The sequence below is a fragment of the Gobio gobio genome, assembly GCF_949357685.1.
Source record: "Gobio gobio genome assembly, contig: scaffold_127, whole genome shotgun sequence".
Lineage (NCBI taxonomy): Eukaryota > Metazoa > Chordata > Actinopteri > Cypriniformes > Gobionidae > Gobio > Gobio gobio.
The window spans coordinates 57,877-129,965 of NW_027645708.1; the positions used below are offsets into that span (position 1 = coordinate 57,877).

At 42.1% G+C, this 72,089-nt stretch overlaps 1 protein-coding gene across 1 annotated transcript; it reads left to right on the forward strand.

Annotated features, from left to right (window-relative positions):
- Positions 1–16,536: 16,536 nt before the first annotated feature.
- On the forward strand, positions 16,537–49,783 carry LOC307122398 (uncharacterized protein; the record flags this gene model as incomplete). Its single annotated transcript, XM_079846385.1, has 9 exons — positions 16,537–16,833; positions 17,300–17,395; positions 17,913–18,023; positions 18,182–18,340; positions 34,600–34,695; positions 35,213–35,323; positions 35,482–35,688; positions 35,858–35,953; positions 49,767–49,783. The coding sequence occupies exons 1-9, from the start codon at positions 16,800–16,802 to the stop codon at positions 49,781–49,783; spliced, it is 927 nt and encodes a 308-aa protein (XP_079702511.1). The 5' UTR covers positions 16,537–16,799.
- Positions 49,784–72,089: the final 22,306 nt, after the last annotated feature.

Consider the following 72,089-nt stretch of genomic DNA (forward strand, 5'->3'; position numbering starts at 1 on the left):
TTACTGCCCACCTGAAGTCTTCACAGAATCTCGATTCCACGCCGTCCCAGCAAATGTCTGGGCTCTAGGGGTGTTGTTGTACCTGATGGTTAACGGACGTTCTCCCTTTGGCAATAGAACGGAAATCACACAGGCCAAAGTTACATTTCAGAACTCCAACTTATCCAAAGGTGAGTGAAGAATATCGATAAACACACACACATAAAGCAAAGGCTCTGTTTAGAAACAGGTAAAGGTGAAGTATGTAAGATGTTTCAAGTTGAAATTCATTCAGTTTATAGTTCACCAGATGCTGTTTTCATAATTGCCAACATTCGTGTCACATGGTCATCATGACTAACCAGCTCTCTCCTTAATAAAATGTGTACAGAATGCAGTGATCTGATTAGCCAGTGCCTAGCCCGGGATCCAACGAAACGGCCGACGTTAGAGCAGGTGTTACAACATGAATGGATTAGAAATGATCTGGAGAAGTTCAGGAGAAGTTCAGGAGATTCACTCGATCAGTGATTTCAGGTGTGAGGTAGTGTAACAGACAGAGTAGGATTAATATCATTTATCTTCAATTCTGGATTATTTGTAGTGAGGTTTTCAAATTTGTGTTCATGTTCTTGTTATAGTCAAGTCAAGTCAGCTTCATTTATACGGCGCTTTATACAATACAGATTGTTTCACAGCAGCTTCACAGTAATAAACAGGAAAATAACACAGTTAGTGATGCAATTGCAAGAATTCAGTTCTGTTGTAAATCAGCTAAAAAAAAAAAAAACATTCATGAGTTCACATGTTCATATAATCTTTGTATTGGATAGGAGATAACACTTGCTGTCCTTGGTGGAGGGCTTGAGCTCGAGACTTGACCAGAAGTCCAACCCCGACCTGACAGGAACCCAAGCCGATCCTGGTCCATCATCACCTGATCCAGACCACTCCGGTGTCAAGCCAAATAATGGTCAATCTGCCGGGGATGAGGGCTTCCCACTGATGACCAACCTCTTGCGGCCATACCCTGGACATCACATCCCACCAGAGAAAAGGGTGTTCAATTACCGCCTCAGCCGGGCTAGGTTGGTAGTTGAGTGCGCCTTTGGCATCCTCTCAGCTTGGTGGCGGATGTACCGCCCGTGTCATTGCAACCAGTCCAGAGGTTGCAGAGGTGTGTGTGAAGGCCACATGTGTGTTGCACAACTTCCTGCGCATGAAGACACTGGAAAGCAGGGGTGGACTGGGGCAAAAAAGTGGCCCTGGACTTTCTGGCACAAAGCGGCCCATCACACCCGGTGTGCAACACACCTCACCATAAACCCACCAGCTCATTATACACAGGGCAATTTTAAACACAGAAGCTATTTATTCAAAAATATGAATTATATGAATTGTTTTATTGAAATGCTTATCATACTGAATGACAGGCATACTTCTTCAGTTTATAATTTGTCTTTCCTGGTGCACATGGCAAATTGTATTTATTTTTTTTTGTATACAAATTTTGATTTCTCTTTTCCATACACTGTAGTTTAATATCATTAAGTTCAATACCTACCATAAAATCAGACCATATAAAATGCTATTGTCTAGAACAGAGTCCTGCACAGCTCCGATTTTGTAAACCCGCACCCGCCCGTACCCGCAGTGCTTAAAACCGCATCCGACCCCTTCTCCGACAACAGCACTAATTAAAATCCGCACCCGACCCGACCCGCTTAAAATAGAACCGACGCCCGACCCGCACCCGCAATAAAGTCAGTTTAGCATATTACATTATAGACACTGTGGCGAGGCCGAGGGACCGTGAGGGCGGGACGAGGCGGCGCTCATCAGGGAGGATGAGCGCCAGCTGCGCGCCGCAGCGATCTCGGCCCTCGCGGAGGAGTGAGGGACTATAAAGGAGGAGCGACGACAGTGAGGGACGAGAGAGGACCAGGCCTGGATTTTGTGTTATGTTTTATTTTGTGTTCGCTGCAGTCGTCCGTGAGGGGCTGCAGCTTTTTATTTTCATTTTGTGTTTGTTTGTATGTAGGCGGCAGTCGACCGTGAGGGGCTGTCGCCGCCATTTTATTTTGATTAAATGTTTTGATTGTCCGCCGGTTCCCGCCTCCTTCTTCCCGTACAAACAACGTTTACTACAGTGGTGCCGAAACCCGGGAGGAAGGAGGGACACGCTGTCGAAGAGCCCTCGCAGCTGAGGGGGATCGCGGTGCCGCGGAGTTCGGGCAGCGCGGAGGAGAGAAGTCCGCGAGCGGCTGCCCGAAGCGGTGGTGCTGGAGCGGATGAAGGTCGGTGGGACGGAGAGCTCGCTGCCGTGCCCCTGGGTCGAGGTGGGGTGGCTGCCGTCCGCGAGGGGGCGAAGGAGTCCCCAGCGCTTGCCCGGAGCCGAAGCCTGCTGCCGCCCGCCATATTGGGGAGGAGCCGGAGCGCTGCCGTCCGCCAGGTTGGGGAGGAGCAGGGAGCGCGGGACGGGGACTCGCTTCCGGCCGCCCTCAGAAGGAGGAGCCACCGCCAGCCGCCAGGGGGCGGAGGAGTGTCGAGCCGTCCACCGGCCGTCCAGTACCACCGCATGGCACCGCGAGGAAGAGCCTCTCGGCTGGCTGAGGACCGAGCGGCAGTGTGTCTGGGAACCGGACCAGAATTTTTTTTTTTTTTTTTTTCTTTTCTCCTCTCTCCACTCTCTCGTCTCTGTCGCTCCTCATGCTCCCCGCTCCGTTCTCTCACCTCGCTGTTCTTACCCCCAGGTCCCGCGGCCGCCGTGATCGCCTGCGAAGGGCGTTGGGGGTATGTGGCGAGCAGCGAGGCCGAGGGACCGTGAGGGCGGGACGAGGCGGCGCACATCAGGGAGGATGAGCGCCAGCTGAGCGCCGCAGCGATCTCGGCCCTCGCGGAGGAGTGAGGGACTATAAAGGAGGAGCGACGACAGTGAGGGACGAGAGAGGACCAGGCCTGGATTTTGTGTTATGTTTTATTTTGTGTTCGCTGCAGTCGTCCGTGAGGGGCTGCAGCTTTTTATTTTCATTTTGTGTTTGTTTGTATGTAGGCGGCAGTCGACCGTGAGGGGCTGTCGCCGCCATTTTATTTTGATTAAATGTTTTGATTGTCCGCCGGTTCCCGCCTCCTTCTTCCCGTACAAACAACGTTTACTACAGACACACTTACAAAAATGTTTATTGCCAGCATACATAAGTTATTACACGACCATTAACTTAAGGACAACTTCGGGACATTCTAAAACGCTTAACGTGGCTTAATGTAGGTAAGACACTGTTATTAAGAGACCAAACTCAGTAAACATAATACTAATAACGTATACTATGTACAAAAGTACAAAAGTGGCTTAATGTAGGCTACTAAGACAGTGTTATTAAGAGACTAAACTCAGGAACCATAACAAAAATACTGTTCGATTGAACTGCGTGTGCTTGGTTTTGTTACCACAGTTAGCTGCGTGCTTCCTCAGCGATGAACTTCCACATTTGCGGCTATCTTTTCTTCAACTCCTCATGATCCATCTCGACGAGTGCAGGCAGAGCGCGCGCGCGGTTGTGATTCTCCTGGGAGGAGAACAAATAAACTGATATGGATTTGAAAATCAACTTGAAATACAGGCAAGGCATATTTTTGTATATGCATATTTTCAGGAACACATCTACAATATACATGCATATATTTTTATATATAGGCCTATATTCGTTTGCACGTGACTTTTTAAAACCCGTGTTTAGACCCGTGTTCTCCCTTGTCCGACCCGCACCCGTATCCGACACAGTAGGATGTTTTTCACCCGTTTCAGCAATATTCGCGGGTCACCCGTCACCCGTGCAGGACTCTGGTCTAGAAGACTTAGGATGTAGTGCAGAATGTGGACTGTTTTAGGGTGCCTTTCTAGTGGCTATAGTATCTAGACATCTGTAATTTTATGGAATTGAGCTCAAATAGTGGAAAAGAGTTTAAAAATGATATGAAAAATACAGCATATTAAAATGATTTCTGAAGGATCATGTGACACTTACTGAAGTAATGATGCTGAAAAGTCAGCTTTTACAGAAATAAATTACATTTTACAATACATTCTCATAGAAAACAACTAGGCCTATTGGAAATTGTATCAATATTTCTTAATATTTGTGGTTTTACTGTATTTTTGATCAAATAAATTCAGCCTTCTTCTTTCAAAAACAATTTAAGAAGTCTTAATTATTTCAAACTTTTGATTACCAGTGTGTAAAATAATGCATGTAACTAGCAAATTATATATTTATTTTCATATGTCACTTTCCATTGGCCACTTGAATATGAAAGTTGCCAGTTTTAGCATGATATATGAGAAAGATATTTTGAGTATTATGAATCATTTGAAAATGATTGTGAAATTACTGAAGAAAGCCTGGAAACAGAAAGACAAACATTCCCTCTGATATGCTGAAAACTGCGACACCTACGCTAATGTTTCTTTGTGCATTCTGTAACAACAATAAGTTCTGGGGAATAATTAATTCAAATGGTATGAATATTCATGAGTTTATGAATATTATTAGCTTGTTGTACAGAAAAATTAACGTATAACGGAACCTTTAATCATTTAAAAGTAACCTTTATCCAAATTGATTTCTTCATCAATTATCAATCTTACAAACCTTAAGAAACATTGATCTGTTTGATCAGGACAAATAATATCTCTTATGTTTGCACAATTTGTATTACTAAAGTAGTAATACATGAAAATCAAGCTTAAATGGGTAGCTTAGATCTTACGCTTCAGTGACTTCGAGATTTGTGAGCAAAACAATAAGGATTCAGTTTAATGCAATTATTGAGTTTTAATAAAACACTATAGAATACAAAGCTACGAATCACACGGGGGTAAATATGCATATATATAGGAGAAACAAACGATATGGTACAAACAAGGAAATATCAAACTTAACGAATAAAATCAAAGGGAAAAGAATGATGGAAAGAGAGAATCCACGAGGGAGAGAGAGATGAGAGAGATGAGAGAGAGAGAGAGAGAGAGAGAGAGAGAGAGAGAGAGAGAGAGAGAGAGAGAGAGAGAGAGAGAGAGACAGACAGTTCAATCACTTCACCAAAACCCTTCAGACATTTATGATTTCGTGAATCAGGATTAATTCAGACAACCTCGTACAAGCAGTTAAAGGTGAAATATAATACTTGCATTAGGCTCTCTCGTGTACGTGTCTGAGTTCGAATCGTCGTGGAAGTTCGCTAAGGAGGTGAGTCCGGAGAATTTCTGTGAAGTTCAGGAAAGTCGCTCCAGAAGTTGCAGGTCTCTCTCTCTTGGCTTGGTGCCAAAGGAATCCCTCTCTCAAAGGAAGGTCAAAGGCCAGGGTCCTTGTAGTGGCGGAATGGCGGAGCGCAAGGAGTTCATGATAACTTCTGCATTTATAGATGGAGTGGCCGAGCCCGACTTATGGAAAGATCCAATCACGTCCGTGGAGAGATCTTCTCGAGAAGGCGCGAGTGTTCCATTGTTCTCTGAACCCCCCTCCTCTGAGTTAATCAATAGGGTGGAAATTCTAAGCCTCTTTTTCTTTAGAAAGCTGGTATTTCTGAAATTATGCATCAAAATCTGATTTTTGAACCAAATTTGGCCTAGTCATAATTTTGCGATAACAGAGATACTAAGAACGGTCATTCTGCGATTTGCGCGTCCAGATATACAAGATTATCACAGTTACTGGCATACAGGTTTTGATTGGCAACAGTAAACATCCTAGTTATTCTAATACATTGTATAAAGACATGAAATCAACGGATTATATATATTTGAACATTATTAAGACAGTTCTTTAAGTCCCATGTTTTAAGTAACACGTGTCGTGCAAGAATTGTCTTCTTTCAGCGCTGATATGTGTGTGTGTGTAAAGTCATGTGGATGCCTTCAGGCGGTACAATTCGATGCTCCATTCTGTAGACTCAGACAATCTGGCGGACATCGTGGTTGTTCATTAACTTCGATATCTCTTACACACACACCCCATTGTCTATGTCTGATTTGATTAGGAGAGTCACGAGTTGGTGTGTAGAAGCCTCATCCGGTGATGTATTCGGCCCAAAATCTGATTGAATCGGGTCATTGTTGCTACAATTCTTTGACGACGAATAACGTAAAAGGCATTATAATCTGATTCATTCTGAAAGCTCAACAGTAGTTTACATCCCTGGAAATTAATGTCCGTCGTTTAACATTTTTAAAATCGTTAACAGTCGGGAAATATTGCTGCCCATTGACTCGTATTCAGCTCTTACCTCGGCTCGCATTCAAGTGTCGCCCGCGCTGCTCGGCTGCTGTGCACAGTAAATCCCGCCTCGTCGAATTTGATTGGATATCGCAAACATTTTAACATTGACGAGCGCTTTTACACCACTGAGACACTGGGACTGAGCAGGCTATAGATTAGAGTTTTGCATGGAGTTTTGCCTCAAGAGGGCTGCGCGGGCCATTCGTCTGGGCTGACGGAAGGATATAGGCTACGTAGTTTTACTATAATTTATTCTTCATATATTTACGTAGCAACGGGCAGGCCCACATTGTCCAGCGGCCCACCGGGAAAACGCCCGGTACGCCAGATGGCCAGTCCGCCCCTGCTGGAAAGGGGGAGAAGATGCGCACACAGCCCACCATTGAGCCATCTTCAGCTCCTGAGGCCCTGCGAGATGCACCAAGGATGGGCTCCAACAATGCCACCCGTAGAGCTATCCAACTCCGAGAGACGTACTGTGCCTACTACTTCAACCAGGAGGGTGCAGTGCCATGGCAGCCGAATTCATAGAATACGCCAAAGGCTCTTTTCAGAGCCACAAAACCCAAAAGCTCTTTTAAGAGCTACCTATATTTTTCTTAAAAGTGCAGATTCCAAGTGTCATAACAATTATTTTTTACATTAAATTAACATGTTGGTTTTATATTTTCATCACCATGTCATAATGTACATAGCCTTTGCCCTTTCAGCCCTGTTTTCAACTAATACATTCATGATTTGAGCAGATTTTCACTGGAGAGAAAATACAAAGGCCTTCACAGAACAAAGAAACTCATACAGGTTTGGAACAACTTGAGGGTGAGTAAATGATGACAGAATTTACATTTTTGGGAGAACTATCCCTTTAAGTGATTGTATTGCGTCGACAGCGCTGTATGATACGACAAATTTAAAATACTTACTGTATTATTCTATATGAACATGAGAAAACAATACAGCCATACGATTATTTTAATATGTTTATTTTAGTGCTGTATGTATGTAATATGTATGTGTGTGTGTGTGTGCAGAAGCCTGGCCCTCCTCAGCACAGAAAGCCTACGAAGGGACGGCAAGAGGCTCTGAAAGAAAACCTCGTCTTCATCTGCTGCTGGTGTTGGAGGCGGCGGCGGTGGTGGTGGATGTGGCAGCGTGGTCATCTGCGTCAGGGGCTCAATTGCTGCCAACAGTCCTCTCTCAAAAGAAGACATTTCCCTTTTTTTTTCTCTTCCTACCCTTGTCATTGATCTCGACAGTTTCCTCCTGCTCTGTCTGTCTGCCTGCATAGTTACAGCAACAATTGATAATCAATGAACATGGCATGATTTTAATGTCAAATCATTCTTTGAAATAATTTATTATATAACGTTATTACGCATTAGGTGTCAACGGTTGTGTGGCCTAAACTTTGCAGCATATGGTTCAGCTCTACACAGATTGACATTGATTTTCTAAATGACTTAACCCTCCTTGATAGTACTGAAATAATAATGTATTTGAGAGCTTTGTTAGGTTCTGCCTGCCTGTGTCACTGCCTGCCTCATCTCCTCTGCTTGAAGGGGCTTGCTGGGTGATGGCCTGGCTGTCTTCTCTGACCTGGCTGTCCTCCTCTGGCTCTGGACTGATGGACTGATGTGAAGGGGGCAGAGGTCGTCTGGGGATGTTGCTGGACGTCTCACGGTCATGAAGGAATGGTGTGAGAAATCCCAACACCGCCATGAAACGCCAGGGTTGGGTCCCAGGCGACCCTGCCCCACTCCTTGTCATTTCCCTTTCTTTTTTCTTCTCCTTCCTAAATCTGTCCCCCAGTGACTTCCATCGGGTCCTACATGTATCCTCTGACATGCAAAAATGTAAATAAATTAAACAATTCATTCAAATACAACAAGTGTTGCTCAAGTGTTTAAACTTGTTTAGTTATTAAAATAAGAACTGAATTAAACATGCCAAATAAAACAGGTTCTGGTATAGATTTCAATTATGCAAGGTTCATAATAAATACATTTTTTTAAGCGTTTACCATCTACCAGCCAACTGACAGATAAACGGTCAAATCCACCTTCCACTCAAATGTAATTCATTATTTTGTGTATGAAAACTGATCACTTTAATATTTTATTCCTCATTTGGCTGGGCGATAGCGCCTATTTGATCCACACATGATATGATATGCTGCCTGTCATTCAATGATAAACAGAGTACACGGACAGAATACAAGCATGATACATACCAGATTCTCCAACCGTCTCTGCCACCTCCTTCCAGGCCTGGTCTCTCCGGTTTGTGTCCCAGTATGTAAACAATGATTGGTCGTCAGGGCAGGACTTAGGGTGGTGGGGGCCCCTGGGCTTGAGTCACTTTCGGGCCCTACCTTCTATACATTACTTTAAATAGAACAAAATGATACATAAGCTATGTATTAGAGCAACACAATTCTGGATAAACTGAGAATAAAAATAGAGATCACGATTCTGAACAAACAACTAAACAAAATAACATAATTTATGTTAATTGCTGAAGTCTATAAAAAATTTTTATTAATCTGAATTATTTATTTAAAAAAAACTTGGGTTTGAATGAATGATTAAATTCCTCAATCAAATACAATCGTTTCATAGATGAATCAGCATCTTTGAACCAATCTCCTGAATGAACGATTCAATGACAAATGTTTTTTAAAAGTAATTTGTCGCCATCTGGTGGCGTAACAATATAATCGATCCAATCGTTATTTGAAGTGCAAAGCTAATTTCAAAAGGTGACTGGTACAGTATACAGTGTTACATGTAAAAAAAAAAAGAAAAAATACAAAACGTGAAAATGTATTTATATGACCACTGATTGAAGCTTGAAAAAGTTTTCCAATAAATAAATAAATAATGATTAAAAAAGTTCAAAGTGATCATGTGTTTATTGCAATGCACAAATGTCTTGGTCAGAATGAGAATAAAACACTTATTTACCTGGAAACCATATTGAAAAACAAATCATTTGTATTACATATAAATAGCTAAATCTATGAGTGTATAAATCTTAAAAAAAAAAAAACTGTTCTTGGTAAGTGCTGACATATTGTATAGATTATATACATCTCCATACACATATAGGAAGTGTTAGGCTGACTTTGACCTACAGTATGTCTACTACATCACATATAGCCAGACTCAAAAAGGGATTGACCGGCAAACTTTGCCAAAAAGGCGGCAAGCAAAACAAAATACACAACCGATGGATGGTGGGTAGAGCAACCATTCTCTGGGCAAGTACTCACCATTCAAATGAGTTTTAGGGTGCTTTCACACTTGGTTCGATTGCCTGGAACGAACCCGAGTTCGATTGCGATTGCGGAAATGAGTGAAACACACACAAACACACATTTTTATCAAATCACATGTAATTAATATCGGTTCACTTCCGCGATTTAGTACGATTGCGTTCACATCAGCAGCGAACCGTACCGGAGTTCACATGAACCGTACCCCAGACCACCCTTTTTAAGGGGACTCTGGTACGGTTCGCGGGTGCGCACCCGAGTTCGGAAGACCGTGTTCACATCATCCAAACGAAGCGAACTTCTGACATCAATCGAGTCTCTTCTGATGTTTGTAGTGGCGTTCAGAAGCCTTGACATTAGCATCCTTATTTTGAACGGATTTCGGACCTTTTCGCGCCCAATAAGCACGCACGTTTTCCAATCAACAAACTTTAAATTAAAAATTAAATGACTGACATATTATTGAAAAAAATCAACGTAAAAGGGCGGGGCCCCCTATTGGGCGGGGCCCATGGGCTTCAGCCCAGTCAAGCCCAATGGTAAGTCCGGCCTTGTTGGTCGTAAAGGACCGGGTGATTACCCACCGCAATTATTAGCTTTTCCTCCATTTTAGATCGTTCTTCACTCTTCATTCACCAGTGTTTTAAACGAACGCTATTGGCTAGCGTCTGCTCTAGGATATTTGCATAGGGTGATCTGATTGGATGACGCCTGCGTTGGCGCTTGAAAAGTTGAGAAATCTTCAACTTTTGCCGCTTGCAACCTATGCTTGCAACGCGAGTGAAGCGACGCAACGGAACCCACAATTCAGTTCGGCAACGCATGACGTCACCCATTCAAAGTAAACGAGAAGCGTTGACTACGGCTTAACTCCAAGCTTAACTCCAAGTCTTCCAGAGTCAAAGCCGATTCAAAAGACCGCTGTTCGCCAGCTTCTGTGTTTACGAGTGGCACGCAGAACCTCCGCAATTCGTACCGTCATTATGTAAAGCCCGCCCACCGACTCTACACACGCTGTGATTGGCCTGACCAGAGTTTGGTTTTTCCCAACGGGGTAATCCAGCCCCCGGAAAGTGTACCTTCCATAGGGGCAGCCATTGCTAACCAAGCCATCACCTGCTGTTAGCATCCCATTGACTCCCATTCACTTTGGCCTCACTTTGACAGCAAATATCCACCCCCGGAAAAAAAAATCCCCTAAAAAACAATTGCATAAAGGGCAGAAATAAAGAATACGTCATGAAATGATTATTTCAACATTAACAACTTGACAGCTCAATAATAAACCATAAGAAAACATAAGATCAAGTACGTGAATTTGCAACAGAACACATGCTATATTATTTTACATTTGATTATTTTATTTAATTCTAAAGAACTCTTAGCCTATTTGGTGCACTTATGACGCCTCATGATGTTCCAAACCTGTATGAGTTTCTTTGTTCTCCTGTAGGCCTACACAAAAGAAGATATTTTGAAGAAAGTTTGTACCAGGCTGCTTTGGGGGCACCATTGACTTCCACAGTAATCTTCCTACGTGTTCAACATAACAAAGAAATGTATACATGTTTGGAACAACTTGAGGGTGAATAAATGATGACAGAATTTTCATTTTTGGGTGAACTGTCCCTTTAAGAAGTCATTCTGAACCAGGCCTAATCACTTTTTTGAATTTTAAAAATGTTTATTTTCTTTGAATAATTTACTTAAATTATGACTATATTATCGTGTAATTATTTGTCCCATTTTTATCTAAATATTTTTTAAATGTCATAAACTTTAAATGACAGGATTATTTATTATGTATGATATAGCCTAAATAAATGATAAATTAATAATAACATTTATTAGGCTAGAATCTATAAATTAACCTGTCTAAAAAAAATAATAATTCTGTCTGCCAAGCTCTGATAATGTATTGGAATATTATATTAATATATTATCCATTAAAAAAAACTATAGGCCTACCTTTAGAAGCACGGATGTGTCTGTCACATAGACTGGTCTGTCACCACAGTCAGACAGTCTGAGACACTGAAATGCTTCTCATAAAGTGTGCAGTTGGCCTGAGGTTCATCATGAGTTACTGGACAGACCCATTGATACCTTTTTGATATTAATTCAGTTCTATATCTGGAGATCCCCTTGCGTTCTTCAAACGGTGGACGCAACGCAAGCTCGACATGTTTTTAAAAAACCGCGCAAGTTTACAGGCACACTCTGGCACAGCGCATGTTCTCGAGACTCCGCCGCTATAGGAACAAAGCCCGCAATCACGCACAAATGAGCTCCTGTACTACTTATTGTGAAATTGATTCTTTATATTTGCTATCAGTATTCTCCACACTGCAAACTCCGTATGTGTTTATTGAACTATGTGTGGACCTGTGTAAAATACGGGACAAATCGCGTCCCGTATTGGTTTGATACGGAACGCGTCATTTTGCTTGTAAATACGGGACGATTCCGTATTTTACGGGACGGGTGGCAACCCTACGCTAGGGTGCGTCTAGATTTCTAGGCTAGCAAACTGTCCTTCAATACCCCGGTTGCAGGAGTACTGTTATGTCGTTCGACTGCTTGTTTATCGTCACCTGTGCCAGCAGATCCAGCAGGAGTATCCGACACTGTTTTCCCTGACTTCTTCACACCTTTCCTCTTTTCAGATCCTCCCATTATCGTTGTTCCAAAAATTCAAGACATTAATAAATGGAAATTCTCAACAAAAAAAAAGTTTCGTTGTAACTATTATAAAACAGTTTGGGATTGCTGAGCTCACAAACGTACATGTGATCAGGGCGCCATCTTGCACGTGTAACGATTGTAGTCTCTGACGTGGCCTCTACACATCCACACAACCGTCACAAACTTAATGGACGACGCAACAAAACTCTGGTTGTCTGTTCTTTTATTCTCCGCAGCAATGTTCTGAGGAATACATTACAATGTATTAAATTGGTTGCAAACACTGCAGACATAAACCACCACAGCAGTGTCAGCCATTTTCTGCTGAACTCCATTCAACTTATAACAATTCCATGTTAACAAAATAAACATGAAAAATCACATACCTGAGGAATACATTACAATGTATTAAATTGGTTGCAAACACTGCAGACATAAACCACTGAAATCAGAAAAACATAAAATGAACAAACTCTCTCTTTAAGGGTAACGTTAACTGTGTGTTCAGTATGAGATACGAGGCACAACGTTAATTACTAAAAGTTTCCATCGGACATATAAACCCATCCAACTCATTGTACATTTGTTGATATAATCTCTACAAACATTCACAATTGAAACAAAATCGTATGAAACACTCTTATCACATTTTTATACACAATACACAGAAGAGAGAAGAAACACGCTTACCCACAGCAGTGTCAGCCATTTTCTATGGGGGTAGATTTGTTGCATTATTCCAAACAAATAGATTGTTATCCACAAATAAATGTAAAGAGATTCACAAAAATGAAATAAATTCACAAATAAATAGAATGAGATCCACAAATATATGCAGGAGTTTCACAAAAATGAATTAGATTCACAAATAAATACAATGACATTTGTGAATAAAAAAAATATCCACAAATATGTTTTTATGTCACAAACACAACTCTGCCTTGCATTCATTTGTGAATCTCTTCCTGTGCATTTGTGAATCGCTTCCTCTGCATTTGTGGATTGCTTCTTGCACATTTGTAAATCGCAGCACAGCGCGTGGATTTTGAAACATTTCTAGCGTCTACACTCACACAAATCCACAAATAGGTAGACTCCACCCACCGTCTACTTGAGCCAATCAGATAACGGCCATATTGTGCTGACCAATCGTAGCACATTCTCGCTCCAACCAATCACGTTTTGTCCAGAGCCGTTAGTTACCACTCCCATAGACTAATGCTGCCTTCACGTGCTCTCGGAATTATCGTAAATACGAGTTTCCTAGGTAAAAATTGCACATGAACGCACTCCACTTTCGAAATTTTAATGGGATGAGCTGGTAATCTCGACTTTAGAAATGGGAATTATCAAATTTCCGATAGCACGTGAAGGCAGCATAAAAGACTTAAAGCGTGTCATGGAGTGACCAATAATAGTTCCAGCATTGAACCCTGAACCCCATTCATTTCAGTGTAGGTTATCTCAAGCACACTCCTGGCAAACTGATGAAATTACTGCATATTTTGAGATTTTATGACATTAGTTGACCTCTCAGGAATTTTGATAGAAGATGTATTTTGTGAAGCACGTTAGAGGTAATGTTTAGTGTTATATAATATATCGTTAGACTTCAGTTAGATAACGTGAGCACCACTGCAACAGCTACTATATCCAGATGCTATCTGTCATTTCAACAGTTTTTAGATTCTCTGAGATATTTCAGTCAAAAGCGTCTGAGAGCTCCATGAACCACGTGACCGCGCGTGCCGCTGGGAGATGAGAGCAGGTCGTTTTTCAACGCCTCTGACTTTACTCATTAGTGCCACACCACTTTTTATTGTTTGAATTTCGTTTTAAAACTTAAAAAAATGTAAACGCTTAGACTTTGTTTCATATCAAAAGCAGGTTTGGCAATTTGAGAGCGAGAGACGCGCGTGAGTGACAGAGAGACGGAGGGAGAGCAGGGAAAGGAAATGCAGCTGAACGTTTTAAATAGCGTTAAAAAAAAGTTAGTCTATGTGTGGGAAACACTGTGATTGGTTATTATTTTCAACAGAAATGCCCGTGATTGACTACAATACTCAACGATGTAATATCATGTTGTACTGTCATGACCCAAATAAAATGACCAGATCACTCAAAAAAAGATTAACGTTGTCTTTTCTTTATCTCTCCCCAGAATAAAATGCTACTGTAAAGCCTAATCGAAGTCAATGCACATATTGTGTTAATATTCGACAGAAATCGCTGCAAATACAGTGAAAATGCTGTCTATCCTGCTAAATCCTATTAAAACAGACTGACAGCGCGGAGATGTTTAGAACTATTGAGAGCTCTGTGGCTCTAGTCAGCACAATATGGCCGTTATCTGATTGGCTCAAGTAGACGGTGGGTGGAGTCTACCTATTTGTGGATTTGTGTGAGTGTAGACGCTAGAAATGTTTCAAAATCCACGCGCTGTGCTGCGATTTACAAATGTGCAAGAAGCAATCCACAAATGCAGAGGAAGCGATTCACAAATGCACAGGAAGAGATTCACAAATGAATGCAAGGCAGAGTTGTGTTTGTGACATAAAAACATATGTGTGGATATTTTTTTTATTCACAAATGTCATTGTATTTATTTGTGAATCTAATTCATTTTTGTGAAACTCCTGCATATATTTGTGGATCTCATTCTATTTATTTGTGAATTTATTTCATTTTTGTGAATCTCTTTACATTTATTTGTGGATAACAATCTATTTGTTTGGAATAATGCAACAAATCTACCCCCATAATTTTCTGCTGAACTACGGTAGGCACGCAAGGACAAAATCCTGAATGTCTGCAATGCGATAACCACTAGGGGGCACTAAAACACCATTTGATTTGTTTTAACCTCTAATTTCATGTAATTAAACACCATGAATATATTTAGAATTAATTTTCTTTTTAACTCTGTTACACACGCCTCCTCTACCCTGAAAAGTTGTATTGAAATTCACTCAGGGAAAAATGTATGATACTTTAATGTTAAAGGCCTGAAAATAACCTAAATATAAAACTGCATTTCTGATCATGTTGTGATTCAAATTTGAGGATGATACTCTTACAAATGTAGCTTCTGTAAGCTTTTATGTCAAAAAAAAAAAAAAAAACCTCTAGGCGTCCTTTCAAAAAGGCCCTTTATTTCAGAAGATTTGTAATTGTAAAGAGTAGCGTTTCATTCAAATAAATCTGCAATAAACTGCTAATTATAATGGATATATACAGTTACTGAAAAACTAAAGCAACTATTACAGAATTTACAAAGTGTAAAAAACTAATTTAGTTGATAAGAAGTGCCAGTCTCCACTGCGGTGTGCTCTCGCAAGATGATGCCTTTTGATTGGTTACAACGTCCATCAATCAAACCTTTGTTGGCAAGGCATTGGCTAGGCATTGCCTGCCTTTATCCAACCAAAACCATAGCCGCTTTGACTGACACCTCACGGAGCCTGTAATGCGCTTCCTGTATATAATGAGTCATCAGAAGGCCTGTGATTGAAGGAGAGAGACCTGGGAGGGTTTAACTGGAGCTGAAGACTCTAAACTGCAGGGGAGATCCTCAGAATACTCGCTATTGCATTGAAAATGGACGTGATTAATTACTAATATAACTCAAATACGCTCAAGTAAATGAAGGAGGATTTTTTGTTTGCCCCCCTCTATTTTTCAGAGTGGACCCTTACACTTACATGCTGGTGTTTATTGGATTCGTCCGATCGGATCTGCACGATAGGAGATGAAAGATGAGTAACTGCATTTATTATGCTGATGTTTAAGTGGCCGGTCCTTTAGCATTTAATTAAATGCTAAATGAAGCATTAAATTAATAATTTATCATTTCATTAATCCTTTAATGCACCACTGCGGATTGAGAGGTTAAACTAATACAAGGAAACATTATTTCATATTTTTTATTCATATGCAAAAATATAGTAAAAATAAATAAATCAAAGTATTTACCAACACATTTTGATGCATGCACAGACATCTAGCATTTCTGAGTGATGATGATGCAGAGGAATCACTGAATCAAAGTTTTGAACTGAGTCAATGAAACAGGTTCAAACTTTTTAATAAAGAAAACGTCCAAATGAAGTTTGTAACTATTCAATAAATGTGTTCAGATCGATGCGCGCTCACGGCTCCGCTCATATGAATGATTCACGTTTTAGTTGCTATGGCGACGCCTGTTATGAATTCTGACGCAGACTCAGACATGCACCGATTGTGTTGTTGATCTGTTGTTGAGAGAGACGACTGAGGCGATTTCACAAACTTTTGCAGAATATTTTCTGTGCTGACCTTGAAATTTTGAAGCTGTTTGGAGGAGACGAGACTTTTATTCTGGAAGAACATCGCAGGAGATATCCTTTACAGAGTTACATTTTTGAGTTGTAGATACTTTTATCTTATTGTTCTTTTCTTATTTTAGGAGTGTCGAGTTTGATTAATTCTTTGTTTTTGTTTTCTTTTTTTTTGGAGGAGTATTTTTGAGGAGAGTTTATTGTATTGTATTGTGTGTTGTTTTGTTTTGTTTTGTGTTTTGTATTGTTTTTGTTCCAGATTGCAGGAGGATGTCGATGGCGAAGATGATGGGTGAAAGAGAAGGTGAGTGCTTTAACGTTAGTTATGTTATGTTACTGAAATATTTCAGCCTCGGGCCGCTCCAGATCCAGGAGAGCTGCTTTCTCTCAGACGGCTGGTCAGGAGGTTTGGAGACAGACAGTGTTCTGATGACCGTGATCAGGCCTGGGCCGGTTGCATAAACCGTTAAGACTAGTCTTACAAGTTAGACATACATTTTTTTTCTTTAAGACTGTTCATACATTTTTTTTAAATCAGTTACATAAAAACATAGACTGGCCTAACTTGATACGAAAAGTAAGGCTGAATGCCACTTGCCTAACTGCTAGTGGCTCATACTAGATCTTAAGACACTGTCTTAACATAATGGCTTAGTTTATGCAACTGGCCCCCAGGATACGCTGCCAGACCAGACCCAGATCACAGATCCAGGAGCTTCCTACACATTTAGCGCTTCTGTCTTCTGAGTTTTCTGTTTCTGTGCCCACAGGTCAGACTGACAAGAAGAGAGCGTGGCAGAGCGGCAGCCGGCAGAGCCCAGATGATCATGGACGTCCGTCCACTCCATCTAAAGGCTTTCGCAGAGGTCAGAATAGGCTTTTATTACACAAGTTATGGCTCAGTTAAAGGGTTAGTTCACCCAAAAATGAAAATGATGTCATTAATTACTCACCCTCATGTCGTTCGACACCCTTAAGACCTCCGTTCATCTTCGGAACACAAATGAAGATATTTTTTGTTGAAAGCTGATGGCTGAGAAAGGCCTCAGATAGGCCTCCATTGGCATTCAGTACATTTACACTCACAAGACCCATAAAAGGCACTTAAAATGTCGTTACAAAGTCCATCTCACCACAGTGGCTCTACAATAATTTTACGAAGCGACGACAATAGTTTTTGTGCCAAAAAAAAAATCAAAATAACGCCTTTATTCAACCTCTTCTTGTCTTCCGTGTAGGCCTCCACGACGCATGCGCGAGAATATGACGTAGCGCCGGCGTTTGGGTGAACTAACCCTTTAACAAATAATGTGTCATTGAAAATAACAATTTCATGTGACCACTTAAATTGATTATTAATATTATTAAAAATGTCTTGACCAGGCACCATGTCCACATCATATTTGTCCCTCTCTGAGGACAATATAGTGAGGCGGTTCTGCAGAGAGTCGTTGAGCCTTAGCAGCCGAGGCTCGTACATCACGAGCTCAACAGGTGAGACTGAAATAAGGCTGGGCAGTGTACAGTCACATTGAATTTCATTTTACTGGTGACCTTTTTTTTAAGTAAAACGTAAGTTATGTCATTTTATCACTGCCTAATTGGACGTCAGAGATGTTTCTAATCATTCAGTTTTGTTTTCTTCATTTCAGAAAAACCTACAGAATGTAAGAAGAGGAAACGAGTTCGTTCTTTCCTCAGGAACGTGTGTAAGGCTGTGAGGCGCTCGCTCCTCTGCTGTTGTCTCAGTGATGTGGATGTTGTGGAGTCTTTTGTTCCTCCAGCGGATCTGGAGCCAAAGCCCGATCCTGGTCCATCATCACCTGATCCAGATCACTCCGGCGTCAAGCCAAATAATGGTCAATCTGCAGACATTATTTCTCCAACATTGTTTTAAACAGAATTATTATCGTCTTGTTTGCACTGATATTTTTAATATAAAACAAAGGATCTAGCAATCACAGATCCAGGAGCTTCCTACACATTTAGCGCTTCTGTCTTCTGAGTTTTCTGTTTCTGTGCCAACAGGTCGGACTGACAGGAAGAGAGAGTGGCAGAGCGGCAGCCGGCAGAGCCCAGATGATCATGGACGTCCGTCAACTCCATCTAAAGGCTTTCGCAGAGGTCAGAATAGGCTTTTATTACTCAAGTTATGGCTCAGTTAACAAAATAATGTGTCATTGAAAATAGAAAGTTGAAAAAAATAAAACATAAAGTAACAATTTCACCATTGACATTGATTATTAATATTATTAAAAATGTCTTCAGCAGGCATCATGTCCACATCATATTTGTCCCTCTCTGAGGACAATACAGTGAGGCGGTTCTGCAGAGAGTCGTTGAGCCTTAGCAGCAGAGGCTCGTACATCGTCGATTGGAGGTGGAGTGGCGATAGATCGGATAGCCGAAACGAACAGGGCAGTTGGAGCGACGAAGAGTGGATGTGCCATCCGCTGCCAGGTCAAGTTCCCGTCGAGCCAACGGAGACTTCAAATGGCCTTATGGAGGCTTCACCGGTGAACACGAGCTCAACAGGTGAGACTGAAATAAGGCTGGGCAGTGTACAGTCACATTGGATTTCATTTTACTGGGAACCTTTTTTTAAAGTAAAAGTATTATTTATTATTAAAATTATTAAAGACATTATTTCTCCAACATTGTTTTAAACAGTATTATTATCGTCTTGTTTGCAAGCTCATACATTTCTCATATTTTGTTTTTCAGACTCCTTTGAGACTCTCTATAACGTGGGAGAGATGATTGGATCCGGAACTTTTGGGAGAGTGTTCAAGGGAACACGGAAGTTTGATGGCAAAAAGGTAAAGCAATCTTGCTGAATTGTACAAACATTTTTGCTCTTGCATGCATCAAAACATTCTTAATACAGATGGGTTAATACTTAGATGCTCAAATCGTAAATGTTATGTGCAAAGTCAGGCGCTTGAATACCGTTATTGAACGCTGTTTTTTTTTTTGCAGGTTGCCATCAAGCAGATGCACAAGATTGACAATGATCGTTATCTTGATATTGTAAGTTGGTCAAAAGTTGTATTTGTTGTTTAAGTGCTGTTTGTTGTTTAAGTGCTGATTACTGTAGTCAATACACCTGTAGGAAGCATTAGGTGTAAATGTAATAGATCAATAAACCTGGAAAGGCTCTGATGATCGTGTCTGTAAAGATCAAAGAAAAGTACATTTAAAAATGATAGGTTTTCTTCAGATTTTTACCCAGCTAACCTTCTGTCTACTACTTTTCTCTAGCCCGGGCATCCCGAACCTCTCGTTACAGAAGTGGCGCTGCTGCTAATGATGAGGCATGAACCCATAAGCCCCTACGTCGTCCGACTGTACGACTGGTTTGAACATCCTCGGACATTCGTTCTCATAATGGAGTTCCCTGACCCCTGCGAGAGCTTGCTGGACTTCATCATTCGTCATTCGTGTCAACTGGATGAAACAACAGCACGGGTCATCCTGCGACAGGCTGCGCTGGCGGTACAGCACTGCATCGAGCATGGCGTTTTTCATAATGACGTTCATGCAGAGAATTTCCTGGTGAAGACAAACACGTTAGAGCTCAAGCTGATCGACTTTGGCTGCGGTCAGCTACTTAGTGGTGATGGCTACGAGACAAAAATATACCGTGGTGAGTATTTTTGGAGTGTGGAAACCTGGATGTAGTGACTTTCTGATTATTTGATGCTTTGAAGAAATTGCTCAACAATGTGCAAAAATGTCTTGCTCACAGGATTACCTTCTTACTGCCCACCTGAAGTCTTCACAGAATCTCGATTCCACGCCGTCCCAGCAAATGTCTGGGCTCTAGGGGTGTTGTTGTACCTGATGGTTAACGGACGTTCTCCCTTTGGCAATAGAACGGAAATCACACAGGCCAAAGTTACATTTCAGAACTCCAACTTATCCAAAGGTGAGTGAAGAATATCAATAAACACACACACATAAAGCAAAGGCTCTGTTTAGAAACAGGTAAAGGTGAAGTATGTAAGATGTTTCAAGTTGAAATGCATTCAGTTTATAGTTCACCAGATGCTGTTTTCATAATTGCCAACATTCGTGTCACATGGTCATCATGACTAACCAGCTCTCTCCTTAATAAAATGTGTACAGAATGCAGTGATCTGATTAGCCAGTGCCTAGCCCGGGATCCAACGAAACGGCCGACGTTAGAGCAGGTGTTACAACATGAATGGATTAGAAATGATCTGGAGAAGTTCAGGAGAAGTTCAGGAGATTCACTCGATCAGTGATTTCAGGTGTGAGGTAGTGTAACAGACAGAGTAGGATTAATATCATTTATCTTCAATTCTGGATTATTTGTAGTGAGGTTTTCAAATTTGTGTTCATGTTCTTGTTATAGTCAAGTCAAGTCAGCTTCATTTATACAGCGCTTTATACAATACAGATTGTTTCACAGCAGCTTCACAGTAATAAACAGGAAAATAACACAATTAGTGATGCAATTGCAAGAATTCAGTTCTGTTGTAAATCAGCTAAAAAAAAAAAAAACATTCATGAGTTCACATGTTCATATAATCTTTGTATTGGATAGGAGATAACACTTGCTGTCCTTGGTGGAGGGCTTGAGCTCGAGACTTGACCAGAAGTCCAACCCCGACCTGACAGGAACCCAAGCCGATCCTGGTCCATCATCACCTGATCCAGACCACTCCGGTGTCAAGCCAAATAATGGTCAATCTGCCGGGGATGAGGGCTTCCCACTGATGACCAACCTCTTGCGGCCATACCCTGGACATCACATCCCACCAGAGAAAAGGGTGTTCAATTACCGCCTCAGCCGGGCTAGGTTGGTAGTTGAGTGCGCCTTTGGCATCCTCTCAGCTCGGTGGCGGATGTACCGCCCGTGTCATTGCAACCAGTCCAGAGGTTGCAGAGGTGTGTGTGAAGGCCACATGTGTGTTGCACAACTTCCTGCGCATGAAGACACTGGAAAGCAGGGGTGGACTGGGGCAAAAAAGTGGCCCTGGACTTTCTGGCACAAAGCGGCCCATCACACCCGGTGTGCAACACACCTCACCATAAACCCACCAGCTCATTATACACAGGGCAATTTTAAACACAGAAGCTATTTATTCAAAAATATGAATTATATGAATTGTTTTATTGAAATGCTTATCATACTGAATGACAGGCATACTTCTTCAGTTTATAATTTGTCTTTCCTGGTGCACATGGCAAATTGTATTTATTTTTTTTTGTATACAAATTTTGATTTCTCTTTTCCATACACTGTAGTTTAATATCATTAAGTTCAATACCTACCATAAAATCAGACCATATAAAATGCTATTGTCTAGAACAGAGTCCTGCACAGCTCCGATTTTGTAAACCCGCACCCGCCCGTACCCGCAGTGCTTAAAACCGCATCCGACCCCTTCTCCGACAACAGCACTAATTAAAATCCGCACCCGACCCGACCCGCTTAAAATAGAACCGACGCCCGACCCGCACCCGCAATAAAGTCAGTTTAGCATATTACATTATAGACACTGTGGCGAGCAGCGAGGCCGAGGGACCGTGAGGGCGGGACGAGGCGGCGCTCATCAGGGAGGATGAGCGCCAGCTGCGCGCCGCAGCGATCTCGGCCCTCGCGGAGGAGTGAGGGACTATAAAGGAGGAGCGACGACAGTGAGGGACGAGAGAGGACCAGGCCTGGATTTTGTGTTATGTTTTATTTTGTGTTCGCTGCAGTCGTCCGTGAGGGGCTGCAGCTTTTTATTTTCATTTTGTGTTTGTTTGTATGTAGGCGGCAGTCGACCGTGAGGGGCTGTCGCCGCCATTTTATTTTGATTAAATGTTTTGATTGTCCGCCGGTTCCCGCCTCCTTCTTCCCGTACAAACAACGTTTACTACAGTGGTGCCGAAACCCGGGAGGAAGGAGGGACACGCTGTCGAAGAGCCCTCGCAGCTGAGGGGGATCGCGGTGCCGCGGAGTTCGGGCAGCGCGGAGGAGAGAAGTCCGCGAGCGGCTGCCCGAAGCGGTGGTGCTGGAGCGGATGAAGGTCGGTGGGACGGAGAGCTCGCTGCCGTGCCCCTGGGTCGAGGTGGGGTGGCTGCCGTCCGCGAGGGGGCGAAGGAGTCCCCAGCGCTTGCCCGGAGCCGAAGCCTGCTGCCGCCCGCCATATTGGGGAGGAGCCGGAGCGCTGCCGTCCGCCAGGTTGGGGAGGAGCAGGGAGCGCGGGACGGGGACTCGCTTCCGGCCGCCCTCAGAAGGAGGAGCCACCGCCGACCGCCAGGGGGCGGAGGAGTGTCGAGCCGTCCACCGGCCGTCCAGTACCACCGCATGGCACCGCGAGGAAGAGCCTCTCGGCTGGCTGAGGACCGAGCGGCAGTGTGTCTTGGAACCGGACCAGAATTTTATTAGAGCGCAGACTCGGGAGTGCCCCCCGGCCTGCGAAGGGCGTTGGGGGTATGTGGCGAGCAGCGAGGCCGAGGGACCGTGAGGGCGGGACGAGGCGGCGCACATCAGGGAGGATGAGCGCCAGCTGCGCGCCGCAGCGATCTCGGCCCTCGCGGAGGAGTGAGGGACTATAAAGGAGGAGCGACGACAGTGAGGGACGAGAGAGGACCAGGCCTGGATTTTGTGTTATGTTTTATTTTGTGTTCGCTGCAGTCGTCCGTGAGGGGCTGCAGCTTTTTATTTTCATTTTGTGTTTGTTTGTATGTAGGCGGCAGTCGACCGTGAGGGGCTGTCGCCGCCATTTTATTTTGATTAAATGTTTTGATTGTCCGCCGGTTCCCGCCTCCTTCTTCCCGTACAAACAACGTTTACTACAGACACACTTACAAAAATGTTTATTGCCAGCATACATAAGTTATTACACGACCATTAACTTAAGGACAACTTCGGGACATTCTAAAACGCTTAACGTGGCTTAATGTAGGTAAGACACTGTTATTAAGAGACCAAACTCAGTAAACATAATACTAATAACGTATACTATGTACAAAAGTACAAAAGTGGCTTAATGTAGGCTACTAAGACAGTGTTATTAAGAGACTAAACTCAGGAACCATAACAAAAATACTGTTCGATTGAACTGCGTGTGCTTGGTTTTGTTACCACAGTTAGCTGCGTGCTTCCTCAGCGATGAACTTCCACATTTGCGGCTATCTTTTCTTCAACTCCTCATGATCCATCTCGACGAGTGCAGGCAGAGCGCGCGCGCGGTTGTGATTCTCCTGGGAGGAGAACAAATAAACTGATATGGATTTGAAAATCAACTTGAAATACAGGCAAGGCATATTTTTGTATATGCATATTTTTAGGAACACATCTACAATATACATGCATATATTTTTATATATAGGCCTATATTCGTTTGCACGTGACTGTTTAAAACCCGTGTTTAGACCCGTGTTCTCCCTTGTCCGACCCGCACCCGTATCCGACACAGTAGGATGTTTTTCACCCGTTTCAGCAATATTCGCGGGTCACCCGTCACCCGTGCAGGACTCTGGTCTAGAAGACTTAGGATGTAGTGCAGAATGTGGACTGTTTTAGGGTGCCTTTCTAGTGGCTATAGTATCTAGACATCTGTAATTTGATGGAATTGAGCTCAAATAGTGGAAAAGAGTTTAAAAATGATATGAAAAATACAGCATATTAAAATGATTTCTGAAGGATCATGTGACACTTATTGAAGTAATGATGCTGAAAAGTCAGCTTTTACAGAAATAAATTACATTTTACAATACATTCTCATAGAAAACAACTAGGCCTATTGGAAATTGTATCAATATTTCTTAATATTTGTGGTTTTACTGTATTTTTGATCAAATAAATTCAGCCTTCTTCTTTCAAAAACAATTTAAGAAGTCTTAATTATTTCAAACTTTTGATTACCAGTGTGTAAAATAATGCATGTAACTAGCAAATTATATATTTATTTTCATATGTCACTTTCCATTGGCCACTTGAATATGAAAGTTGCCAGTTTTAGCATGATATATGAGAAAGATATTTTGAGTATTATGAATCATTTGAAAATGATTGTGAAATTACTGAAGAAAGCCTGGAAACAGAAAGACAAACATTCCCTCTGATATGCTGAAAACTGCGACACCTACGCTAATGTTTCTTTGTGCATTCTTTGACGACGAATAACGTAAAAGGCATTATAATCTGATTCATTCTGAAAGCTCAACAGTAGTTTACATCCCTGGAAATTAATGTCCGTCGTTTAACATTTTTAAAATCGTTAACAGTCGAGAAATATTGCTGCCCATTGACTCGTATTCAGCTCTTACCTCGGCTCGCATTCAAGTGTCGCCCGCGCTGCTCGGCTGCTGTGCACAGTAAATCCCGCCTCGTTGAATTTGATTGGATATCGCAAACATTTTGACATTGACGAGCGCTTTTACACCACTGAGACACTGGGACTGAGCAGGCTATAGATTAGAGTTTTGCATGGAGTTTTGCCTCAAGAGGGCTGCGCGGGCCATTCGTCTGGGCTGACGGAAGGATATAGGCTACGTAGTTTTACTATAATTTATTCTTCATATATTTACGTAGCAACGGGCAGGCCCACATTGTCCAGCGGCCCACCGGGAAAACGCCCGGTACGCCAGATGGCCAGTCCGCCCCTGCTGGAAAGGGGGAGAAGATGCGCACACAGAGCTGAACCCACCATTGAGCCATCTTCAGCTCCTGAGGCCCTGCGAGATGCACCAAGGATGGGCTCCAACAATGCCACCCGTAGAGCTATCCAACTCCGAGAGACGTACTGTGCCTACTACTTCAACCAGGAGGGTGCAGTGCCATGGCAGCCGAATTCATAGAATACGCCAAAGGCTCTTTTCAGAGCCACAAAACCCAAAAGCTCTTTTAAGAGCTACCTATATTTTTCGTAAAAGTGCAGATTCCAAGTGTCATAACAATTATTTTTTACATTAAATTAACATGTTGGTTTTATATTTTCATCACCATGTCATAATGTACATAGCCTTTGCCCTTTCAGCCCTGTTTTCAACTAATACATTCATGATTTGAGCAGATTTTCACTGGAGAGAAAATACAAAGGCCTTCACAGAACAAAGAAACTCATACAGGTTTGGAACAACTTGAGGGTGAGTAAATGATGACAGAATTTACATTTTTGGGAGAACTATCCCTTTAAGTGATTGTATTGCGTCGACAGCGCTGTATGATACGACAAATTTAAAATACTTACTGTATTATTCTATATGAACATGAGAAAACAATACAGCCATACGATTATTTTAATATGTTTATTTTAGTGCTGTATGTATGTAATATGTATGTGTGTGTGTGTGTGCAGAAGCCTGGCCCTCCTCAGCACAGAAAGCCTACGAAGGGACGGCAAGAGGCTCTGAAAGAAAACCTCGTCTTCATCTGCTGCTGGTGTTGGAGGCGGCGGCGGTGGTGGTGGATGTGGCAGCGTGGTCATCTGCGTCAGGGGCTCAATTGCTGCCAACAGTCCTCTCTCAAAAGAAGACATTTCCCTTTTTTTTTCTCTTCCTACCCTTGTCATTGATCTCGACAGTTTCCTCCTGCTCTGTCTGTCTGCCTGCATAGTTACAGCAACAATTGATAATCAATGAACATGGCATGATTTTAATGTCAAATCATTCTTTGAAATAATTTATTATATAACGTTATTACGCATTAGGTGTCAACGGTTGTGTGGCCTAAACTTTGCAGCATATGGTTCAGCTCTACACAGATTGACATTGATTTTCTAAATGACTTAACCCTCCTTGATAGTACTGAAATAATAATGTATTTGAGAGCTTTGTTAGGTTCTGCCTGCCTGTGTCACTGCCTGCCTCATCTCCTCTGCTTGAAGGGGCTTGCTGGGTGATGGCCTGGCTGTCTTCTCTGACCTGGCTGTCCTCCTCTGGCTCTGGACTGATGGACTGATGTGAAGGGGGCAGAGGTCGTCTGGGGATGTTGCTGGACGTCTCACGGTCATGAAGGAATGGTGTGAGAAATCCCAACACCGCCATGAAACGCCAGGGTTGGGTCCCAGGCGACCCTGCCCCACTCCTTGTCATTTCCCTTTCTTTTTTCTTCTCCTTCCTAAATCTGTCCCCCAGTGACTTCCATCGGGTCCTACATGTATCCTCTGACATGCAAAAATGTAAATAAATTAAACAATTCATTCAAATACAACAAGTGTTGCTCAAGTGTTTAAACTTGTTTAGTTATTAAAATAAGAACTGAATTAAACATGCCAAATAAAACAGGTTCTGGTATAGATTTCAATTATGCAAGGTTCATAATAAATACATTTTTTTAAGCGTTTACCATCTACCAGCCAACTGACAGATAAACGGTCAAATCCACCTTCCACTCAAATGTAATTCATTATTTTGTGTATGAAAACTGATCACTTTAATATTTTATTCCTCATTTGGCTGGGCGATAGCGCCTATTTGATCCACACATGATATGATATGCTGCCTGTCATTCAATGATAAACAGAGTACACGGACAGAATACAAGCATGATACATACCAGATTCTCCAACCGTCTCTGCCACCTCCTTCCAGGCCTGGTCTCTCCGGTTTGTGTCCCAGTATGTAAACAATGATTGGTCGTAAAGGACCGGGTGATTACCCACCGCAATTATTAGCTTTTCCTCCATTTTAGATCGTTCTTCACTCTTCATTCACCAGTGTTTTAAACGAACGCTATTGGCTAGCGTCTGCTCTAGGATATTTGCATAGGGTGATCTGATTGGATGACGCCTGCGTTGGCGCTTGAAAAGTTGAGAAATCTTCAACTTTTGCCGCTTGCAACCTATGCTTGCAACGCGAGTGAAGCGACGCAACGGAACCCACAATTCAGTTCGGCAACGCATGACGTCACCCATTCAAAGTAAACGAGAAGCGTTGACTACGGCTTAACTCCAAGCTTAACTCCAAGTCTTCCAGAGTCGCGGCCAAAGCCGATTCAAAAGACCGCTGTTCGCCAGCTTCTGTGTTTACGAGTGGCACGCAGAACCTCCGCAACTCTGCCGTGACGTACCGTCATTATGTAAAGCCCGCCCACCGACTCTACACACGCTGTGATTGGCCTGACCAGAGTTTGGTTTTTCCCAACGGGGTAATCCAGCCCCCGGAAAGTGTACCTTCCATAAGGGTAGCCATTGCTAACCAAGCCATCACCTGCTGTTAGCATCCCATTGACTCCCATTCACTTTGGCCTCACTTTGACAGCAAATATCCACCCCCGAAAAAAAAAATCCCCTAAAAAACAATTGCATAAAGGGCAGAAATAAAGAATACGTCATGAAATGATTATTTCAACATTAACAACTTGACAGCTCAATAATAAACCATAAGAAAACATAAGATCAAGTACGTGAATTTGCAACAGAACACATGCTATATTATTTTACATTTGATTATTTTATTTAATTCTAAAGAACTCTTAGCCTATTTGGTGCACTTATGACGCCTCATGATGTTCCAAACCTGTATGAGTTTCTTTGTTCTCCTGTAGGCCTACACAAAAGAAGATATTTTGAAGAAAGTTTGTACCAGGCTGCTTTGGGGGCACCATTGACTTCCACAGTAATCTTCCTATGTGTTCAACATAACAAAGAAATGTATACATGTTTGGAACAACTTGAGGGTGAATAAATGATGACAGAATTTTCATTTTTGGGTGAACTGTCCCTTTAAGAAGTCATTCTGAAACAGGCCTAATCACTTTTTTGAATTTTAAAAATGTTTATTTTCTTTGAATAATTTACTTAAATTATGACTATATTATCGTGTAATTATTTGTCCCATTTTTATCTAAATATTTTTTAAATGTCATAAACTTTATATGACAGGATTATTTATTATGTATGATATAGCCTAAATAAATGATAAATTAATAATAACATTTATTAGGCTAGAATCTATAAATTAACCTGTCTAAAAAATAATAATTCTGTCTGCCAAGCTCTGATAATGTATTGGAATATTATATTAATATATTATCCATTAAAAAAAACTATAGGCCTACCTTTAGAAGCACGGATGTGTCTGTCACATAGACTGGTCTGTCACCACAGTCAGACAGTCTGAGACACTGAAATGCTTCTCATAAAGTGTGCAGTTGGCCTGAGGTTCATCATGAGTTACTGGACAGACCCATTGATACCTTTTTGATATTAATTCAGTTCTATATCTGGAGATCCTCTGGCGTTCTTCAAACGGTGGACGCGACGCGAGCTCGACATGTTTTTAAAAAACCGCGCAAGTTTACAGGCACACTCTGGCACAGCGCATGTTCTCGAGACTCCGCCGCTATAGCAACAAAGCCCGCAATCACGCACAAATGAGCTCCTGTACTACTTATTGTGAAATTGATTCTTTATATTTGCTATCAGTATTCTCCACACTGCAAACTCTGTATGTGTTTATTGAACTATGTGTGGACCTGTGTAAAATACGGGACAAATCGCGTCCCGTATTGGTTTGATACGGAACGCGTCATTTTGCTTGTAAATACGGGACGATTCCGTATTTTACGGGACGCTAGGGTGCGTCTAGATTTCTAGGCTAGCAAACTGTCCTTCAATACCCCGGTTGCAGGAGTACTGTTATGTCGTTCGACTGCTTCTTTATCGTCACCTGTGCCAGCAGATCCAGCAGGAGTATCCGACACTGTTTTCCCTGACTTCTTCACACCTTTCCTCTTTTCAGATCCTCCCATTATCGTTGTTCCAAAAATTCAAGACATTAATAAATGGAAATTCTCAACAAAAAAAAAGTTTCGTTGTAACTATTATAAAACAGTTTGGGATTGCTGAGCTCACAAACGTACATGTGATCAGGGCGCCATCTTGCACGCCTCCTCTACCCTGAAAAGTTGTATTGAAATTCACTCAGGGAAAAATTGATGATACTTTAATGTTAAAGGCCTGAAAATAACCTAAATATAAAACTGCATTTCTGATCATGTTGTGATTCAAATTTGAGGATGATACTCTTAAAAATTTAGCTTCTGTAAGCTTTTATGTCAAAAAAAAAAAAAAAAAACCTCTAGGCGTCCTTTCAAAAAGGCCCTTTATTTCAGAAGATTTGTAATTGTAAAGAGTAGCGTTTCATTCAAATAAATCTGCAATAAACTGCTAATTATAATGGATATATACAGTTACTGAAAAACTAAAGCAACTATTACAGAATTTACAAAGTGTAAAAAACTAATTTAGTTGATAAGAAGTGCCAGTCTCCACTGCGGTGTGCTCTCGCAAGATGATGCCTTTTGATTGGTTACAACGTCCATCAATCAAACCTTTGTTGGCAAGGCATTGGCTAGGCATTGCCTGCCTTTATCCAACCAAAACCATAGCCGCTTTGACTGACACCTCACGGAGCCTGTAATGCGCTTCCTGTATATAATGAGTCATCAGAAGGCCTGTGATTGAAGGAGAGAGACCTGGGAGGGTTTAACTGGAGCTGAAGACTCTAAACTGCAGGGGAGATCCTCAGAATACTCGCTATTGCATTGAAAATGGACGTGATTAATTACTAATATAACTCAAATACGCTCAAGTAAACGAAGGAGGATTTTTTGTTCGCCCCCCTCTATTTTTCAGAGTGGACCCTTACACTTACATGCTGGTGTTTATTGGATTCGTCCGATCGGATCTGCACGATAGGAGATGAAAGATGAGTAACTGCATTTATTATGCTGATGTTTAAGTGGCCGGTCCTTTAGCATTTAATTAAATGCTAAATGAAGCATTAAATTAATAATTTATCATTTCATTAATCCTTTAATGCACCACTGCGGATTGAGAGGTTAAACTAATACAAGGAAACATTATTTAATATTTTTTATTCATATGCAAAAATATAGTAAAAATAAATAAATCAAAGTATTTACCAACACATTTTGATGCATGCACAGACATCTAGCATTTCTGAGTGATGATGATGCAGAGGAATCACTGAATCAAAGTTTTGAACTGAGTCAATGAAACAGGTTCAAACTTTTTAATAAAGAAAACGTCCAAATGAAGTTTGTAACTATTCAATAAATGTGTTCAGATCGATGCGCGCTCATAGTATGGAAGGATATCGCGGACAATTTTCAAAAGGAATTGCAAATGGTATTTGCAATTGCGTTTTCAATTTGTGGACGCATAATATGTGACACAATCCAAACGCAATTGCAAATCGCGCATTACCATTTGCATTTTCGTTTAAGCAAACGCACAACGACTGCCAAATTTCAAATGGAAAAGCAAAGTCTGTTTGCAATTGCATTTCCAATGTCTTGCAAGTTATGACCCTGCCATTTTGGAATAGCAATAGAAAATCACCTATTTGCTCTTTTATTTCCTCCGTGTCCTGCCACAACCTGCACAAAATTCAAATGGAATCGCAATCCTCTTTGCGTTTGCATTTCCGATGCCTAACACAGTCAACTGTCAATCAGGCTTGAGGGCGGGGTTTATTGATGTAGTCGGAAAGTAGGCCACGCCCTCAAGTGGTGGAAAACGGGGGATTTGGCTATTTTTGTAATAAAAAACAAGTTTAAACTCTTTAGTTCAAACAAAGTCAAAATGCAGAACTGATTGTATGTTCACCTGCAACCAGAAAAAAAAAACAGCAAATAAGAAGTGACATGACTGCATTCGGTAGGCTATAGCCTATATCCAAGCCTGTAGTGCTCCAGTCAGAAATTGAAGCTTTCGCGCCTCGATCGCCCCCCGGTGGCCGGTCCCAGTATAGCTCCTAAACCCCGCCTCTCCATGTATTTCAATGGGCGCGAGACACACTAAACTATTTAATTACACTTCAAATAATTGTTTCCTAAAGATGGTTTCTGTCATTTTAGGCAGTTTTTATTACAATAATTTCATTTCAAGTGTTCGTTTTTTAAATAAGTTTAGTTTTAGTGAGTTATTTGATGCTATAAAAACGGGGGTGTGACGTCATGATTGACAGCTGAGATTGACGGCTTCTCTGAGTGAACTTGTCACTGAGGCACTAACGGACTTTTTTCTGGATTTTTGTGAGGAGATTGGAGCTTTAGCTTTCATTTCTACACTTCCATAACTGTTTATTTCACACCAACATAATTAATTATTCTGCATCTGTGAGAGTGTGGGCGGGCTTTTGATAATCGCGCCTCTACTTCCTGTTCTCTACTGCGCAACTCCGGTCCCGAGATCGCTACTGCGCAGACTCGGTCCCAAGATGTCAGCGCCGTGAACGGGCCTATGAAAGCTTCAACTTTGGTCAGCGGAAGTCAATGGAGTCGCGTCGTCCATATTTTTTTACAGTCTATGCCTATATCAGACGAATATCATCATATTGCACCCGACACTGTAAATTATCATGATGAGTTAAAATCAGAAAATCTATAGAAACTTGACATGATGTGAGTTGTGTGTTGTCCATATCTGTGCTCAAGAGCCAAGCGATCAAAAAAGAAAAGAAAACTACATTAGTGACATTCAATCGCAGTTCATGTTCGTTTCGTAGCCTACCTCCTCTGATGATCTGATTTTCTTCTTCATTTCATTTTATTCAACATTATTATTTTCATCATATGTAGCCTATTCCTATTCATTGAACTATATTTGTATCTTTATTTTGACATTTAACAGATTTGACAGAACAGCTCAACAACAGAACCTGGATTCACACAAATTTTCACGCACCTGCAGCGTTTCTGACAACAGAGAAAAACTGAAATAATATATAATAAAGTAATATAAATAAAAAGCATAAAATAAATAAATACTAAATAGCCTATTTCTCACTTATTCTAAATAATTAATACATTAAGATGACAAAACGAAAAACTACTCAATCAGATTGAATCTTATAAAGAACCGGCATTTTTTTCTCATCAGATTAATTTAAAATTTTTCACTTTGAGGTCCGGTTATAAATTTATGTGTGTGCAGTGCACGCACACAGTGCTTACATCTACTGTGTTTATGTGAATACTCGACTTGGCATTTTGATATAGCCTATTTCTGTGTTTATTTGGCCGTTTGGGCACACTTGTCCGTGTTGCGCTCGGAACACGCGCACAGCATCCTGTCAGTAATTCAGTTGTCTTTCGTGACTTATCACGCTTTTATTATTTATTTTCGTCAACTGAAATCTACACGGATTATCATAAATACAACACATTTATTTATCACAAGGATCTCCGCGGCAAAACCGAAAGTACCAGCTGGTGAAATCTTTCAAAATGTCTTTTTGCCCCAGGTTCAATAAAAGGATAGGCCTATTTTAAAAGATTATAGGCCTATATTATATATTAAACTGATTTTTAAACCGAATTTAGCATATTTTGCTTTAACCATGCAGCAAAAAAATTAAATAAAAATTTCAAACCTTAAAAAAATAAATAAATAAATATATATACACATTTTAAACCGTTTAACTGTATATTAATCTGTCAAAATTCTTACTTTTGGTCAACGGTTAAAGCATCCCTATCTTAATTGCTTCTTGACAATTTGCTTGCAACCAGAGCAGTCTTCTTTTGGTTTCTTTTTGTTTGGTTGGCAGGTGATAAATAGTCTATTTCCAGGTATTTGGCTTTGTTTGAAGTGCAAAAAACTACACAGTAGTTTTATGACTTCTTTTGTTGTTTTTGCTAAATAGACACATTGGATATTTCTCCCCATGTTCTTAGGAATGAATAATGATGAAAAAGTCCTTGGTTTTCTACCACTTGAGGGCGTGGCCTACTTTCCGACTACATCAATAAACCCTGCCCTCAAGCCTGATTGACAGTTGACTGTGTTAGGCATCGGAAATGCAAACGCAAAGGGGATTGCGATTCCATTTGAATTTTGTGCAGGTTGTGGCAGGACACGGAGGAAATAAAAGAGCAAATAGGTGATTTTCTATTGCTATTCCAAAATGGCAGGGTCATAACTTGCAAGACATTGGAAATGCAATTGCAAACAGACTTTGCTTTTCCATTTGAAATTTGGCAGTCATTGTGCGTTTGCGTAAACGAAAATGCAAATGGTAATGCGCGATTTGCAATTGCGTTTGGATTGTGTCACATATTATGCGTCCACAAATTGAAAACGCAATTGCAAATACCATTTGCAATTCCTTTTGAAAATTGTCCGCGATATCCTTCCATACTCACGGCTCCGCTCATATGAATGATTCACGTTTTAGTTGCTATGGCGACGCCTGTTATGAATTCTGACGCAGACTCAGACACGCACCGATTGTGTTGTTGATCTGTTGTTGAGAGAGACGACTGAGGCGATTTCACAAACTTTTGCAGAATATTTTCTGTGCTGACCTTGAAATTTTGAAGCTGTTTGGAGGAGACGAGACTTTTATTCTGGAAGAACATCGCAGGAGATATCCTTTACAGAGTTACATTTTTGAGTTGTAGATACTTTTATCTTATTGTTCTTTTCTTATTTTAGGAGTGTCGAGTTTGATTAATTCTTTGATTTTGTTTTCTTTTTTTTTGGAGGAGTATTTTTGAGGAGAGTTTATTGTATTGTATTGTGTGTTGTTTTGTTTTGTTTTGTGTTTTGTATTGTTTTTGTTCCAGATTGCAGGAGGATGTCGATGGCGAAGATGATGGGTGAAAGAGAAGGTGAGTGCTTTAACGTTAGTTATGTTATGTTACTGAAATATTTCAGCCTCGGGCCGCTCCAGATCCAGGAGAGCTGCTTTCTCTCAGACGGCTGGTCAGGAGGTTTGGAGACAGACAGTGTTCTGATGACCGTGATCAGGCCTGGGCCGGTTGCATAAACCGTTAAGACTAGTCTTACAAGTTAGACATACATTTTTTTTCTTTAAGACTGTTCATACATTTTTTTAAATCAGTTACATAAAAACATAGACTGGCCTAACTTGATACGAAAAGTAAGGCTGAATGCCACTTGCCTAACTGCGAGTGGCTCATACTAGATCTTAAGACACTGTCTTAACATAATGGCTTAGTTTATGCAACTGGCCCCCAGGATACGCTGCCAGACCAGACCCAGATCACAGATCCAGGAGCTTCCTACACATTTAGCGCTTCTGTCTTCTGAGTTTTCTGTTTCTGTGCCCACAGGTCAGACTGACAGGAAGAGAGCGTGGCAGAGCGGCAGCCGGCAGAGCCCAGATGATCATGGACGTCCGTCCACTCCATCTAAAGGCTTTCGCAGAGGTCAGAATAGGCTTTTATTACACAAGTTATGGCTCAGTTAAAGGGTTAGTTCACCCAAAAATGAAAATGATGTCATTAATTACTCACCCTCATGTCGTTCGACACCCTTAAGACCTCCGTTCATCTTCGGAACACAAATGAAGATATTTTTTGTTGAAAGCTGATGGCTGAGAAAGGCCTCAGATAGGCCTCCATTGGCATTCAGTACATTTACACTCACAAGACCCATAAAAGGCACTTAAAATGTCGTTACAAAGTCCATCTCACCACAGTGGCTCTACAATAATTTTACGAAGCGACGACAATAGTTTTTGTGCCAAAAAAAAAATCAAAATAACGCCTTTATTCAACCTCTTCTTGTCTTCCGTGTAGGCCTCCACGACGCATGCGCGAGAATATGACGTAGCGCCGGCGTTTGGGTGAACTAACCCTTTAACAAATAATGTGTCATTGAAAATAACAATTTCATGTGACCACTGACATAGATTATTAATATTATTAAAAATGTCTTGACCAGGCACCATGTCCACATCATATTTGTCCCTCTCTGAGGACAATATAGTGAGGCGGTTCTGCAGAGAGTCGTTGAGCCTTAGCAGCCGAGGCTCGTACATCACGAGCTCAACAGGTGAGACTGAAATAAGGCTGGGCAGTGTACAGTCACATTGAATTTCATTTTACTGGTGACCTTTTTTTTAAGTAAAACGTAAGTTATGTCATTTTATCACTGCCTAATTGGACGTCAGAGATGTTTCTAATCATTCAGTTTTGTTTTCTTCATTTCAGAAAAACCTACAGAATGTAAGAAGAGGAAACGAGTTCGTTCTTTCCTCAGGAACGTGTGTAAGGCTGTGAGGCGCTCGCTCCTCTGCTGTTGTCTCAGTGATGTGGATGTTGTGGAGTCTTTTGTTCCTCCAGCGGATCTGGAGCCAGAGCCCGATCCTGGTCCATCATCACCTGATCCAGATCACTCCGGCGTCAAGCCAAATAATGGTCAATCTGCAGACATTATTTCTCCAACATTGTTTTAAACAGAATTATTATCGTCTTGTTTGCACTGATATTTTTAATATAAAACAAAGGATCTAGCAATCACAGATCCAGGAGCTTCCTACACATTTAGCGCTTCTGTCTTCTGAGTTTTCTGTTTCTGTGCCAACAGGTCGGACTGACAGGAAGAGAGAGTGGCAGAGCGGCAGCCGGCAGAGCCCAGATGATCATGGACGTCCGTCCACTCCATCTAAAGGCTTTCGCAGAGGTCAGAATAGGCTTTTATTACACAAGTTATGGCTCAGTTAACAAAATAATGTGTCATTGAAAATAGAAAGTTGAAAAAAATAAAACATAAAGTAACAATTTCACCACTGACATAGATTATTAATATTATTAAAAATGTCTTCAGCAGGCATCATGTCCACATCATATTTGTCCCTCTCTGAGGACAATACAGTGAGGCGGTTCTGCAGAGAGTCGTTGAGCCTTAGCAGCAGAGGCTCGTACATCGTCGATTGGAGGTGGAGTGGCGATAGATCGGATAGCCGAAACGAACAGGGCAGTTGGAGCGACGAAGAGTGGATGTGCCATCCGCTGCCAGGTCAAGTTCCCGTCGAGCCAACGGAGACTTCAAATGGCCTTATGGAGGCTTCACCGGTGAACACGAGCTCAACAGGTGAGACTGAAATAAGGCTGGGCAGTGTACAGTCACATTGGATTTCATTTTACTGGGAACCTTTTTTTAAAGTAAAAGTATTATTTATTATTAAAATTATTAAAGACATTATTTCTCCAACATTGTTTTAAACAGTATTATTATCGTCTTGTTTGCAAGCTCATACATTTCTCATATTTTGTTTTTCAGACTCCTTTGAGACTCTCTATAACGTGGGAGAGATGATTGGATCCGGAACTTTTGGGAGAGTGTTCAAGGGAACACGGAAGTTTGATGGCAAAAAGGTAAAGCAATCTTGCTGAATTGTACAAACATTTTTGCTCTTGCATGCATCAAAACATTCTTAATACAGATGGGTTAATACTTAGATGCTCAAATCGTAAATGTTATGTGCAAAGTCAGGCGCTTGAATACCGTTATTGAACGCTGTTTTTTTTTTTGCAGGTTGCCATCAAGCAGATGGACAAGATTGACAATGATCGTTATCTTGATATTGTAAGTTGGTCAAAAGTTGTATTTGTTGTTTAAGTGCTGTTTGTTGTTTAAGTGCTGATTACTGTAGTCAATACACCTGTAGGAAGCATTAGGTGTAAATGTAATAGATCAATAAACCTGGAAAGGCTCTGATGATCGTGTCTGTAAAGATCAAAGAAAAGTACATTTAAAAATGATAGGTTTTCTTCAGATTTTTACCCAGCTAACCTTCTGTCTACTACTTTTCTCTAGCCCGGGCATCCCGAACCTCTCGTTACAGAAGTGGCGCTGCTGCTAATGATGAGGCATGAACCCATAAGCCCCTACGTCGTCCGACTGTACGACTGGTTTGAACATCCTCGGACATTCGTTCTCATAATGGAGTTCCCTGACCCCTGCGAGAGCTTGCTGGACTTCATCATTCGTCATTCGTGTCAACTGGATGAAACAACAGCACGGGTCATCCTGCGACAGGCTGCGCTGGCGGTACAGCACTGCATCGAGCATGGCGTTTTTCATAATGACGTTCATGCAGAGAATTTCCTGGTGAAGACAAACACGTTAGAGCTCAAGCTGATCGACTTTGGCTGCGGTCAGCTACTTAGTGGTGATGGCTACGAGACAAAAATATACCGTGGTGAGTATTTTTGGAGTGTGGAAACCTGGATGTAGTGACTTTCTGATTATTTGATGCTTTGAAGAAATTGCTCAACAATGTGCAAAAATGTCTTGCTCACAGGATTACCTTCTTACTGCCCACCTGAAGTCTTCACAGAATCTCGATTCCACGCCGTCCCAGCAAATGTCTGGGCTCTAGGGGTGTTGTTGTACCTGATGGTTAACGGACGTTCTCCCTTTGGCAATAGAACGGAAATCACACAGGCCAAAGTTACATTTCAGAACTCCAACTTATCCAAAGGTGAGTGAAGAATATCGATAAACACACACACATAAAGCAAAGGCTCTGTTTAGAAACAGGTAAAGGTGAAGTATGTAAGATGTTTCAAGTTGAAATGCATTCAGTTTATAGTTCACCAGATGCTGTTTTCATAATTGCCAACATTCGTGTCACATGGTCATCATGACTAACCAGCTCTCTCCTTAATAAAATGTGTACAGAATGCAGTGATCTGATTAGCCAGTGCCTAGCCCGGGATCCAACGAAACGGCCGACGTTAGAGCAGGTGTTACAACATGAATGGATTAGAAATGATCTGGAGAAGTTCAGGAGAAGTTCAGGAGATTCACTCGATCAGTGATTTCAGGTGTGAGGTAGTGTAACAGACAGAGTAGGATTAATATCATTTATCTTCAATTCTGGATTATTTGTAGTGAGGTTTTCAAATTTGTGTTCATGTTCTTGTTATAGTCAAGTCAAGTCAGCTTCATTTATACGGCGCTTTATACAATACAGATTGTTTCACAGCAGCTTCACAGTAATAAACAGGAAAATAACACAATTAGTGATGCAATTGCAAGAATTCAGTTCTGTTGTAAATCAGCTAAAAAAAAAAAAAACATTCATGAGTTCACATGTTCATATAATCTTTGTATTGGATAGGAGATAACACTTGCTGTCCTTGGTGGAGGGCTTGAGCTCGAGACTTGACCAGAAGTCCAACCCCGACCTGACAGGAACCCAAGCCGATCCTGGTCCATCATCACCTGATCCAGACCACTCCGGTGTCAAGCCAAATAATGGTCAATCTGCCGGGGATGAGGGCTTCCCACTGATGACCAACCTCTTGCGGCCATACCCTGGACATCACATCCCACCAGAGAAAAGGGTGTTCAATTACCGCCTCAGCCGGGCTAGGTTGGTAGTTGAGTGCGCCTTTGGCATCCTCTCAGCTTGGTGGCGGATGTACCGCCCGTGTCATTGCAACCAGTCCAGAGGTTGCAGAGGTGTGTGTGAAGGCCACATGTGTGTTGCACAACTTCCTGCGCATGAAGACACTGGAAAGCAGGGGTGGACTGGGGCAAAAAAGTGGCCCTGGACTTTCTGGCACAAAGCGGCCCATCACACCCGGTGTGCAACACACCTCACCATAAACCCACCAGCTCATTATACACAGGGCAATTTTAAACACAGAAGCTATTTATTCAAAAATATGAATTATATGAATTGTTTTATTGAAATGCTTATCATACTGAATGACAGGCATACTTCTTCAGTTTATAATTTGTCTTTCCTGGTGCACATGGCAAATTGTATTTATTTTTTTTTGTATACAAATTTTGATTTCTCTTTTCCATACACTGTAGTTTAATATCATTAAGTTCAATACCTACCATAAAATCAGACCATATAAAATGCTATTGTCTAGAACAGAGTCCTGCACAGCTCCGATTTTGTAAACCCGCACCCGCCCGTACCCGCAGTGCTTAAAACCGCATCCGACCCCTTCTCCGACAACAGCACTAATTAAAATCCGCACCCGACCCGACCCGCTTAAAATAGAACCGACGCCCGACCCGCACCCGCAATAAAGTCAGTTTAGCATATTACATTATAGACACTGTGGCGAGCAGCGAGGCCGAGGGACCGTGAGGGCGGGACGAGGCGGCGCTCATCAGGGAGGATGAGCGCCAGCTGCGCGCCGCAGCGATCTCGGCCCTCGCGGAGGAGTGAGGGACTATAAAGGAGGAGCGACGACAGTGAGGGACGAGAGAGGACCAGGCCTGGATTTTGTGTTATGTTTTATTTTGTGTTCGCTGCAGTCGTCCGTGAGGGGCTGCAGCTTTTTATTTTCATTTTGTGTTTGTTTGTATGTAGGCGGCAGTCGACCGTGAGGGGCTGTCGCCGCCATTTTATTTTGATTAAATGTTTTGATTGTCCGCCGGTTCCCGCCTCCTTCTTCCCGTACAAACAACGTTTACTACAGTGGTGCCGAAACCCGGGAGGAAGGAGGGACACGCTGTCGAAGAGCCCTCGCAGCTGAGGGGGATCGCGGTGCCGCGGAGTTCGGGCAGCGCGGAGGAGAGAAGTCCGCGAGCGGCTGCCCGAAACGGTGGTGCTGGAGCGGATGAAGGTCGGTGGGACGGAGAGCTCGCTGCCGTGCCCCTGGGTCGAGGTGGGGTGGCTGCCGTCCGCGAGGGGGCGAAGGAGTCCCCAGCGCTTGCCCGGAGCCGAAGCCTGCTGCCGCCCGCCATATTGGGGAGGAGCCGGAGCGCTGCCGTCCGCCAGGTTGGGGAGGAGCAGGGAGCGCGGGACGGGGACTCGCTTCCGGCCGCCCTCAGAAGGAGGAGCCACCGCCGACCGCCAGGGGGCGGAGGAGTGTCGAGCCGTCCACCGGCCGTCCAGTACCACCGCATGGCACCGCGAGGAAGAGCCTCTCGGCTGGCTGAGGACCGAGCGGCAGTGTGTCTTGGAACCGGACCAGAAATTTTTTTTTGATCGCCCCCCCCCCCCCCCCCCCCCCGATTAGAGCGCAGACTCGGGAGTGCCCCCCGGCCTGCGAAGGGCGTTGGGGGTATGTGGCGAGCAGCGAGGCCGAGGGACCGTGAGGGCGGGACGAGGCGGCGCACATCAGGGAGGATGAGCGCCAGCTGCGCGCCGCAGCGATCTCGGCCCTCGCGGAGGAGTGAGGGACTATAAAGGAGGAGCGACGACAGTGAGGGACGAGAGAGGACCAGGCCTGGATTTTGTGTTATGTTTTATTTTGTGTTCGCTGCAGTCGTCCGTGAGGGGCTGCAGCTTTTTATTTTCATTTTGTGATTGTTTGTATGTAGGCGGCAGTCGACCGTGAGGGGCTGTCGCCGCCATTTTATTTTGATTAAATGTTTTGATTGTCCGCCGGTTCCCGCCTCCTTCTTCCCGTACAAACAACGTTTACTACAGACACATTTACAAAAATGTTTATTGCCAGCATACATAAGTTATTACACGACCATTAACTTAAGGACAACTTCGGGACATTCTAAAACGCTTAACGTGGCTTAATGTAGGTAAGACACTGTTATTAAGAGACCAAACTCAGTAAACATAATACTAATAACGTATACTATGTACAAAAGTGGCTTAATGTAGGCTACTAAGACAGTGTTATTAAGAGACTAAACTCAGGAACCATAACAAAAATACTGTTCGATTGAACTGCGTGTGCTTGGTTTTGTTACCACAGTTAGCTGCGTGCTTCCTCAGCGATGAACTTCCACATTTGCGGCTATCTTTTCTTCAACTCCTCATGATCCATCTCGACGAGTGCAGGCAGAGCGCGCGCGCGGTTGTGATTCTCCTGGGAGGAGAACAAATAAACTGATATGGATTTGAAAATCAACTTGAAATACAGGCAAGGCATATTTTTGTATATGCATATTTTTAGGAACACATCTACAATATACATGCATATATTTTTATATATAGGCCTATATTCGTTTGCGCGTGACTGTTTAAAACCCGTGTTTAGACCCGTGTTCTCCCTTGTCCGACCCGCACCCGTATCCGACACAGTAGGATGTTTTTCACCCGTTTCAGCAATATTCGCGGGTCACCCGTCACCCGTGCAGGACTCTGGTCTAGAAGACTTAGGATGTAGTGCAGAATGTGGACTGTTTTAGGGTGCCTTTCTAGTGGCTATAGTATCTAGACATCTGTAATTTTATGGAATTGAGCTCAAATAGTGGAAAAGAGTTTAAAAATGATATGAAAAATACAGCATATTAAAATGATTTCTGAAGGATCATGTGACACTTACTGAAGTAATGATGCTGAAAAGTCAGCTTTTACAGAAATAAATTACATTTTACAATACATTCTCATAGAAAACAACTAGGCCTATTGGAAATTGTATCAATATTTCTTAATATTTGTGGTTTTACAGTATTTTTGATCAAATAAATTCAGCCTTCTTCTTTCAAAAACAATTTAAGAAGTCTTAATTATTTCAAACTTTTGATTACCAGTGTGTAAAATAATGCATGTAACTAGCAAATTATATATTTATTTTCATATGTCACTTTCCATTGGCCACTTGAATATGAAAGTTGCCAGTTTTAGCATGATATATGAGAAAGATATTTTGAGTATTATGAATCATTTGAAAATGATTGTGAAATTACTGAAGAAAGCCTGGAAACAGAAAGACAAACATTCCCTCTGATATGCTGAAAACTGCGACACCTACGCTAATGTTTCTTTGTGCATTCTTTGACGACGAATAACGTAAAAGGCATTATAATCTGATTCATTCTGAAAGCTCAACAGTAGTTTACATCCCTGGAAATTAATGTCCGTCGTTTAACATTTTTAAAATCGTTAACAGTCGGGAAATATTGCTGCCCATTGACTCGTATTCAGCTCTTACCTCGGCTCGCATTCAAGTGTCGCCCGCGCTGCTCGGCTGCTGTGCACAGTAAATCCCGCCTCGTTGAATTTGATTGGATATCGCAAACATTTTGACATTGACGAGCGCTTTTACACCACTGAGACACTGGGACTGAGCAGGCTATAGATTAGAGTTTTGCATGGAGTTTTGCCTCAAGAGGGCTGCGCGGGCCATTCGTCTGGGCTGACGGAAGGATATAGGCTACGTAGTTTTACTATAATTTATTCTTCATATATTTACGTAGCAACGGGCAGGCCCACATTGTCCAGCGGCCCACCGGGAAAACGCCCGGTACGCCAGATGGCCAGTCCGCCCCTGCTGGAAAGGGGGAGAAGATGCGCACACAGAGCTGAACACACCATTGAGCCATCTTCAGCTCCTGAGGCCCTGCGAGATGCACCAAGGATGGGCTCCAACAATGCCACCCGTAGAGCTATCCAACTCCGAGAGACGTACTGTGCCTACTACTTCAACCAGGAGGGTGCAGTGCCATGGCAGCCGAATTCATAGAATACGCCAAAGGCTCTTTTCAGAGCCACAAAACCCAAAAGCTCTTTTAAGAGCTACCTATATTTTTCGTAAAAGTGCAGATTCCAAGTGTCATAACAATTATTTTTTACATTAAATTAACATGTTGGTTTTATATTTTCATCACCATGTCATAATGTACATAGCCTTTGCCCTTTCAGCCCTGCTTTCAACTAATACATTCATGATTTGAGCAGATTTTCACTGGAGAGAAAATACAAAGGCCTTCACAGAACAAAGAAACTCATACAGGTTTGGAACAACTTGAGGGTGAGTAAATGATGACAGAATTTACATTTTTGGGAGAACTATCCCTTTAAGTGATTGTATTGCGTCGACAGCGCTGTATGATACGACAAATTTAAAATACTTACTGTATTATTCTATATGAACATGAGAAAACAATACAGCCATACGATTATTTTAATATGTTTATTTTAGTGCTGTATGTATGTAATATGTATGTGTGTGTGTGTGCAGAAGCCTGGCCCTCCTCAGCACAGAAAGCCTACGAAGGGACGGCAAGAGGCTCTGAAAGAAAACCTCGTCTTCATCTGCTGCTGGTGTTGGAGGCGGCGGTGGTGGTGGATGTGGCAGCGTGGTCATCTGCGTCAGGGGCTCAATTGCTGCCAACAGTCCTCTCTCAAAAGAAGACATTTCCCTTTTTTTTTCTCTTCCTACCCTTGTCATTGATCTCGACAGTTTCCTCCTGCTCTGTCTGTCTGCCTGCATAGTTACAGCAACAATTGATAATCAATGAACATGGCATGATTTTAATGTCAAATCATTCTTTGAAATAATTTATTATATAACGTTATTACGCATTAGGTGTCAACGGTTGTGTGGCCTAAACTTTGCAGCATATGGTTCAGCTCTACACAGATTGACATTGATTTTCTAAATGACTTAACCCTCCTTGATAGTACTGAAATAATAATGTATTTGAGAGCTTTGTTAGGTTCTGCCTGCCTGTGTCACTGCCTGCCTCATCTCCTCTGCTTGAAGGGGCTTGCTGGGTGATGGCCTGGCTGTCTTCTCTGGCCTGGCTGTCCTCCTCTGGCTCTGGACTGATGGACTGATGTGAAGGGGGCAGAGGTCGTCTGGGGATGTTGCTGGACGTCTCACGGTCATGAAGGAATGGTGTGAGAAATCCCAACACCGCCATGAAACGCCAGGGTTGGGTCCCAGGCGACCCTGCCCCACTCCTTGTCATTTCCCTTTCTTTTTTCTTCTCCTTCCTAAATCTGTCCCCCAGTGACTTCCATCGGGTCCTACATGTATCCTCTGACATGCAAAAATGTAAATAAATTAAACAATTCATTCAAATACAACAAGTGTTGCTCAAGTGTTTAAACTTGTTTAGTTATTAAAATAAGAACTGAATTAAACATGCCAAATAAAACAGGTTCTGGTATAGATTTCAATTATGCAAGGTTCATAATAAATACATTTTTTTAAGCGTTTACCATCTACCAGCCAACTGACAGATAAACGGTCAAATCCACCTTCCACTCAAATGTAATTCATTATTTTGTGTATGAAAACTGATCACTTTAATATTTTATTCCTCATTTGGCTGGGCGATAGCGCCTATTTGATCCACACATGATATGATATGCTGCCTGTCATTCAATGATAAACAGAGTACACGGACAGAATACAAGCATGATACATACCAGATTCTCCAACCGTCTCTGCCACCTCCTTCCAGGCCTGGTCTCTCCGGTTTGTGTCCCAGTATGTAAACAATGATTGGTCGTAAAGGACCGGGTGATTACCCACCGCAATTATTAGCTTTTCCTCCATTTTAGATCGTTCTTCACTCTTCATTCACCAGTGTTTTAAACGAACGCTATTGGCTAGCGTCTGCTCTAGGATATTTGCATAGGGTGATCTGATTGGATGACGCCTGCGTTGGCGCTTGAAAAGTTGAGAAATCTTCAACTTTTGCCGCTTGCAACCTATGCTTGCAACGCGAGTGAAGCGACGCAACGGAACCCACAATTCAGTTCGGCAACGCATGACGTCACCCATTCAAAGTAAACGAGAAGCGTTGACTACGGCTTAACTCCAAGCTTAACTCCAAGTCTTCCAGAGTCGCGGCCAAAGCCGATTCAAAAGACCGCTGTTCGCCAGCTTCTGTGTTTACGAGTGGCACGCAGAACCTCCGCAACTCTGCCGTGACGTACCGTCATTATGTAAAGCCCGCCCACCGACTCTACACACGCTGTGATTGGCCTGACCAGAGTTTGGTTTTTCCCAACGGGGTAATCCAGCCCCCGGAAAGTGTACCTTCCATAGGGGCAGCCATTGCTAACCAAGCCATCACCTGCTGTTAGCATCCCATTGACTCCCATTCACTTTGGCCTCACTTTGACAGCAAAAATCCACCCCCGAAAAAAAAAATCCCCTAAAAAACAATTGCATAAAGGGCAGAAATAAAGAATTCGTCATGAAATGATTATTTCAACATTAACAACTTGACAGCTCAATAATAAACCATAAGAAAACATAAGATCAAGTACGTGAATTTGCAACAGAACACATGCTATATTATTTTACATTTGATTATTTTATTTTATTCTAAATAACTCTTAGCCTATTTGGTGCACTTATGACGCCTCATGATGTTCCAAACCTGTATGAGTTTCTTTGTTCTGCTGTAGGCCTACACAAAAGAAGATATTTTGAAGAAAGTTTGTACCAGGCTGCTTTGGGGGCACCATTGACTTCCACAGTAATCTTCCTATGTGTTTTAACATAACAAAGAAATGTATACATGTTTGGAACAACTTGAGGGTGAATAAATGATGACAGAATTTTCATTTTTGGGTGAACTGTCCCTTTAAGAAGTCATTCTGAAACAGGCCTAATCACTTTTTTGAATTTTAAAAATGTTTATTTTCTTTGAATAATTTACTTAAATTATGACTATATTATCGTGTAATTATTTGTCCCATTTTTATCTAAATATTTTTTAAATGTCATAAACTTTATATGACAGGATTATTTATTATGTATGATATAGCCTAAATAAATGATAAATTAATAATAACATTTATTAGGCTAGAATCTATAAATTAACCTGTCTAAAAAATAATAATTCTGTCTGCCAAGCTCTGATAATGTATTGGAATATTATATTAATATATTATCCATTAAAAAAAACTATAGGCCTACCTTTAGAAGCACGGATGTGTCTGTCACATAGACTGGTCTGTCACCACAGTCAGACAGTCTGAGACACTGAAATGCTTCTCATAAAGTGTGCAGTTGGCCTGAGGTTCATCATGAGTTACTGGACAGACCAATTGATACCTTTTTGATATTAATTCAGTTCTATATCTGGAGATCCTCTGGCGTTCTTCAAACGGTGGACGCGACGCGAGCTCGACATGTTTTTAAAAAACCGCGCAAGTTTACAGGCACACTCTGGCACAGCGCATGTTCTCGAGACTCCGCCGCTATAGCAACAAAGCCCGCAATCACGCACAAATGAGCTCCTGTACGACTTATTGTGAAATTGATTCTTTATATTTGCTATCAGTATTCTCCACACTGCAAACTCTGTATGTGTTTATTGAACTATGTGTGGACCTGTGTAAAATACGGGACAAATCGCGTCCCGTATTGGTTTGATACGGAACGCGTCATTTTGCTTGTAAATACGGGACGATTCCGTATTTTACGGGACGCTAGGGTGCGTCTAGATTTCTAGGCTAGCAAACTGTCCTTCAATACCCCGGTTGCAGGAGTACTGTTATGTCGTTCGACTGCTTCTTTATCGTCACCTGTGCCAGCAGATCCAGCAGGAGTATCCGACACTGTTTTCCCTGACTTCTTCACACCTTTCCTCTTTTCAGATCCTCCCATTATCGTTGTTCCAAAAATTCAAGACATTAATAAATGGAAATTCTCAACAAAAAAAAAAGTTTCGTTGTAACTATTATAAAACAGTTTGGGATTGCTGAGCTCACAAACGTACATGTGATCAGGGCGCCATCTTGCACGCCTCCTCTACCCTGAAAAGTTGTATTGAAATTCACTCAGGGAAAAATTGATGATACTTTAATGTTAAAGGCCTGAAAATAACCTAAATATAAAACTGCATTTCTGATCATGTTGTGATTCAAATTTGAGGATGATACTCTTAAAAATGTAGCTTCTGTAAGCTTTTATGTCAAAAAAAAAAAAAAAATACCTCTAGGCGTCCTTTCAAAAAGGCCCTTTATTTCAGAAGATTTGTAATTGTAAAGAGTAGCGTTTCATTCAAATAAATCTGCAATAAACTGCTAATTATAATGGATATATACAGTTACTGAAAAACAAAAGCAACTATTACAGAATTTACAAAGTGTAAAAAACTAATTTAGTTGATAAGAAGTGCCAGTCTCCACTGCGGTGTGCTCTCGCAAGATGATGCCTTTTGATTGGTTACAACGTCCATCAATCAAACCTTTGTTGGCAAGGCATTGGCTAGGCATTGCCTGCCTTTATCCAACCAAAACCATAGCCGCTTTGACTGACACCTCACGGAGCCTGTAATGCGCTTCCTGTATATAATGAGTCATCAGAAGGCCTGTGATTGAAGGAGAGAGACCTGGGAGGGTTTAACTGGAGCTGAAGACTCTAAACTGCAGGGGAGATCCTCAGAATACTCGCTATTGCATTGAAAATGGACGTGATTAATTACTAATATAACTCAAATACGCTCAAGTAAACGAAGGAGGATTTTTTTGTTTGCCCCCCTCTATTTTTCAGAGTGGACCCTTACACTTACATGCTGGTGTTTATTGGATTCGTCCGATCGGATCTGCACGATAGGAGATGAAAGATGAGTAACTGCATTTATTATGCTGATGTTTAAGTGGCCGGTCCTTTAGCATTTAATTAAATGCTAAATGAAGCATTAAATTAATAATTTATCATTTCATTAATCCTTTAATGCACCACTGCGGATTGAGAGGTTAAACTAATACAAGGAAACATTATTTAATATTTTTTATTCATATGCAAAAATATAGTAAAAATAAATAAATCAAAGTATTTACCAACACATTTTGATGCATGCACAGACATCTAGCATTTCTGAGTGATGATGATGCAGAGGAATCACTGAATCAAAGTTTTGAACTGAGTCAATGAAACAGGTTCAAACTTTTTAATAAAGAAAACGTCCAAATGAAGTTTGTAACTATTCAATAAATGTGTTCAGATCGATGCGCGCTCACGGCTCCGCTCATATGAATGATTCACGTTTTAGTTGCTATGGCGACGCCTGTTATGAATTCTGACGCAGACTCAGACACGCACCGATTGTGTTGTTGATCTGTTGTTGAGAGAGACGACTGAGGCGATTTCACAAACTTTTGCAGAATATTTTCTGTGCTGACCTTGAAATTTTGAAGCTGTTTGGAGGAGACGAGACTTTTATTCTGGAAGAACATCGCAGGAGATATCCTTTACAGAGTTACATTTTTGAGTTGTAGATACTTTTATCTTATTGTTCTTTTCTTATTTTAGGAGTGTCGAGTTTGATTAATTCTTTGTTTTTGTTTTCTTTTTTTTTGGAGGAGTATTTTTGAGGAGAGTTTATTGTATTGTATTGTGTGTTGTTTTGTTTTGTTTTGTGTTTTGTATTGTTTTTGTTCCAGATTGCAGGAGGATGTCGATGGCGAAGATGATGGGTGAAAGAGAAGGTGAGTGCTTTAACGTTAGTTATGTTATGTTACTGAAATATTTCAGCCTCGGGCCGCTCCAGATCCAGGAGAGCTGCTTTCTCTCAGACGGCTGGTCAGGAGGTTTGGAGACAGACAGTGTTCTGATGACCGTGATCAGGCCTGGGCCGGTTGCATAAACCGTTAAGACTAGTCTTACAAGTTAGACATACATTTTTTTTCTTTAAGACTGTTCATACATTTTTTTAAATCAGTTACATAAAAACATAGACTGGCCTAACTTGATACGAAAAGTAAGGCTGAATGCCACTTGCCTAACTGCGAGTGGCTCATACTAGATCTTAAGACACTGTCTTAACATAATGGCTTAGTTTATGCAACTGGCCCCCAGGATACGCTGCCAGACCAGACCCAGATCACAGATCCAGGAGCTTCCTACACATTTAGCGCTTCTGTCTTCTGAGTTTTCTGTTTCTGTGCCCACAGGTCAGACTGACAGGAAGAGAGCGTGGCAGAGCGGCAGCCGGCAGAGCCCAGATGATCATGGACGTCCGTCCACTCCATCTAACGTAGACTAACCATGTTCCGTACACAACGATGTTCCGTACAGTTGACCTTTTACCGCCAATTGCTGAATAAATACTTCCTGGTCATACATTAATTATATATCTGTGTCATCGTCATTTCTCCCTCTTTCATCTCCACTCACGACTGAGAGTCCACCGCCGTTTGTTTCCGCAAGATTTCAGTAAGTTTGCTAGGAGCGCCCACTGCCGTTGAAAATGCATGGTGGGCAAGCTAAATGTCAGATTGCAGCTTTGGTGGGGAGACAACTAGTGCAGCGAAAATGTACATTTCGATTCAAATTATGCTTCTCACAGTATTAAAATCTTCATTAAATGAATGTTATGTTATCACAAAGGTTTAAATATACTACTCTTTGTTAAATAAATGCTTTGAAATGGGAATTTTTAAACGTCAATTGCGGGCGATAACCGCTTGGCGCCAATCTCAGTCAGAGACAGGTTTGCCCATCATCCTGCTTGCAGAGATGGTGTTTATATTCAGAAAGGGTGCATTAAGTTAATGTTAAGTTACATGAATTGAATATTTTAACATTTTAGATTGTCTTTCATGTATGTATATATAAAATATATATACATTATATAATAAAATATATAACGTTATATATAATATATATATTTTAACATAACTCAGTGTTATTTAACGATAACAAACACAATGATAGGTTATTCACACACAACTTATTATGATTTCATACATCAATTGACATTTAAGATTTTATACATAGTTATTTCATTACAAAATCATCTGAAGTGACAAACATGATTAAAATATAACAGTTCATTTTAATGATAATATTTTATTTCAAAGGAAAGTCAGTAACGTAAAGTAGAAAGATGGCAGGAAAAAAAAGGCAGTATACAAAGGAGATGTTAGAGAAGGCAGTAGATGAAGTAAAGGCAGGAGCGAGCTTGAGGGCGACAGCTACAAAATACGGCATTCCCCACACCACTCTGCAGGACTATAAAAAAAAGAAATATTCCCACAACCCTCATCCTAATTCGGCCCTGACACCAGCAGAGGAAGAGGCCCTCATTTCGTTTATATTCTGGATGGCTGACCATGGGTTCCCAATTACCCGCTCCCTGGTCAAAGTCCTCACTATTGGGATCATCAAAGAGAGTGGCAGAACCCAGACCACCACCGTTAATATGGAGAAGGGGCCAAGTGATGTTTGGTGGTCCAGGTTTAAGACCCGCCATCCTGAGTTGACATCAAGGACGGCAGATTCCCTGGACCGAGCCAGAGTTCACGGAGGTACACCAGAGGCAATAGAAGGTTTCTTCAAGTTGTATGAGGCACTTTATGCCAACCATGGTTTGGAGGACAAACCTCACCTCATATTCAACTGTGATGAGACTGGCTTTGGGGACAAGCCTCGGTCCAGAGAAAAGGTCCTGTGCCAGACTGGGAGGAAACATGTATACCAGCAGCAGCAGACCACCAGGGAGCATATAACAGTTCACTGCTGTGTAAATGCAGCCGGGGACACCATTCCACCGTTCATAATTTACCCCGGCTGCCTTCCAAGTGGTGCCTATAGGCTGGATGGGCCCCCCAACGCACTCTACGGCATCCAAGAAAAGGGCTATATGGACTCGGAGCTATTCCTGAAGTGGCTCCGACATTTTGTAAAATATGCTCCTGTGGAGAGACCACTTATATTGATTATGGATCAACATGAAACACATGTCTCCAAAGAGGTTATAATGTTCTGCAGAGAAAACAAAATAGAAATTCTCTGCTTACCTGCACACACCACACACATCCTGCAGCCCCTGGACATCGCCGTCTTTAACCCGTTGAAGACAGCTTTCTCCACCATGGCTTCCAGGATGGGTCTGGTTCGTGGGGATCTTGTTGTGGGGAAGAAGCAGTTTTCACCTCTCCTCAAAAATGTTTACCCCACTGCGGTCACAGCCCAAAACATTAAGGCTGGGTTTCGCAAGGCTGGCATCTTTCCGCTGTCCAGGGGTGCTGTAGACACAACCCAGGTAATTTTAACATTGATACAATGATAATTCATCCTTTAAGCTGCTTGTATTTCTTTTCAAGTTAGTTATGCTAATGAGTTTTTCATGTTTTACTTTCTTAGGTGGTGAGAGTGCTCCCATCTGCAGATGGAACTGATGCCACACCATCCAGCACTCACGCCACAGCATCCAGCACTCACGCCACAGCATCCAGCACTCACGCCACACCATCCAGCACTCACGCCACACCATCCAGCACTCACGCCACACCATCCAGCACTCACGCCACACCATCCAGCACTCACGCCACACCATCCAGCACTCACGCCACACCATCCAGCACTCACGCCACACCATCCAGCACTCACGCCACACCATCCAGCACTCACGCCACACCATCCAGCACTCACGCCACACCATCCAGCACTCACGCCACACCATCCAGCACTCACGCCACACCATCCAGCACTCACGCCACACCATCCATCGTTCCTGTCACTCCTTCAGCCACTCAATCACCTTGCCCCACCTGCAACAGAGTCGCTCCCAAAAATTACCTGGTGGCAGCAGGTATAATCCCTGAGAGTCTGGCTAACGTCCTCATGAGCCCAGCCCTGGAGAGGAAGGAGAAGGTGAGGCGTCGCATTCCGTTGCCAGCCCGTGTCATCACCAGCGACCAATATTACAACCTGCTGGTACAAAAAGAAGCTGAGGAGAACGAGAAGGAAGAAAAGAAGAGAAAGCGTAAAGAAGAGATGACAAAGAAGAGGGAAGAGAAAAGACAAGCCCTTGAGGCCAAAAGGCAAAAAAACCAAGCACCTCCTCCAATTGATGATGGTGGAGAACACTGTGCTCTCTGCCGTAGAGTGATACCACCTGGCTCTGGAGATGAGGCCATTGATGAGTGGGTCCAATGCGAACTGTGCCATTTGTGGTTCCACGTGGAGTGTGCAGGGGTGGAGGAAGTGCCAGACACTGACTGGCATTGCCATAAATGTTGTCTGTCCATATAAAAAACACAAGTTAAGATATTTAATCAGTTTAGTGTTAAATGTAAATAGTTGTAAACACACACACACACACACACACAATGTAGATGTAGAATAATTTCTAGTTAATCAGTTTTTTTTTAATCAGTTTAGTGTTCACGTTAAATGTAAATAATTGTATATACACACACACACACACACAATCTCACACACACACACACACACACACACACACACACACACACATCCTTATTTATGTTTTTACGTTCTTAATGTTGATCATTAAATCTTTTAAATCAATGCAAAATGTTTGCCCTTCTTCTTTGTCTTTATCAACGTTATATGGTAACGTTAAAGTTATTCATATCACGACACAATCATGCTCAACTCGCATCCTCTAGCTTTTAAATCAGCAATTGACTAAAATTTTAACCAAATGAAAAGGTACTCACCTTTATTATTCTTTTAAATTATGTTTTCTTCAAATAAACAGCTCAAAATTGATCCGTTGAATGTCCATTTTCGACGCCGAAATCATTTATGCGCTCTGTACGGAACATCATTGCAAGCATGTACGGAACACCATTAACGCTCATCATCTTCCGTACACGTGCGGAGGAGGTACTTTTACCCACTTTTCTCAAAATCTATTGGTCCAAAAGACATCAATCAAAGTGTGGACTGTCCAATGGGTATTCACCCAGGGAACGATCACACAAACATGCTTGTCTGACTCTCAACAACGGAGGAGTGGGCGTTGGCGTTTGGTGAATAGCGAAAAGTGTACGGAACATGGTTAGTCTACGTTAAAGGCTTTCGCAGAGGTCAGAATAGGCTTTTATTACACAAGTTATGGCTCAGTTAAAGGGTTAGTTCACCCAAAAATGAAAATGATGTCATTAATTACTCACCCTCATGTCGTTCGACACCCTTAAGACCTCCGTTCATCTTCGGAACACAAATGAAGATATTTTTTGTTGAAAGCTGATGGCTGAGAAAGGCCTCAGATAGGCCTCCATTGGCATTCAGTACATTTACACTCACAAGACCCATAAAAGGCACTTAAAATGTCGTTACAAAGTCCATCTCACCACAGTGGCTCTACAATAATTTTACGAAGCGACGACAATAGTTTTTGTGCCAAAAAAAAAATCAAAATAACGCCTTTATTCAACCTCTTCTTGTCTTCCGTGTAGGCCTCCACGACGCATGCGCGAGAATATGACGTAGCGCCGGCGTTTGGGTGAACTAACCCTTTAACAAATAATGTGTCATTGAAAATAACAATTTCATGTGACCACTGACATAGATTATTAATATTATTAAAAATGTCTTGACCAGGCACCATGTCCACATCATATTTGTCCCTCTCTGAGGACAATATAGTGAGGCGGTTCTGCAGAGAGTCGTTGAGCCTTAGCAGCCGAGGCTCGTACATCACGAGCTCAACAGGTGAGACTGAAATAAGGCTGGGCAGTGTACAGTCACATTGAATTTCATTTTACTGGTGACCTTTTTTTTAAGTAAAACGTAAGTTATGTCATTTTATCACTGCCTAATTGGACGTCAGAGATGTTTCTAATCATTCAGTTTTGTTTTCTTCATTTCAGAAAAACCTACAGAATGTAAGAAGAGGAAACGAGTTCGTTCTTTCCTCAGGAACGTGTGTAAGGCTGTGAGGCGCTCGCTCCTCTGCTGTTGTCTCAGTGATGTGGATGTTGTGGAGTCTTTTGTTCCTCCAGCGGATCTGGAGCCAGAGCCCGATCCTGGTCCATCATCACCTGATCCAGATCACTCCGGCGTCAAGCCAAATAATGGTCAATCTGCAGACATTATTTCTCCAACATTGTTTTAAACAGAATTATTATCGTCTTGTTTGCACTGATATTTTTAATATAAAACAAAGGATCTAGCAATCACAGATCCAGGAGCTTCCTACACATTTAGCGCTTCTGTCTTCTGAGTTTTCTGTTTCTGTGCCAACAGGTCGGACTGACAGGAAGAGAGAGTGGCAGAGCGGCAGCCGGCAGAGCCCAGATGATCATGGACGTCCGTCAACTCCATCTAAAGGCTATCGCAGAGGTCAGAATAGGCTTTTATTACACAAGTTATGGCTCAGTTAACAAAATAATGTGTCATTGAAAATAGAAAGTTGAAAAAAATAAAACATAAAGTAACAATTTCACCACTGACATAGATTATTAATATTATTAAAAATGTCTTCAGCAGGCATCATGTCCACATCACATTTGTCCCTCTCTGAGGACAATACAGTGAGGCGGTTCTGCAGAGAGTCGTTGAGCCTTAGCAGCAGAGGCTCGTACATCGTCGATTGGAGGTGGAGTGGCGATAGATCGGATAGCCGAAACGAACAGGGCAGTTGGAGCGACGAAGAGTGGATGTGCCATCCGCTGCCAGGTCAAGTTCCCGTCGAGCCAACGGAGACTTCAAATGGCCTTATGGAGGCTTCACCGGTGAACACGAGCTCAACAGGTGAGACTGAAATAAGGCTGGGCAGTGTACAGTCACATTGGATTTCATTTTACTGGGAACCTTTTTTTAAAGTAAAAGTATTATTTATTATTAAAATTATTAAAGACATTATTTCTCCAACATTGTTTTAAACAGTATTATTATCGTCTTGTTTGCAAGCTCATACATTTCTCATATTTTGTTTTTCAGACTCCTTTGAGACTCTCTATAACGTGGGAGAGATGATTGGATCCGGAACTTTTGGGAGAGTGTTCAAGGGAACACGGAAGTTTGATGGCAAAAAGGTAAAGCAATCTTGCTGAATTGTACAAACATTTTTGCTCTTGCATGCATCAAAACATTCTTAATACAGATGGGTTAATACTTAGATGCTCAAATCGTAAATGTTATGTGCAAAGTCAGGCGCTTGAATACCGTTATTGAACGCTGTTTTTTTTTTTTGCACGTTGCCATCAAGCAGATGGACAAGATTGACAATGATCGTTATCTTGATATTGTAAGTTGGTCAAAAGTTGTATTTGTTGTTTAAGTGCTGTTTGTTGTTTAAGTGCTGATTACTGTAGTCAATACACCTGTAGGAAGCATTAGGTGTAAATGTAATAGATCAATAAACCTGGAAAGGCTCTGATGATCGTGTCTGTAAAGATCAAAGAAAAGTACATTTAAAAATGATAGGTTTTCTTCAGATTTTTACCCAGCTAACCTTCTGTCTACTACTTTTCTCTAGCCCGGGCATCCCGAACCTCTCGTTACAGAAGTGGCGCTGCTGCTAATGATGAGGCATGAACCCATAAGCCCCTACGTCGTCCGACTGTACGACTGGTTTGAACATCCTCGGACATTCGTTCTCATAATGGAGTTCCCTGACCCCTGCGAGAGCTTGCTGGACTTCATCATTCGTCATTCGTGTCAACTGGATGAAACAATAGCACGGGTCATCCTGCGACAGGCTGCGCTGGCGGTACAGCACTGCATCGAGCATGGCGTTTTTCATAATGACGTTCATGCAGAGAATTTCCTGGTGAAGACAAACACGTTAGAGCTCAAGCTGATCGACTTTGGCTGCGGTCAGCTACTTAGTGGTGATGGCTACGAGACAAAAATATACCGTGGTGAGTATTTTTGGAGTGTGGAAACCTGGATGTAGTGACTTTCTGATTATTTGATGCTTTGAAGAAATTGCTCAACAATGTGCAAAAATGTCTTGCTCACAGGATTACCTTCTTACTGCCCACCTGAAGTCTTCACAGAATCTCGATTCCACGCCGTCCCATCAAATGTCTGGGCTCTAGGGGTGTTGTTGTACCTGATGGTTAACGGACGTTCTCCCTTTGGCAATAGAACGGAAATCACACAGGCCAAAGTAACATTTCAGAACTCCAACTTATCCAAAGGTGAGTGAAGAATATCGATAAACACACACACATAAAGCAAAGGCTCTGTTTAGAAACAGGTAAAGGTGAAGTATGTAAGATGTTTCAAGTTGAAATGCATTCAGTTTATAGTTCACCAGATGCTGTTTTCATAATTGCCAACATTCGTGTCACATGGTCATCATGACTAACCAGCTCTCTCCTTAATAAAATGTGTACAGAATGCAGTGATCTGATTAGCCAGTGCCTAGCCCGGGATCCAACGAAACGGCCGACGTTAGAGCAGGTGTTACAACATGAATGGATTAGAAATGATCTGGAGAAGTTCAGGAGAAGTTCAGGAGATTCACTCGATCAGTGATTTCAGGTGTGAGGTAGTGTAACAGACAGAGTAGGATTAATATCATTTATCTTCAATTCTGGATTATTTGTAGTGAGGTTTTCAAATTTGTGTTCATGTTCTTGTTATAGTCAAGTCAAGTCAGCTTCATTTATACGGCGCTTTATACAATACAGATTGTTTCACAGCAGCTTCACAGTAATAAACAGGAAAATAACACAATTAGTGATGCAATTGCAAGAATTCAGTTCTGTTGTAAATCAGCTAAAAAAAAAAAAAAACATTCATGAGTTCACATGTTCATATAATCTTTGTATTGGATAGGAGATAACACTTGCTGTCCTTGGTGGAGGGCTTGAGCTCGAGACTTGACCAGAAGTCCAACCCCGACCTGACAGGAACCCAAGCCGATCCTGGTCCATCATCACCTGATCCAGACCACTCCGGTGTCAAGCCAAATAATGGTCAATCTGCAGGGGATGAGGGCTTCCCACTGATGACCAACCTCTTGCGGCCATACCCTGGACATCACATCCCACCAGAGAAAAGGGTGTTCAATTACCGCCTCAGCCGGGCTAGGTTGGTAGTTGAGTGCGCCTTTGGCATCCTCTCAGCTCGGTGGCGGATGTACCGCCCGTCTCATTGCAACCAGTCCAGAGGTTGCAGAGGTGTGTGTGAAGGCCACATGTGTGTTGCACAACTTCCTGCGCATGAAGACACTGGAAAGCAGGGGTGGACTGGGGCAAAAAAGTGGCCCTGGACTTTCTGGCACAAAGCGGCCCATCACACCCGGTGTGCAACACACCTCACCATAAACCCACCAGCTCATTATACACAGGGCAATTTTAAACACAGAAGCTATTTATTCAAAAATATGAATTATATGAATTGTTTTATTGAAATGCTTATCATACTGAATGACAGGCATACTTCTTCAGTTTATAATTTGTCTTTCCTGGTGCACATGGCAAATTGTATTTATTTTTTTTTGTATACAAATTTTGATTTCTCTTTTCCATACACTGTAGTTTAATATCATTAAGTTCAATACCTACCATAAAATCAGACCATATAAAATGCTATTTTGTCTAGAACAGAGTCCTGCACAGCTCCGATTTTGTAAACCCGCACCCGCCCGTACCCGCAGTGCTTAAAACCGCATCCGACCCCTTCTCCGACAACAGCACTAATTAAAATCCGCACCCGACCCGACCCGCTTAAAATAGAACCGACGCCCGACCCGCACCCGCAATAAAGTCAGTTTAGCATATTACATTATAGACACTGTGGCGAGGCCGAGGGACCGTGAGGGCGGGACGAGGCGGCGCTCATCAGGGAGGATGAGCGCCAGCTGCGCGCCGCAGCGATCTCGGCCCTCGCGGAGGAGTGAGGGACTATAAAGGAGGAGCGACGACAGTGAGGGACGAGAGAGGACCAGGCCTGGATTTTGTGTTATGTTTTATTTTGTGTTCGCTGCAGTCGTCCGTGAGGGGCTGCAGCTTTTTATTTTCATTTTGTGTTTGTTTGTATGTAGGCGGCAGTCGACCGTGAGGGGCTGTCGCCGCCATTTTATTTTGATTAAATGTTTTGATTGTCCGCCGGTTCCCGCCTCCTTCTTCCCGTACAAACAACGTTTACTACAGTGGTGCCGAAACCCGGGAGGAAGGAGGGACACGCTGTCGAAGAGCCCTCGCAGCTGAGGGGGATCGCGGTGCCGCGGAGTTCGGGCAGCGCGGAGGAGAGAAGTCCGCGAGCGGCTGCCCGAAGCGGTGGTGCTGGAGCGGATGAAGGTCGGTGGGACGGAGAGCTCGCTGCCGTGCCCCTGGGTCGAGGTGGGGTGGCTGCCGTCCGCGAGGGGGCGAAGGAGTCCCCAGCGCTTGCCCGGAGCCGAAGCCTGCTGCCGCCCGCCATATTGGGGAGGAGCCGGAGCGCTGCCGTCCGCCAGGTTGGGGAGGAGCAGGGAGCGCGGGACGGGGACTCGCTTCCGGCCGCCCTCAGAAGGAGGAGCCACCGCCGGCCGCCAGGGGGCGGAGGAGTGTCGAGCCGTCCACCGGCCGTCCAGTACCACCGCATGGCACCGCGAGGAAGAGCCTCTCGGCTGGCTGAGGACCGAGCGGCAGTGTGTCTGGGAACCGGACCAGAATTTTTTTTTTTTTTTTTTTCTCTCCTCTCTCCACTCTCTCGTCTCTGTCGCTCCTCATGCTCCCCGCTCCGTTCTCTCACCTCGCTGTTCTTACCCCCAGGTCCCGCGGCCGCCGTGATCGCGTTGGGGGTATGTGGCGAGCAGCGAGGCCGAGGGACCGTGAGGGCGGGACGAGGCGGCGCACATCAGGGAGGATGAGCGCCAGCTGCGCGCCGCAGCGATCTGCTGACTTTGAAAAGTCAGCTTTTACAGAAATAAATTACATTTTACAATACATTCTCATAGAAAACAACTAGGCCTATTGGAAATTGTATCAATATTTCTTAATATTTGTGGTTTTACTGTATTTTTGATCAAATAAATTCAGCCTTCTTCTTTCAAAAACAATTTAAGAAGTCTTAATTATTTCAAACTTTTGATTACCAGTGTGTAAAATAATTCATGTAACTAGCAAATTATATATTTATTTTATATAATAAGTGACATATGTCACTTTCCATTGGCCACTTGAATATGAAAGTTGCCAGTTTTAGCATGATATATGAGAAAGATATTTTGAGTATTATGAATCATTTGAAAATGATTGTGAAATTACTGAAGAAAGCCTGGAAACAGAAAGACAAACATTCCCTCTGATATGCTGAAAACTGCGACACCTACGCTAATGTTTCTTTGTGCATTCTTTGACGACGAATAACGTAAAAGGCATTATAATCTGATTCATTCTGAAAGCTCAACAGTAGTTTACATCACATCCCAGCGATCTCGGCCCTCGCGGAGGAGTGAGGGACTATAAAGGAGGAGCGACGACAGTGAGGGACGAGAGAGGACCAGGCCTGGATTTTGTGTTATGTTTTATTTTGTGTTCGCTGCAGTCGTCCGTGAGGGGCTGCAGCTTTTTATTTTCATTTTGTGTTTGTTTGTATGTAGGCGGCAGTCGACCGTGAGGGGCTGTCGCCGCCATTTTATTTTGATTAAATGTTTTGATTGTCCGCCGGTTCCCGCCTCCTTCTTCCCGTACAAACAACGTTTACTACAGACACACTTACAAAAATGTTTATTGCCAGCATACATAAGTTATTACACGACCATTAACTTAAGGACAACTTCGGGACATTCTAAAACGCTTAACGTGGCTTAATGTAGGTAAGACACTGTTACTAAGAGACCAAACTCAGTAAACATAATACTAATAACGTATACTATGTACAAAAGTACAAAAGTGGCTTAATGTAGGCTACTAAGACAGTGTTATTAAGAGACTAAACTCAGGAACCATAACAAAAATACTGTTCGATTGAACTGCGTGTGCTTGGTTTTGTTACCACAGTTAGCTGCGTGCTTCCTCAGCGATGAACTTCCACATTTGCGGCTATCTTTTCTTCAACTCCTCATGATCCATCTCGACGAGTGCAGGCAGAGCGCGCGCGCGGTTGTGATTCTCCTGGGAGGAGAACAAATAAACTGATATGGATTTGAAAATCAACTTGAAATACAGGCAAGGCATATTTTTGTATATGCATATTTTTAGGAACACATCTACAATATACATGCATATATTTTTATATATAGGCCTATATTCGTTTGCACGTGACTGTTTAAAACCCGTGTTTAGACCCGTGTTCTCCCTTGTCCGACCCGCACCCGTATCCGACACAGTAGGATGTTTTTCACCCGTTTCAGCAATATTCGCGGGTCACCCGTCACCCGTGCAGGACTCTGGTCTAGAAGACTTAGGATGTAGTGCAGAATGTGGACTGTTTTAGGGTGCCTTTCTAGTGGCTATAGTATCTAGACATCTGTAATTTTATGGAATTGAGCTCAAATAGTGGAAAAGAGTTTAAAAATGATATGAAAAATACAGCATATTAAAATGATTTCTGAAGGATCATGTGACACTTACTGAAGTAATGATGCTGAAAAGTCAGCTTTTACAGAAATAAATTACATTTTACAATACATTCTCATAGAAAACAACTAGGCCTATTGGAAATTGTATCAATATTTCTTAATATTTGTGGTTTTACTGTATTTTTGATCAAATAAATTCAGCCTTCTTCTTTCAAAAACAATTTAAGAAGTCTTAATTATTTCAAACTTTTGATTACCAGTGTGTAAAATAATGCATGTAACTAGCAAATTATATATTTATTTTATATAATAAGTGACATATGTCACTTTCCATTGGCCACTTGAATATGAAAGTTGCCAGTTTTAGCATGATATATGAGAAAGATATTTTGAGTATTATGAATCATTTGAAAATGATTGTGAAATTACTGAAGAAAGCCTGGAAACAGAAAGACAAACATTCCCTCTGATATGCTGAAAACTGCGACACCTACGCTAATGTTTCTTTGTGCATTCTTTGACGACGAATAACGTAAAAGGCATTATAATCTGATTCATTCTGAAAGCTCAACAGTAGTTTACATCCCTGGAAATTAATGTCCGTCGTTTAACATTTTTAAAATCGTTAACAGTCGGGAAATATTGCTGCCCATTGACTCGTATTCAGCTCTTACCTCGGCTCGCATTCAAGTGTCGCCCGCGCTGCTCGGCTGCTGTGCACAGTAAATGCCGCCTCGTTGAATTTGATTGGATATCGCAAACATTTTGACATTGACGAGCGCTTTTACACCACTGAGACACTGGGACTGAGCAGGCTATAGATTAGAGTTTTGCATGGAGTTTTGCCTCAAGAGGGCTGCGCGGGCCATTCGTCTGGGCTGACGGAAGGATATAGGCTACGTAGTTTTACTATAATTTATTCTTCATATATTTACGTAGCAATGGGCAGGCCCACATTGTCCAGCGGCCCACCGGGAAAACGCCCGGTACGCCAGATGGCCAGTCCGCCCCTGCTGGAAAGGGGGAGAAGATGCGCACACAGAGCTGAACACACCATTGAGCCATCTTCAGCTCCTGAGGCCCTGCGAGATGCACCAAGGATGGGCTCCAACAATGCCACCCGTAGAGCTATCCAACTCCGAGAGACGTACTGTGCCTACTACTTCAACCAGGAGGGTGCAGTGCCATGGCAGCCGAATTCATAGAATACGCCAAAGGCTCTTTTCAGAGCCACAAAACCCAAAAGCTCTTTTAAGAGCTACCTATATTTTTCGTAAAAGTGCAGATTCCAAGTGTCATAACAATTATTTTTTACATTAAATTAACATGTTGGTTTTATATTTTCATCACCATGTCATAATGTACATAGCCTTTGCCCTTTCAGCCCTGCTTTCAACTAATACATTCATGATTTGAGCAGATTTTCACTGGAGAGAAAATACAAAGGCCTTCACAGAACAAAGAAACTCATACAGGTTTGGAACAACTTGAGGGTGAGTAAATGATGACAGAATTTACATTTTTGGGAGAACTATCCCTTTAAGTGATTGTATTGCGTCGACAGCGCTGTATGATACGACAAATTTAAAATACTTACTGTATTATTCTATATGAACATGAGAAAACAATACAGCCATACGATTATTTTAATATGTTTATTTTAGTGCTGTATGTATGTAATATGTATGTGTGTGTGTGTGTGCAGAAGCCTGGCCCTCCTCAGCACAGAAAGCCTACGAAGGGACGGCAAGAGGCTCTGAAAGAAAACCTCGTCTTCATCTGCTGCTGGTGTTGGAGGCGGCGGCGGTGGTGGTGGATGTGGCAGCGTGGTCATCTGCGTCAGGGGCTCAATTGCTGCCAACAGTCCTCTCTCAAAAGAAGACATTTCCCTTTTTTTTTCTCTTCCTACCCTTGTCATTGATCTCGACAGTTTCCTCCTGCTCTGTCTGTCTGCCTGCATAGTTACAGCAACAATTGATAATCAATGAACATGGCATGATTTTAATGTCAAATCATTCTTTGAAATAATTTATTATATAACGTTATTACGCATTAGGTGTCAACGGTTGTGTGGCCTAAACTTTGCAGCATATGGTTCAGCTCTACACAGATTGACATTGATTTTTTAAATGACTTAACCCTCCTTGATAGTACTGAAATAATAATGTATTTGAGAGCTTTGTTAGGTTCTGCCTGCCTGTGTCACTGCCTGCCTCATCTCCTCTGCTTGAAGGGGCTTGCTGGGTGATGGCCTGGCTGTCTTCTCTGACCTGGCTGTCCTCCTCTGGCTCTGGACTGATGGACTGATGTGAAGGGGGCAGAGGTCGTCTGGGGATGTTGCTGGACGTCTCACGGTCATGAAGGAATGGTGTGAGAAATCCCAACACCGCCATGAAACGCCAGGGTTGGGTCCCAGGCGACCCTGCCCCACTCCTTGTCATTTCCCTTTCTTTTTTCTTCTCCTTCCTAAATCTGTCCCCCAGTGACTTCCATCGGGTCCTACATGTATCCTCTGACATGCAAAAATGTAAATAAATTAAACAATTAATTCAAATACAACAAGTGTTGCTCAAGTGTTTAAACTTGTTTAGTTATTAAAATAAGAACTGAATTAAACATGCCAAATAAAACAGGTTCTGGTATAGATTTCAATTATGCAAGGTTCATAATAAATACATTTTTTTAAGCGTTTACCATCTACCAGCCAACTGACAGATAAACGGTCAAATCCACCTTCCACTCAAATGTAATTCATTATTTTGTGTATGAAAACTGATCACTTTAATATTTTATTCCTCATTTGGCTGGGCGATAGCGCCTATTTGATCCACACATGATATGATATGCTGCCTGTCATTCAATGATAAACAGAGTACACGGACAGAATACAAGCATGATACATACCAGATTCTCCAACCGTCTCTGCCACCTCCTTCCAGGCCTGGTCTCTCCGGTTTGTCTCCCAGTATGTAAACAATGATTGGTCGTAAAGGACCGGGTGATTACCCACCGCAATTATTAGCTTTTCCTCCATTTTAGATCGTTCTTCACTCTTCATTCACCAGTGTTTTAAACGAACGCTATTGGCTAGCGTCTGCTCTAGGATATTTGCATAGGGTGATCTGATTGGATGACGCCTGCGTTGGCGCTTGAAAAGTTGAGAAATCTTCAACTTTTGCCGCTTGCAACCTATGCTTGCAACGCGAGTGAAGCGACGCAACGGAACCCACAATTCAGTTCGGCAACGCATGACGTCACCCATTCAAAGTAAACGAGAAGCGTTGACTACGGCTTAACTCCAAGCTTAACTCCAAGTCTTCCAGAGTCGCGGCCAAAGCCGATTCAAAAGACCGCTGTTCGCCAGCTTCTGTGTTTACGAGTGGCACGCAGAACCTCCGCAACTCTGCCGTGACGTACCGTCATTATGTAAAGCCCGCCCACCGACTCTACACACGCTGTGATTGGCCTGACCAGAGTTTGGTTTTTCCCAACGGGGTAATCCAGCCCCCGGAAAGTGTACCTTCCATAGGGGCAGCCATTGCTAACCAAGCCATCACCTGCTGTTAGCATCCCATTGACTCCCATTCACTTTGGCCTCACTTTGACAGCAAAAATCCACCCCCGAAAAAAAAAATCCCCTAAAAAACAATTGCATAAAGGGCAGAAATAAAGAATTCGTCATGAAATGATTATTTCAACATTAACAACTTGACAGCTCAATAATAAACCATAAGAAAACATAAGATCAAGTACGTGAATTTGCAACAGAACACATGCTATATTATTTTACATTTGATTATTTTATTTTATTCTAAATAACTCTTAGCCTATTTGGTGCACTTATGACGCCTCATGATGTTCCAAACCTGTATGAGTTTCTTTGTTCTGCTGTAGGCCTACACAAAAGAAGATATTTTGAAGAAAGTTTGTACCAGGCTGCTTTGGGGGCACCATTGACTTCCACAGTAATCTTCCTATGTGTTTTAACATAACAAAGAAATGTATACATGTTTGGAACAACTTGAGGGTGAATAAATGATGACAGAATTTTCATTTTTGGGTGAACTGTCCCTTTAAGAAGTCATTCTGAAACAGGCCTAATCACTTTTTTGAATTTTAAAAATGTTTATTTTCTTTGAATAATTTACTTAAATTATGACTATATTATCGTGTAATTATTTGTCCCATTTTTATCTAAATATTTTTTAAATGTCATAAACTTTATATGACAGGATTATTTATTATGTATGATATAGCCTAAATAAATGATAAATTAATAATAACATTTATTAGGCTAGAATCTATAAATTAACCTGTCTAAAAAATAATAATTCTGTCTGCCAAGCTCTGATAATGTATTGGAATATTATATTAATATATTATCCATTAAAAAAAACTATAGGCCTACCTTTAGAAGCACGGATGTGTCTGTCACATAGACTGGTCTGTCACCACAGTCAGACAGTCTGAGACACTGAAATGCTTCTCATAAAGTGTGCAGTTGGCCTGAGGTTCATCATGAGTTACTGGACAGACCAATTGATACCTTTTTGATATTAATTCAGTTCTATATCTGGAGATCCTCTGGCGTTCTTCAAACGGTGGACGCGACGCGAGCTCGACATGTTTTTAAAAAACCGCGCAAGTTTACAGGCACACTCTGGCACAGCGCATGTTCTCGAGACTCCGCCGCTATAGCAACAAAGCCCGCAATCACGCACAAATGAGCTCCTGTACGACTTATTGTGAAATTGATTCTTTATATTTGCTATCAGTATTCTCCACACTGCAAACTCTGTATGTGTTTATTGAACTATGTGTGGACCTGTGTAAAATACGGGACAAATCGCGTCCCGTATTGGTTTGATACGGAACGCGTCATTTTGCTTGTAAATACGGGACGATTCCGTATTTTACGGGACGCTAGGGTGCGTCTAGATTTCTAGGCTAGCAAACTGTCCTTCAATACCCCGGTTGCAGGAGTACTGTTATGTCGTTCGACTGCTTCTTTATCGTCACCTGTGCCAGCAGATCCAGCAGGAGTATCCGACACTGTTTTCCCTGACTTCTTCACACCTTTCCTCTTTTCAGATCCTCCCATTATCGTTGTTCCAAAAATTCAAGACATTAATAAATGGAAATTCTCAACAAAAAAAAAAGTTTCGTTGTAACTATTATAAAACAGTTTGGGATTGCTGAGCTCACAAACGTACATGTGATCAGGGCGCCATCTTGCACGCCTCCTCTACCCTGAAAAGTTGTATTGAAATTCACTCAGGGAAAAATTGATGATACTTTAATGTTAAAGGCCTGAAAATAACCTAAATATAAAACTGCATTTCTGATCATGTTGTGATTCAAATTTGAGGATGATACTCTTAAAAATGTAGCTTCTGTAAGCTTTTATGTCAAAAAAAAAAAAAAAATACCTCTAGGCGTCCTTTCAAAAAGGCCCTTTATTTCAGAAGATTTGTAATTGTAAAGAGTAGCGTTTCATTCAAATAAATCTGCAATAAACTGCTAATTATAATGGATATATACAGTTACTGAAAAACAAAAGCAACTATTACAGAATTTACAAAGTGTAAAAAACTAATTTAGTTGATAAGAAGTGCCAGTCTCCACTGCGGTGTGCTCTCGCAAGATGATGCCTTTTGATTGGTTACAACGTCCATCAATCAAACCTTTGTTGGCAAGGCATTGGCTAGGCATTGCCTGCCTTTATCCAACCAAAACCATAGCCGCTTTGACTGACACCTCACGGAGCCTGTAATGCGCTTCCTGTATATAATGAGTCATCAGAAGGCCTGTGATTGAAGGAGAGAGACCTGGGAGGGTTTAACTGGAGCTGAAGACTCTAAACTGCAGGGGAGATCCTCAGAATACTCGCTATTGCATTGAAAATGGACGTGATTAATTACTAATATAACTCAAATACGCTCAAGTAAACGAAGGAGGATTTTTTTGTTTGCCCCCCTCTATTTTTCAGAGTGGACCCTTACACTTACATGCTGGTGTTTATTGGATTCGTCCGATCGGATCTGCACGATAGGAGATGAAAGATGAGTAACTGCATTTATTATGCTGATGTTTAAGTGGCCGGTCCTTTAGCATTTAATTAAATGCTAAATGAAGCATTAAATTAATAATTTATCATTTCATTAATCCTTTAATGCACCACTGCGGATTGAGAGGTTAAACTAATACAAGGAAACATTATTTAATATTTTTTATTCATATGCAAAAATATAGTAAAAATAAATAAATCAAAGTATTTACCAACACATTTTGATGCATGCACAGACATCTAGCATTTCTGAGTGATGATGATGCAGAGGAATCACTGAATCAAAGTTTTGAACTGAGTCAATGAAACAGGTTCAAACTTTTTAATAAAGAAAACGTCCAAATGAAGTTTGTAACTATTCAATAAATGTGTTCAGATCGATGCGCGCTCACGGCTCCGCTCATATGAATGATTCACGTTTTAGTTGCTATGGCGACGCCTGTTATGAATTCTGACGCAGACTCAGACACGCACCGATTGTGTTGTTGATCTGTTGTTGAGAGAGACGACTGAGGCGATTTCACAAACTTTTGCAGAATATTTTCTGTGCTGACCTTGAAATTTTGAAGCTGTTTGGAGGAGACGAGACTTTTATTCTGGAAGAACATCGCAGGAGATATCCTTTACAGAGTTACATTTTTGAGTTGTAGATACTTTTATCTTATTGTTCTTTTCTTATTTTAGGAGTGTCGAGTTTGATTAATTCTTTGTTTTTGTTTTCTTTTTTTTTGGAGGAGTATTTTTGAGGAGAGTTTATTGTATTGTATTGTGTGTTGTTTTGTTTTGTTTTGTGTTTTGTATTGTTTTTGTTCCAGATTGCAGGAGGATGTCGATGGCGAAGATGATGGGTGAAAGAGAAGGTGAGTGCTTTAACGTTAGTTATGTTATGTTACTGAAATATTTCAGCCTCGGGCCGCTCCAGATCCAGGAGAGCTGCTTTCTCTCAGACGGCTGGTCAGGAGGTTTGGAGACAGACAGTGTTCTGATGACCGTGATCAGGCCTGGGCCGGTTGCATAAACCGTTAAGACTAGTCTTACAAGTTAGACATACATTTTTTTTCTTTAAGACTGTTCATACATTTTTTTAAATCAGTTACATAAAAACATAGACTGGCCTAACTTGATACGAAAAGTAAGGCTGAATGCCACTTGCCTAACTGCGAGTGGCTCATACTAGATCTTAAGACACTGTCTTAACATAATGGCTTAGTTTATGCAACTGGCCCCCAGGATACGCTGCCAGACCAGACCCAGATCACAGATCCAGGAGCTTCCTACACATTTAGCGCTTCTGTCTTCTGAGTTTTCTGTTTCTGTGCCCACAGGTCAGACTGACAGGAAGAGAGCGTGGCAGAGCGGCAGCCGGCAGAGCCCAGATGATCATGGACGTCCGTCCACTCCATCTAACGTAGACTAACCATGTTCCGTACACAACGATGTTCCGTACAGTTGACCTTTTACCGCCAATTGCTGAATAAATACTTCCTGGTCATACATTAATTATATATCTGTGTCATCGTCATTTCTCCCTCTTTCATCTCCACTCACGACTGAGAGTCCACCGCCGTTTGTTTCCGCAAGATTTCAGTAAGTTTGCTAGGAGCGCCCACTGCCGTTGAAAATGCATGGTGGGCAAGCTAAATGTCAGATTGCAGCTTTGGTGGGGAGACAACTAGTGCAGCGAAAATGTACATTTCGATTCAAATTATGCTTCTCACAGTATTAAAATCTTCATTAAATGAATGTTATGTTATCACAAAGGTTTAAATATACTACTCTTTGTTAAATAAATGCTTTGAAATGGGAATTTTTAAACGTCAATTGCGGGCGATAACCGCTTGGCGCCAATCTCAGTCAGAGACAGGTTTGCCCATCATCCTGCTTGCAGAGATGGTGTTTATATTCAGAAAGGGTGCATTAAGTTAATGTTAAGTTACATGAATTGAATATTTTAACATTTTAGATTGTCTTTCATGTATGTATATATAAAATATATATACATTATATAATAAAATATATAACGTTATATATAATATATATATTTTAACATAACTCAGTGTTATTTAACGATAACAAACACAATGATAGGTTATTCACACACAACTTATTATGATTTCATACATCAATTGACATTTAAGATTTTATACATAGTTATTTCATTACAAAATCATCTGAAGTGACAAACATGATTAAAATATAACAGTTCATTTTAATGATAATATTTTATTTCAAAGGAAAGTCAGTAACGTAAAGTAGAAAGATGGCAGGAAAAAAAAGGCAGTATACAAAGGAGATGTTAGAGAAGGCAGTAGATGAAGTAAAGGCAGGAGCGAGCTTGAGGGCGACAGCTACAAAATACGGCATTCCCCACACCACTCTGCAGGACTATAAAAAAAAGAAATATTCCCACAACCCTCATCCTAATTCGGCCCTGACACCAGCAGAGGAAGAGGCCCTCATTTCGTTTATATTCTGGATGGCTGACCATGGGTTCCCAATTACCCGCTCCCTGGTCAAAGTCCTCACTATTGGGATCATCAAAGAGAGTGGCAGAACCCAGACCACCACCGTTAATATGGAGAAGGGGCCAAGTGATGTTTGGTGGTCCAGGTTTAAGACCCGCCATCCTGAGTTGACATCAAGGACGGCAGATTCCCTGGACCGAGCCAGAGTTCACGGAGGTACACCAGAGGCAATAGAAGGTTTCTTCAAGTTGTATGAGGCACTTTATGCCAACCATGGTTTGGAGGACAAACCTCACCTCATATTCAACTGTGATGAGACTGGCTTTGGGGACAAGCCTCGGTCCAGAGAAAAGGTCCTGTGCCAGACTGGGAGGAAACATGTATACCAGCAGCAGCAGACCACCAGGGAGCATATAACAGTTCACTGCTGTGTAAATGCAGCCGGGGACACCATTCCACCGTTCATAATTTACCCCGGCTGCCTTCCAAGTGGTGCCTATAGGCTGGATGGGCCCCCCAACGCACTCTACGGCATCCAAGAAAAGGGCTATATGGACTCGGAGCTATTCCTGAAGTGGCTCCGACATTTTGTAAAATATGCTCCTGTGGAGAGACCACTTATATTGATTATGGATCAACATGAAACACATGTCTCCAAAGAGGTTATAATGTTCTGCAGAGAAAACAAAATAGAAATTCTCTGCTTACCTGCACACACCACACACATCCTGCAGCCCCTGGACATCGCCGTCTTTAACCCGTTGAAGACAGCTTTCTCCACCATGGCTTCCAGGATGGGTCTGGTTCGTGGGGATCTTGTTGTGGGGAAGAAGCAGTTTTCACCTCTCCTCAAAAATGTTTACCCCACTGCGGTCACAGCCCAAAACATTAAGGCTGGGTTTCGCAAGGCTGGCATCTTTCCGCTGTCCAGGGGTGCTGTAGACACAACCCAGGTAATTTTAACATTGATACAATGATAATTCATCCTTTAAGCTGCTTGTATTTCTTTTCAAGTTAGTTATGCTAATGAGTTTTTCATGTTTTACTTTCTTAGGTGGTGAGAGTGCTCCCATCTGCAGATGGAACTGATGCCACACCATCCAGCACTCACGCCACAGCATCCAGCACTCACGCCACAGCATCCAGCACTCACGCCACACCATCCAGCACTCACGCCACACCATCCAGCACTCACGCCACACCATCCAGCACTCACGCCACACCATCCAGCACTCACGCCACACCATCCAGCACTCACGCCACACCATCCAGCACTCACGCCACACCATCCAGCACTCACGCCACACCATCCAGCACTCACGCCACACCATCCAGCACTCACGCCACACCATCCAGCACTCACGCCACACCATCCAGCACTCACGCCACACCATCCATCGTTCCTGTCACTCCTTCAGCCACTCAATCACCTTGCCCCACCTGCAACAGAGTCGCTCCCAAAAATTACCTGGTGGCAGCAGGTATAATCCCTGAGAGTCTGGCTAACGTCCTCATGAGCCCAGCCCTGGAGAGGAAGGAGAAGGTGAGGCGTCGCATTCCGTTGCCAGCCCGTGTCATCACCAGCGACCAATATTACAACCTGCTGGTACAAAAAGAAGCTGAGGAGAACGAGAAGGAAGAAAAGAAGAGAAAGCGTAAAGAAGAGATGACAAAGAAGAGGGAAGAGAAAAGACAAGCCCTTGAGGCCAAAAGGCAAAAAAACCAAGCACCTCCTCCAATTGATGATGGTGGAGAACACTGTGCTCTCTGCCGTAGAGTGATACCACCTGGCTCTGGAGATGAGGCCATTGATGAGTGGGTCCAATGCGAACTGTGCCATTTGTGGTTCCACGTGGAGTGTGCAGGGGTGGAGGAAGTGCCAGACACTGACTGGCATTGCCATAAATGTTGTCTGTCCATATAAAAAACACAAGTTAAGATATTTAATCAGTTTAGTGTTAAATGTAAATAGTTGTAAACACACACACACACACACACACAATGTAGATGTAGAATAATTTCTAGTTAATCAGTTTTTTTTTAATCAGTTTAGTGTTCACGTTAAATGTAAATAATTGTATATACACACACACACACACACAATCTCACACACACACACACACACACACACACACACACACACACATCCTTATTTATGTTTTTACGTTCTTAATGTTGATCATTAAATCTTTTAAATCAATGCAAAATGTTTGCCCTTCTTCTTTGTCTTTATCAACGTTATATGGTAACGTTAAAGTTATTCATATCACGACACAATCATGCTCAACTCGCATCCTCTAGCTTTTAAATCAGCAATTGACTAAAATTTTAACCAAATGAAAAGGTACTCACCTTTATTATTCTTTTAAATTATGTTTTCTTCAAATAAACAGCTCAAAATTGATCCGTTGAATGTCCATTTTCGACGCCGAAATCATTTATGCGCTCTGTACGGAACATCATTGCAAGCATGTACGGAACACCATTAACGCTCATCATCTTCCGTACACGTGCGGAGGAGGTACTTTTACCCACTTTTCTCAAAATCTATTGGTCCAAAAGACATCAATCAAAGTGTGGACTGTCCAATGGGTATTCACCCAGGGAACGATCACACAAACATGCTTGTCTGACTCTCAACAACGGAGGAGTGGGCGTTGGCGTTTGGTGAATAGCGAAAAGTGTACGGAACATGGTTAGTCTACGTTAAAGGCTTTCGCAGAGGTCAGAATAGGCTTTTATTACACAAGTTATGGCTCAGTTAAAGGGTTAGTTCACCCAAAAATGAAAATGATGTCATTAATTACTCACCCTCATGTCGTTCGACACCCTTAAGACCTCCGTTCATCTTCGGAACACAAATGAAGATATTTTTTGTTGAAAGCTGATGGCTGAGAAAGGCCTCAGATAGGCCTCCATTGGCATTCAGTACATTTACACTCACAAGACCCATAAAAGGCACTTAAAATGTCGTTACAAAGTCCATCTCACCACAGTGGCTCTACAATAATTTTACGAAGCGACGACAATAGTTTTTGTGCCAAAAAAAAAATCAAAATAACGCCTTTATTCAACCTCTTCTTGTCTTCCGTGTAGGCCTCCACGACGCATGCGCGAGAATATGACGTAGCGCCGGCGTTTGGGTGAACTAACCCTTTAACAAATAATGTGTCATTGAAAATAACAATTTCATGTGACCACTGACATAGATTATTAATATTATTAAAAATGTCTTGACCAGGCACCATGTCCACATCATATTTGTCCCTCTCTGAGGACAATATAGTGAGGCGGTTCTGCAGAGAGTCGTTGAGCCTTAGCAGCCGAGGCTCGTACATCACGAGCTCAACAGGTGAGACTGAAATAAGGCTGGGCAGTGTACAGTCACATTGAATTTCATTTTACTGGTGACCTTTTTTTTAAGTAAAACGTAAGTTAT